The sequence below is a fragment of the Triturus cristatus genome, chromosome 7, assembly GCF_964204655.1.
Source record: "Triturus cristatus chromosome 7, aTriCri1.1, whole genome shotgun sequence".
NCBI classification, from domain to species: Eukaryota; Metazoa; Chordata; class Amphibia; order Caudata; family Salamandridae; genus Triturus; species Triturus cristatus.
Genome location: NC_140590.1, coordinates 1,312,608,443 through 1,312,680,531, shown reverse-complemented (window position 1 = coordinate 1,312,680,531; position 72,089 = coordinate 1,312,608,443).

Sequence of the window (72,089 nt, the reverse complement as noted above, 5' to 3'; positions counted from 1 at the left end):
CATAAAAGAAGGACTCTCGGACAGAATCTATTCTATACTGACTGTGCGTGCGTGTACAAGCGTCTAAGTGTCTACACTAAATGCGAGGGGGTAGGAATATTCCATGGTAACAGGACTATGAATTACTTGCATAAAGACAGAGAAGCCGGGCCTTTTGCTCGGTAGCTGGAAGAATGTTTACTTAAACTACTAGACAGGAATGCATCGGCTGAGGGGGAAGCAGATAACTCGAAGGTGAAATACAGTTCTTGGCAGAGAATAGGCTGATGTCAGGCTTTGTGAGCCGCGCAGAGAAAGAGACAAAGTTCATGGTCACAGATGCAGGCTCAGACTGGAGTTTTCAGAGGCAGAAGGCAAGAAGAGTTTGATGACAGAATCAGGGCCTACTTGCCTGGACTGTAAAATGGCATAGGTGAACCATATAAAGCCGGTGGCCTTTCGTACTTAGGAATGGAATATCCGGCCTATTCATGGCGGATCTGACAGAGGACATGTTAACGGTGGACGCACATGTGTTTGCGTCTTCATAACTGGAACTGGAGGGAACATACATGTACTTGTAACCTGCACATAGAACCGTTGGGGTCCAAGATAGGGGACATAACTGACCAGAAAAATCCATATTTCCACACTTACACTGGCCTAATGGTTAAGGTCTTAACTCTTACTCTGGCCTAATGGTAAGGTCTAGACTCTTACTCCGGCCTAATGTTTAAGGTCCTAACTCTTACTCTGGCCTAATGCTTAAGGTCTTAGACTCTTACTCTGGCCTAATGGTTAAGGTCTTAACTCTGGGTCTTAACTCTTACTCTGACCTAATGGTTAAGGTCTTAGACTCTTACTCTGGCCTAATGGTTAAGGTCTTAGACTCTTACTCTCACCTAATGGTTAAGGTTTTGACTCTTACTCTGGCCTAATGGTTAAGGTCTTAGACTCTTACTCTGGCCTAATCTGTTAAGGTCTTAACTCTTACCCTTGCCTAATGGTTAATGTCTTAACTCTTACTCTGATCTAATGGTTAAGGTCTTAACTCTTACTCTGACCTAATGGTTAAGGTCTTAGACTCTGACTCTGGCCTAATGGGTAAGGTCTTAGACTCTTACTCTGGCCTAATGGTTAAGGTCTTAGACTCTTACTCTGGCCTAATGCTTAAGGTCTTAGACTCTTACTCTGGCCTAATGGTTAAGGTCTTAACTCTGGGTCTTAACTCTTACTCTGACCTAATGGTTAAGGTCTTAGACTCTTACTCTGGCCTAATGGTTAAGGTCTTAGACTCTTACTCTCACCTAATGGTTAAGGTTTTGACTCTTACTCTGGCCTAATGGTTAAGGTCTTAGACTCCTACTCTGGCCTAATCTGTTAAGGTCTTAACTCTTACCCTTGCCTAATGGTTAATGTCTTAACTCTTACTCTGATCTAATGGTTAAGGTCTTAACTCTTACTCTGACCTAATGGTTAAGGTCTTAGACTCTGACTCTGGCCTAATGGGTAAGGTCTTAGACTCTTACTCTGGCCTAATGGTTAAGGTCTTAGACTCTTACTCTGGTCTAATGGTTAAGGTCTTAGACTCTTACTCTGGCCTACTGTTTAAGGTATTAACTCTTACTCTTGCCTAATGGTTAAGGTCTTAGACTCTTACTCTGGCTTAATGGTTAAGGTCTTTACTCTTACTATCGCCTACTGATTAAGGTCTTTACTCTTACACTGGCCTAATGGTTAAGGTTTTAACTCTTACTCTGGCCTAATGCTTAAGGTCTTAGACTCTTTCTCTGGCCTAATGGTTAAGGTCTTAGCTCTTACTCTGGCCTACTGGTTAAGGTCTTAGACTCTTACTCTGGCCTAATGGTTAAGGTATTAGACTCTTACTCTGGGCTACTGGTTAAGGTCTTAACTCTTACTCTGGCCTACTGGTTAAGGTCTTAAACCTTACTTTGGCCTAATGGTTAAGGTCTTTGCTCTTACTCTGGCCAATTGGTTAAGGTCTTAGACTCTAACTCTGGCCTAATGGTTAAGGTCTTAAACTCTTACTCTGGCCTAATGGTAAGGTCTTAACTCTTACTTTGGCCTAATGGTTAAGGTCTTAGACTGTTACTCTGGCCTACTGGTTAAGGTCTTAGATCTTACTCTGGCCTAATGGTTAAGGTCTTGACTCTTACTCTGGCCTAATGGTTAAGGTCTTAGACTCTTACTCTGGCCTAATGGTTAAGGTCTTTACTCTTACTCTGGCCTAATGGTTAAGGTCTTAACTCTTACTCTGGCCTAATGGTTAAGGTCTTAGACTCTTACACTGGCCTAATGGTGAAGGGCTTAACTCTTATTCTGGCCTAATGGTTAAGGTCATAGACTCTTACTTTTGCCTAATCGTTAAAATCTTAGATTCTTACTCTGGCCTAATGGTTAAGGTCTTGACTTTTACTCTGGCCTAATGGTTAAGGTCTTAGACTCTTACTCTGGCCTAATGGTTAAGGTCTAGACTCTTACTCTAGCCTAATGGTTAAGGTCTTAGACTCTTACTCTAGCCTAATGGTTAAGGTCTTAGACTCTAACTCTGGCCTAATGGCTCAGGTCTTAGACTCTAACTCTGGCCTAATGGTTAAGGTCTAGACTCTTACACTGGCCTAATGGTTAAGGTCTTAACTCTTACTCTGGCCTAATGCTTAAGGTCTTAGACTCTAACTCTGGCCTAATGGTTAAGGTCTAGACTCTTACTCTGGCCTACTGGTTAAGGTCTTAGACTCTTACTCTAGCCTAATGCTTAAGATCTTGGACTCTTACTCTGGCCTAATGGTTAAGGTCTTAACTCTTACTCTTGCCTAATGGTTAAGGTCTTAGACTCTTACTCTAGCCTAATGGTTAAGGTCTTAGACTCTAACTCTGGCCTAATGGCTAAGGTCTTAGACTCTAACTCTGGCCTAATGGTTAAGGTCTAGACTCTTACTCTGGCCTAATGGTTAAGGTATTGACTCTTACTCTGGCCTAATGGTTAATGTCTTAGACTCTTACTCTGGCCTAATGGTTAAGGTCTAGACTCTTACTCTGGCCTAATGGTTAAGGTATTGACTCTTACTCTGGCCTAATGGTTAATGTCTTAGACTCTTACTCTGGCCTAATGGTTAAGGTCTTAGACTCTTACTCTGGCCTAATGGTTAAGGTATTGACTCTTACTCTGGCCTAATGGTTAAGGTCTTAAACTCTTACTCTGGCCTAATGGTTAAGGTCTTAACTCTTACTCTGGCCTAATGGTAAGATCTAGACCCTTACTCCGGCCTAATGGTTAAGGTCTTAACTCTTACTCTGGCCTAATGGTTAAGGTCTTGACTCTTACTCTGGCCTAATGGTTAAGGTCTTAGACTCTTACTCTCGCCTAATGGTTAAGGTCTTGACTCTTACTCTGGCCTAATGGTTAAGGTCTTAGACTCTTACTCTGGCCTAATCTGTTAAGGTCTTAACTCTTACTCTTGCCTAATGGTTAATGTCTTAACTCTTACTCTGACCTAATGGTTAAGGTCTTAACTCTTACTCTGACCTAATGGTTAAGGTCTTAGACTCTGACTCTGGCCTAATGGGTAAGGTCTTAGACTCTTACTCTGGCCTAATGGTTAAGGTCTTAGACTCTTACTCTGGTCTAATGGTTAAGGTCTTAGACTCTTACTCTGGCCTACTGTTAAAGGTATTAACTCTTACTCTTGCCTAATGGTTAAGGTCTTAACTCTTACTCTGGCCTAATGGTTAAGGTCTTAACTCTTAATCTGACCTAATGGTTAAGGTCTTCGACTCTTACTCTGGCCTAATGGTTAAGGTCTTAACTCTTACTATGGCCTACTGATTAAGGTCTTTACTCTTACACTGGCCTAATGGTTAAGGTTTTAACTCTTACTCTGGCCTAATGCTTAAGGTCTTAGACTCTTTCTCTGGCCTAATGGTTAAGGTCTTAACTCTTACTCTGGCCTAATAGATAAGGTCTTAGACTCTTACTCTGGCCTAATGGTTAAGGTCTTAGACTCTTACTCTAGCCTAATGGTTAAGGTCTTAGACTCTAACTCTGACCTAATGGCTAAGGTCTTAGACTCTAACTCTGGCCTAATGGTTAAGGTCTAGACTCTTACTCTGGCCTAATGGTTAAGGTTTTGACTCTTACTCTGGCCTAATGGTTAATGTCTGAGACTCTTACTCTGGCCTAATGGATAAGGTCTTAGACTCTTACTCTGGCCTAATGGTTAAGGTATTGACTCTTACTCTGGCCTAATGATTAATGTCTTAGACTCTTACTCTGGCCTAATGGTTAAGATCCTAACTCTTACTCTTGCCTAATGGTTAAGGTCTTAGACTCTTACTCTAGCCTAATGGTTAAGGTCTTAGATTCTTACTCTGGCCTAATGGTTAAGGTCTAGACTCTTACTCTGGCCTAATGGTTAAGGTACTGACTCTTACTCTGGCCTAATGGTTAATGTCTTAGACTCTTACTCTGGTCTCATGGTTAAGGTCTTAACTCTTACTCTGACCTAATGGTTAAGGTCTTATACTCTTACTCTGGCCTAATGGTTAAGGTCTTAACTCTTACTCTGGCCTAATGGTAAGATCTAGACCCTTACTCCGGCCTAATGGTTAAGGTCTTAACTCTCACTCTGGCCTAATGGTTAAGGTCTTGACTCTTACTCTGGCCTAATGGTTAAGGTCTTAGACTCTTACTCTCGCCTAATGGTTAAGGTCTTTACTCTTACTCTGGCCTAATGGTTAAGGTCTTAGACTCTTACTCTGGCCTAATCTGTTAAGGTCTTAACTCTTACTCTTGCCTAATGGTTAAGGTCTTAACTCTTACTCTGACCTAATGGTTAAGGTCTTAGACTCTGACTCTGGCCTAATGGGTAAGGTCTTAGACTCTTACTCTGGCCTAATGGTTAAGGTCTTAGACTCTTACTCTGGTCTAACGGTTAAGGTCTTAGACTCTTACTCTGGCCTACTGTTTAAGGTCTTAGATCTTACTCTGGCCTAATGGTTAAGGTCTTGACTCTTACTCTGGCCTAGTGGTTAAGGTCTTAGACTCTTACTCTGGCCTAATGGTTAAGGTCTTTACTCTTACTCTGGCCTAATGGTTAAGGTCTTAACTCTTACTCTGGCCTAATGGGTAAGGTCTTAGACTCTTACTCTGGCCTAATGGTTAAGGTCTTAGACTCTTACTCTGGTCTAACGGTTAAGGTCTTAGACTCTTACTCTGGCCTACTGTTTAAGGTCTTAGATCTTACTCTGGCCTAATGGTTAAGGTCTTGACTCTTACTCTGGCCTAGTGGTTAAGGTCTTAGACTCTTACTCTGGCCTAATGGTTAAGGTCTTTACTCTTACTCTGGCCTAATGGTTAAGGTCTTAACTCTTACTCTGGCCTAATGGTTAAGGTCTTAGACTCTAAGTCTGGCCTAATGGTAAGGTCTTGACTCTTACTCTGGCCTAATGGTTAAGGTCTTAGACTCTTACTCTCGCCTAATGGTTAAGGTCTTTACTCTTACTCTGGCCTAATGGTTAAGGTCTTAGACTCTTACTCTGGCCTAATCTGTTAAGGTCTTAACTCTTACTCTTGCCTAATGGTTAAGGTCTTAACTCTTACTCTGACCTAATGGTTAAGGTCTTAGACTCTGACTCTGGCCTAATGGGTAAGGTCTTAGACTCTTACTCTGGCCTAATGGTTAAGGTCTTAGACTCTTACTCTGGTCTAACGGTTAAGGTCTTAGACTCTTACTCTGGCCTACTGTTTAAGGTCTTAGATCTTACTCTGGCCTAATGGTTAAGGTCTTGACTCTTACTCTGGCCTAGTGGTTAAGGTCTTAGACTCTTACTCTGGCCTAATGGTTAAGGTCTTTACTCTTACTCTGGCCTAATGGTTAAGGTCTTAACTCTTACTCTGGCCTAATGGTTAAGGTCTTAGACTCTAAGTCTGGCCTAATGGTAAGGTCTAGACTCTTACTCATTAGGCCAGAGTCAGAGTCTAAGACCTTACTCTGGCCTTAGGTCTTAGACTCTTACTCTAGCCTAATGGTTAAGGTCTTAGACTCTAACTCTGACCTAATGGCTAAGGTCTTAGACTCTAACTCTGGCCTAATGGTTAAGGTCTAGACTCTTACTCTGGCCTAATGGTTAAGGTTTTGACTCTTACTCTGGCCTAATGGTTAATGTCTGAGACTCTTACTCTGGCCTAATGGATAAGGTCTTAGACTCTTACTCTGGCCTAATGGTTAAGGTATTGACTCTTACTCTGGCCTAATGGTTAATGTCTTAGACTCTTACTCTGGCCTAATGGTTAAGATCCTAACTCTTACTCTTGCCTAATGGTTAAGGTCTTAGACTCTTACTCTAGCCTAATGGTTAAGGTCTTAGATTCTTACTCTGGCCTAATGGTTAAGGTCTAGACTCTTACTCTGGCCTAATGGTTAAGGTACTGACTCTTACTCTGGCCTAATGGTTAATGTCTTAGACTCTTACTCTGGTCTCATGGTTAAGGTCTTAACTCTTACTCTGACCTAATGGTTAAGGTCTTATACTCTTACTCTGGCCTAATGGTTAAGGTCTTAACTCTTACTCTGGCCTAATGGTAAGATCTAGACCCTTACTCCGGCCTAATGGTTAAGGTCTTAACTCTCACTCTGGCCTAATGGTTAAGGTCTTGACTCTTACTCTGGCCTAATGGTTAAGGTCTTAGACTCTTACTCTCGCCTAATGGTTAAGGTCTTTACTCTTACTCTGGCCTAATGGTTAAGGTCTTAGACTCTTACTCTGGCCTAATCTGTTAAGGTCTTAACTCTTACTCTTGCCTAATGGTTAAGGTCTTAACTCTTACTCTGACCTAATGGTTAAGGTCTTACTCTGACCTAATGGTTAAGGTCTTAGACTCTGACTCTGGCCTAATGAGTAAGAGTCTAGACCTTACCATTAGGCCAGACTTAGAGTCTAAGACCTTAACCATTAGGCCAGAGTAAGAGTAAGAGTTAAGACCTTAATGGTTAAGGTTTTAACTCTTACTCTGGCCTAATGCTTAAGGTCTTAGACTCTTTCTCTGGCCTAATGGTTAAGGTCTTAACTCTTACTCTGGCCTAATAGATAAGGTCTTAGACTCTTACTCTGGCCTAATGGTTAAGGTCTTAGACTCTTACTCTAGCCTAATGGTTAAGGTCTTAGACTCTAACTCTGACCTAATGGCTAAGGTCTTAGACTCTAACTCTGGCCTAATGGTTAAGGTCTAGACTCTTACTCTGGCCTAATGGTTAAGGTTTTGACTCTTACTCTGGCCTAATGGTTAATGTCTGAGACTCTTACTCTGGCCTAATGGATAAGGTCTTAGACTCTTACTCTGGCCTAATGGTTAAGGTATTGACTCTTACTCTGGCCTAATGGTTAATGTCTTAGACTCTTACTCTGGCCTAATGGTTAAGATCCTAACTCTTACTCTTGCCTAATGGTTAAGGTCTTAGACTCTTACTCTAGCCTAATGGTTAAGGTCTTAGATTCTTACTCTGGCCTAATGGTTAAGGTCTAGACTCTTACTCTGGCCTAATGGTTAAGGTACTGACTCTTACTCTGGCCTAATGGTTAATGTCTTAGACTCTTACTCTGGTCTCATGGTTAAGGTCTTAACTCTTACTCTGACCTAATGGTTAAGGTCTTATACTCTTACTCTGGCCTAATGGTTAAGGTCTTAACTCTTACTCTGGCCTAATGGTAAGATCTAGACCCTTACTCCGGCCTAATGGTTAAGGTCTTAACTCTCACTCTGGCCTAATGGTTAAGGTCTTGACTCTTACTCTGGCCTAATGGTTAAGGTCTTAGACTCTTACTCTCGCCTAATGGTTAAGGTCTTTACTCTTACTCTGGCCTAATGGTTAAGGTCTTAGACTCTTACTCTGGCCTAATCTGTTAAGGTCTTAACTCTTACTCTTGCCTAATGGTTAAGGTCTTAACTCTTACTCTGACCTAATGGTTAAGGTCTTAGACTCTTACTCTTGCCTAATGATTACGGTCTTAACTCTTACTCTGGCCTAATGGTGAAGGGCTTAACTCTTATTCTGGCCTAATGGTTAAGGTCATAGACTCTTACTTTTGACTAATCGTTAAAATCTTAGATTCTTACTCTGGCCTAATATTTAAGGTCTTGACTTTTACTCTGGCCTAATGGTTAAGGTCTTAGACTCTTACTCTGGCCTAATGGTTAAGGTCTAGACTCTTACTCTAGCCTAATGGTTAAGGTCTTAGACTCTTACTCTAGCCTAATGGTTAAGGTCTTAAACTCTAACTCTGGCCTAATGGCTAAGGTCTTAGACTCTAACTCTGGCCTAATGGTTAAGGTCTAGACTCTTACACTGGCCTAATGGTTAAGGTCTTAACTCTTACTCTGGCCTAATGCTTAAGGTCTTCGACTCTAACTCTGGCCTAATGGTTAAGGTCTAGACTCTTACTCTGGCCTACTGGTTAAGTTCTTAGACTCTTACTCTAGCCTAATGCTTAAGATCTTGGACTCTTACTCTGGCCTAATGGCTAAGGTCTTAACTTTTACTCTTGCCTAATGGTTAAGGTCTTAGACTCTTACTCTGGCCTAATGGTTAAGGTCTTAGACTCTAACTCTGGCCTAATGGCTAAGGTCTTAGACTCTAACTCTGGCCTAATGGTTAAGGTCTAGACTCTTACTCTGGCCTAATGGTTAAGGTATTGACTCTTACTCTGGCCTAATGGTTAATGTCTTAGACTCTTACTCTGGCCTAATGGTTAAGGTCTAGACTCTTACTCTGACCTAATGGTTAAGGTATTGACTCTTACTCTGGCCTAATGGTTAATGTCTTAGACTCTTACTCTGGCCTAATGGTTAAGGTCTTAGACTCTTACTCTGGCCTAATGGTTAAGGTATTGACTCTTACTCTGGCCTAATGGTTAAGGTCTTAAACTCTTACTCTGGCCTAATGGTTAAGGTCTTAACTCTTACTCTGGCCTAATGGTAAGATCTAGACCCTTACTCCGGCCTAATGGTTAAGGTCTTAACTCTTACTCTGGCCTAATGGTTAAGGTCTTGACTCTTACTCTGGCCTAATGGTTAAGGTCTTAGACTCTTACTCTCGCCTAATGGTTAAGGTCTTGACTCTTACTCTGGCCTAATGGTTAAGGTCTTAGACTCTTACTCTGGCCTAATCTGTTAAGGTCTTAACTCTTACTCTTGCCTGATGGTTAATGTCTTAACTCTTACTCTGACCTAATGGTTAAGGTCTTAACTCTTACTCTGACCTAATGGTTACGGTCTTAGACTCTGACTCTGGCCTAATGGGTAAGGTCTTAGACTCTTATTTTGGCCTAATGGTTAAGGTCTTAGACTCTTACTCTGGTCTAATGGTTAAGGTCTTAGACTCTTACTCTGGCCTACTGTTTAAGGTATTAACTCTTACTCTTGCCTAATGGTTAAGGTCTTAGACTCTTACTCTGCCTAATGGTTAAGGTCTTAACTCTTACTCTGGCCTAATGGTTAAGGTCTTAACTCTTAATCTGACCTAATGGTTAAGGTCTTCGACTCTTACTCTGGCCTAATGGTTAAGGTCTTAACTCTTACTATGGCCTACTGATTAATGTCTTTACTCTTACACTGGCCTAATGGTTAAGGTTTTAACTCTTACACTGGCCTAATGCTAAAGGTCTTAGACTCTTTCTCTGGCCTAATGGTTAAGGTCTTAACTCTTACTCTGGCCTAATAGTTAAGGTCTTAGACTCTTACTCTGGCCTAATGGTTAAGATCTTAACTCTTACTCTTGCCTAATGGTTAAGGTCTTAGACTCTTACTCTAGCCTAATGGTTAAGGTCTTAGATTCTTACTCTGGCCTAATGGTTAAGGTCTAGACTCTTACTCTGGCCTAATGGTTAAGGTATTGACTCTTACTCTGGCCTAATGGTTAATGTCTTAGACTCTTACTCTGGTCTAATGGTTAAGGTCTTAGACTCTTACTCTGGCCTAATGGTTAAGTTTTTAACTCTTACTCTGACCTAATGGTTAAGGTCTTAGACTCTTACTCTGGCCTAATGGTTAAGGTCTTAACTCTTACTCTGGCCTAATGGTAAGATCTAGACCCTTACTCCGGCCTAATGGTTAAGGTCTTAACTCTTACTCTCGCCTAATGGTTAAGGTCTTGACTCTTACTCTGGCCTAATGGTTAAGGTCTTAGACTCTTACTCTCGCCTAATGGTTAAGGTCTTAGACTCTTACTCTCGCCTAATGGTTAAGGTCTTGACTCTTACTCTGGCCTAATGGTTAAGGTCTTAGACTCTTACTCTGGCCTAATCTGTTAAGGTCTTAACTCTTACTCTTGCCTAATGGTTAAGGTCTTAACTCTTCCTCTGACCTAATGGTTAAGGTCTTAGACTCTGACTCTGGCCTAATGGGTAAGGTCTTAGACTCTTACTCTGGCCTAATGGTTAAGGTCTTAGACTCTTACTCTGGTCTAATGGTTAAGGTCTTAGACTCTTACTCTGGCCTACTGTTTAAGGTATTAACTCTTACTCTTGCCTAATGGTTAAGGTCTTAGACTCTTATTCTGGCCGATTGGTTAAGGTCTTAACTCTTACTCTGACCTAATGGTTAAGGTCTTAGACTCTTACTCTGGCCTAATGGTTAAGGTCTTAACTCTTACTATCGCCTACTGATTAAGGTCTTTACTCTTACACTGGCCCCAATGGTTAAGGTTTTAACTCTTACTCTGGCCTAATGCTTAAGGTCTTAGACTCTTTCTCTGGCCTAATGGTTAAGGTCTTAACTCTTACTCTGGCCTAATGGTTAAGGTCTTAGACTCTTACTCTGGCCTAATGGTTAAGGTCTTAGCTCTTACTCTGGCCTACTGGTTAAGGTCTTAGACTCTTACTCTGGCCTAATGGTTAAGGTCCTAACTCGTACTCTGGCCAAATGGTTAAGGTCTTAACTCTTACTCTGGCCTAATGGTTAAGGTCTTGACTTTTACTTTGGCCTAATGGTTAAGGTCTTAGACTCTTACTCTGGCCTAATGGTTAAGGTCTTAGACTCTTACTCTAGCCTAATGGTTAAGGTCTTAGACTCTTACTCTTGCTTAATGGTTAAGGTCTTGACTCTTACTCTGGCCTAATGGTTAAGGTCTTAACTCTTACTCTGGCCTAACGGCTAAGGTCTTAGACTCGTACTCTGGCCTAATCTGTTAAGGTCTTAACTCTTACTCTTGCCTAATGGTTAAGGTATTGACTCTTACTCTGGCCCAATGGTTAAGGTCTTAGACTCTTACTCTGGCCTAATGGTTAAGGTGAATGGTTAAGGTCTTAGACTCTTACTCTAGCCTAATGGTTAAGGTCTTAGACTCTAACTCTGGCCTAATGGCTAAGGTCTAAGACTCTAACTCTGGCCTAATGGTTAAGGTCTAGACTCTTACACTGGCCTAATGGTTAAGGTATTGACTCTTACTCTGGCCTAATGGTTAAGGTGTTAGACTCTTACTCTGGCCTAATGGTTAAGGTGAATGGTTAAGGTCTTAGACTCTTACTCTAGCCTAATGGTTAAGGTCTTAGACTCTAACTCTGGCCTAATGGCTAAGGTCTTAGACTCTAACTCTGGCCTAATGGCTAAGGTCTTAGACTCTAACTCTGGCCTAATGGTTAAGGTCTAGACTCTTACACTGGCCTAGTGGTTAAGGTATTGACTCTTACTCTGGCCTAATGGTTAATGTCTTAGACTCTTACTCTGGCCTAATGGTTAAGGTCTTAACTCTTACTCTTGCCTAATGGTTAAGGTCTTAGACTCTTACTCTAGCCTAATAGTTAAGGTCTTAACTCTTACTCTGGCCTAATGGATACGGTCTTAACTCTTACTCTGGCCTAATGGTTAATGTCTTAACTCTTACTCTGGCCTAATAGTTAAGGTCTTAGACACTTACTCTGGTCTACTGGTTAAGGTCTTAGCTCTTACACTGGCCTACTGGTTAAGGTCTTAGAGTCTTACTCTGGCCTAATGGTTAAGGTCTTAACTCGTACTCTGGCCTAATGGTTAAGATCTTAGACTCTTACTCTGTCCTAATGGTTAAGGTCTTAACTCTTACTCTGGCCTAATGGTTAATGTCTTAACTCTTACTCTGGCCTAATAGTTAAGGTCTTAGACACTTACTCTGGTCTACTGGTTAAGGTCTTAGCTCTTACTCTGGCCTACTGGTTAAGGTCTTAGAGTCTTACTCTGGCCTAATGGTTAAGGTCTTAACTCGTACTCTGGCCTAATGGTTAAGATCTTAGACTCTTACACTGGCCTAATGGTTAAGGTCTTAACTCTTACTCTGGCCTAATGGTAAGGTCTAGACTCTTACTCCGGCCTAATGTTTAAGGTCCTCACTCTTACTCTGGCCTAATGCTTAAGGTCTTAGACTCTTACTCTGGCCTAATGGTTAAGGTCTTAACTCTGGGTCTTAACTCTTACTCTGACCTAATGGTTAAGGTCTTAGACTCTTACTCTGGCCTAATGGTTAAGGTCTTAGACTCTTACTCTCGCCTAATGGTTAAGGTTTTGACTCTTACTCTGGCCTAATGGTTAAGGTCTTAGACTCTTACTCTGGCCTAATCTGTTAAGGTCTTAACTCTTACCCTTGCCTAATGGTTAATGTCTTAACTCTTACTCTGACCTAATGGTTAAGGTCTTAACTCTTACTCTGACCTAATGGTTAAGGTCTTAGACTCTGACTCTGGCCTAATGGGTAAGGTCTTAGACTCTTACTCTGGCCTAATGGTTAAGGTCTTAGACTCTTACTCTGGTCTAATGGTTAAGGTCTTAGACTCTTACTCTGGCCTAGTGTTTAAGGTATTAACTCTTACTCTTGCCTAATGGTTAAGGTCTTAGACTCTTACTCTGGCTTAATGGTTAAGGTCTTTACTCTTACTATCGCCTACTGATTAAGGTCTTTACTCTTACACTGGCCTAATGGTTAAGGTTTTAACTATTACTCTGGCCTAATGCTTAAGGTCTTAGACTCTTTCTCTGGCCTAATGGTTAAGGTCTTAACTCTTACTCTGGCCTAATGGTTAAGGTCTTAGCTCTTACTCTGGCCTACTGGTTAAGGTCTTAGACTCTTACTCTGGCCTAATGGTTAAGGTATTAGACTCTTACTCTGGGCTACTGGTTAAGGTCTTAACTTTTACTCTGGCCTACTGGTTAAGGTCTTAAATCTTACTTTGTCCTAATGGTTAAGGTCTTTGCTCTTACTCTGGCCAATTGGTTAAGGTCTTAGACTCTAACTCTGGCCTAATGGTTAAGGTCTTAAACTCTTACTCTGGCCTAATGGTAAGGTCTTAACTCTTACTTTGGCCTAATGGTTAAGGTCTTAGACTGTTACTCTGGCCTACTGGTTAAGGTCTTAGATCTTACTCTGGCCTAATGGTTAAGGTCTTGACTCTTACTCTGGCCTAATGGTTAAGGTCTTAGACTCTTACTCTGGCCTAATGGTTAAGGTCTTTACTCTTACTCTGGCCTAATGGTTAAGGTCTTAACTCTTACTCTGGCCTAATGGTTAAGGTCTTAGACTCTAAGTCTGGCCTAATGGTAAGGTCTAGACTCTTACTCTGGCCTAATGGTTAAGGTCTTAACTCTTACTCTAGCCGAATGGTTAAGGTCTTAGACACTTACTCTGGCCTACTGGTTAAGGTCTTTGCTCTTACTCTGGCCTATTGGTTAAGGTCTTAGACTCTTACTCTTGCCTAATGATTACGGTCTTAACTCTTACTCTGGCCTAATGGTGAAGGGCTTAACTCTTATTCTGGCCTAATGGTTAAGGTCATAGACTCTTACTTTTGCCTAATCGTTAAAATCTTAGATTCTTACTCTGGCCTAATGGTTAAGGTCTTGACTTTTACTCTGGCCTAATGGTTAAGGTCTTAGACTCTTACTCTGGCCTAATGGTTAAGGTCTAGACTCTTACTCTAGCCTAATGGTTAAGGTCTTAGACTCTTACTCTAGCCTAATGGTTAAGGTCTTAGACTCTAACTCTGGCCTAATGGCTCAGGTCTTAGACTCTAACTCTGGCCTAATGGTTAAGGTCTAGACTCTTACACTGGCCTAATGGTTAAGGTCCTAACTCTTACTCTGGCCTAATGCTTAAGGTCTTAGACTCTAACTCTGGCCTAATGGTTAAGGTCTAGACTCTTACTCTGGCCTACTGGTTAAGGTCTTAGACTCTTACTCTAGCCTAATGCTTAAGATCTTGGACTCTTACTCTGGCCTAATGGTTAAGGTCTTAACTCTTACTCTTGCCTAATGGTTAAGGTCTTAGACTCTTACTCTAGCCTAATGGTTAAGGTCTTAGACTCTAACTCTGGCCTAATGGCTAAGGTCTTAGACTCTAACTCTGGCCTAATGGTTAAGGTCTAGACTCTTACTCTGGCCTAATGGTTAAGGTATTGACTCTTACTCTGGCCTAATGGTTAATGTCTTAGACTCTTACTCTGGCCTAATGGTTAAGGTCTAGACTCTTACTCTGGCCTAATGGTTAAGGTATTGACTCTTACTCTGGCCTAATGGTTAATGTCTTAGACTCTTACTCTGGCCTAATGGTTAAGGTCTTAGACTCTTACTCTGGCCTAATGGTTAAGGTATTGACTCTTACTCTGGCCTAATGGTTAAGGTCTTAAACTCTTACTCTGGCCTAATGGTTAAGGTCTTAACTCTTACTCTGGCCTAATGGTAAGATCTAGACCCTTACTCCGGCCTAATGGTTAAGGTCTTAACTCTTACTCTGGCCTAATGGTTAAGGTCTTAGACTCTTACTCTGGCCTAATGGTTAAGGTCTTAGACTCTAACTCTGGCCTAATGGCTAAGGTCTTAGACTCTAACTCTGGCCTAATGGTTAAGGTCTAGACTCTTACTCTGGCCTAATGGTTAAGGTATTGACTCTTGCTCTGGCCTAATGGTTAATGTCTTAGACTCTTACTCTGGCCTAATGGTTAAGGTCTAGACTCTTACTCTGACCTAATGGTTAAGGTATTGACTCTTACTCTGGCCTAATGGTTAATGTCTTAGACTCTTACTCTGGCCTAATGGTTAAGGTCTTAGACTCTTACTCTGGCCTAATGGTTAAGGTATTGACTCTTACTCTGGCCTAATGGTTAAGGTCTTAAACTCTTACTGTGGTCTAATGGTTAAGGTCTTAACTCTTACTCTGGCCTAATGGTAAGATCTAGACCCTTACTCCGGCCTAATGGTTAAGGTCTTAACTCTTACTCTGGCCTAATGGTTAAGGTCTTGACTCTTACTCTGGCCTAATGGTTAAGGTCTTAGACTCTTACTCTCGCCTAATGGTTAAGGTCTTGACTCTTACTCTGGCCTAATGGTTAAGGTCTTAGACTCTTACTCTGGCCTAATCTGTTAAGGTCTTAACTCTTACTCTTGCCTAATGGTTAATGTCTTAACTCTTACTCTGACCTAATGGTTAAGGTCTTAACTCTTACTCTGACCTAATGGTTAAGGTCTTAGACTCTGACTCTGGCCTAATGGGTAAGGTCTTAGACTCTTATTTTGGCCTAATGGTTAAGGTCTTAGACTCTTACTCTGGTCTAATGGTTAAGGTCTTAGACTCTTACTCTGGCCTACTGTTTAAGGTATTAACTCTTACTCTTGCCTAATGGTTAAGGTCTTAGACTCTTACTCTGACTAATGGTTAAGGTCTTAACTCTTACTCTGGCCTAATGGTTAAGGTCTTAACTCTTAATCTGACCTAATGGTTAAGGTCTTCGACTCTTACTCTGGCCTAATGGTTAAGGTCTTAACTCTTACTATGGCCTACTGATTAATGTCTTTACTCTTACACTGGCCTAATGGTTAAGGTTTTAACTCTTACTCTGGCCTAATGCTTAAGGTCTTAGACTCTTTCTCTGGCCTAATGGTTAAGGTCTTAACTCTTACTCTGGCCTAATAGTTAAGGTCTTAGACTCTTACTCTGGCCTAATGGTTAAGGTCTTAACTCTTACTCTTGCCTAATGGTTAAGGTCTTAGACTCTAACTCTGGCCTAATGGCTAAGGTCTTAGACTCTAACTCTGGCCTAATGGTTAAGGTCTAGACTCTTACTCTGGCCTAATGGTTAAGGTTTTGACTCTTACTCTGGCCTAATGGTTAATGTCTTAGACTCTTACTCTGGCCTAATGGTTAAGGTCTTAGACTCTTACTCTGGCCTAATAGTTAAGGTATTGACTTTTACTCTGGCCTAATGGTTAATGTCTTAGACTCTTACTCTGGCCTAATGGTTAAGATCTTAACTCTTACTCTTGCCTAATGGTTAAGGTCTTAGACTCTTACTCTAGCCTAATGGTTAAGGTCTTAGATTCTTACTCTGGCCTAATGGTTAAGGTCTAGACTCTTACTCTGGCCTAATGGTTAAGGTATTGACTCTTACTCTGGCCTAATGGTTAATGTCTTAGACTCTTACTCTGGTCTAATGGTTAAGGTCTTAGACTCTTACTCTGGCCTAATGGTTAAGGTCTTAACTCTTACTCTCACCTAATGGTTAAGGTCTTAGACTCTTACTCTGGCCTAATGGTTAAGGTCTTAACTCTTACTCTGGCCTAATGGTAAGATCTAGACCCTTACTCCGGCCTAATGGTTAAGGTCTTAACTCTTACTCTGGCCTAATGGTTAAGGTCTTGACTCTTACTCTGGCCTAATGGTTAAGGTCTTAGACTCTTACTCTCGCCTAATGGTTAAGGTCTTGACTCTTACTCTGGCCTAATGGTTAAGGTCTTAGACTCTTACTCTGGCCTAATCTGTTAAGGTCTTGTGAGAAGTTGGCCTGGCATATGCTGTTCCTAGTTATAGGGACACCTTGCACCAGTCCAATTCGACTCCTATTGATGGTAGGTTTAAGACAACCTTTAAAGAAAGCTATCCTAGTGGTAGCTGTGGAGAGCAGCCTTCAGGCTAAGTCTTGAAGGAGTGTTAAGCTTATTGTTTTACCATAATAACCTCTTGAATAACCAAATGAAAGAGTAGCCCACACAGGTATATATATAAAATATATGTATTTATTCTAGACAGAATCCCACAGTCACTTTCTGTGGCTAGTGGCAAAGTTACAATTCAAACAAGCATTTCTAAACACAATAAATAGCACAGAAATCAATGGGCCCCAGGGGGGGACCAAACCATATACTAAAATAGTGGTATAAGAACCACGACAATTCTACAGGCAATGCCTAGGGCATTCAGGATCGCTGGCCCCTTAAGAATCCACCCACAGTTAAGAGGAAGGGGACCCACGGGAGGCGTGTGCAGTGCAAGAAGTTGCTGTCGGGATCGCAATGTTAGCCTATGGAGAATGTCGCGGTTGAATAATTAAGGTTTAAGGACACTTCTAACAACAGTACAAAGTTAAGGCTTGAGACTTAAGGCTTTGGAGAGCCCACCACCACGGAAGTACCGAAGTACCACTGTTACCTGCCCCAGGGAAGCCGGGTGCATAGGTCGATTCTGGTGTCGGGTCGCGGGCTGATTTTCTATGGAAAAGGAGTCCAAACTGCTGCTAGCTGGAAGTGTCGCTGAAGTCGTGAAGATTGAAGTTGAAGAAAAGACAAAGATGAACCTGAAAGCAGAGGGGACAGAGTCTGGGTCACAGCACAGTGACCAGGGAGCTCACAGGAAGGAGCTCGTGGATGTCGGGTGCTTCAGGTGTGGAAGGTACAGCTGGGCTCTGCAGTCACGGGCTCCGGGAGGCTTCAAGGAAGGCCAGCTTCTGGAGGGCGACTGTCCCACGTCGGCTGAGGGTCACTGCGTTGTTAGTGTCCCGATTGGATCCACTAAGCATTGGCAACCGCAACCCACGCAAGATGAACAAAGCAGCTGCTGGTGCAGACCCACGTGGTCTGAGGGTGCTCTCCTTTGCAGGGAGCGTAGAGCAGGCCTGGAGCAACTAGGGGAACTCTTAGAAAAGAAGATTGTCCTCCGTCAGGGCCCACAAGTCGAGAGACAAGGGACCGTGGAAGGCAGCAAAATGGAGTGCGTAAAAGGGCTCCCACGGGCCACCGGAGCGGGCCAGGGAGCTGAGGGTCGGCACAAATGCTGCTTGAAGGTTGGCTCAAGAATGGGCCAAAGCACAACTTCCCCACTGGTCGGGGTCGTGTGCTGGACAAGAGGTGGCCGGTGTCTCGGGGTATGCGGGGATCTCGACACCCACGTGGTCCAGGGTGCTCAGACTTGCTGGGCACGCTCACAGGACGCTGGGATGCACTGGAGACCCACCTCGAGGTTGCTGGAAGGCGTCGAAGGTCGTGAGAGCAACGAAGTTCCAACCGGGTATCTTGTAGTCTTTTAGGTGCCTGCCAAGCAGGGGGATAACTCCTTTATCCCAAGGGAGATTTCTTCAGTCAGCTGGGCAGCAGCTCGTCGAAGGTCAGTTCTGTGAAGTCCTGTACGAATCTAAGGCTCTAGGGCAAAGTTATTCCCATATATCCCCAAGATTAGGGGATGGTCCAAAATAGAGCCTACCAATCAGAGTAGAGGCGGGAAAGGGTGGCTACACCCACTCCCCTTTGTGTGTTTCCCGCCTGGGCGAGGGGCAGGATGCCCCTGAACCGGTTCCAGGCGGTGTATGCAGAATTGGGGCTCTGCAGCTGCCTACGTGCAACTCTGAATGGACTTTTGGTGCACCCACCCTGTTCCAATCCACATATCCTGTCTGGGGAGGTGCTGGCACCTCCCTGCCACAGGAGCCCTATTGTCCAGATGGCGAGGCTGGGGTTTTCCCCAGCAACAGCCAGCCAGAGTCGTGTAGGTGGCGAACAGTAGCCATTTTGTGGTACATGTGCACTTTTAAATTGGTTTCCAAATTCTACCGCTTTTCCCATATCACCCTCCTAGCAAGGGGGAATCGTACCCCCATGCCCATGGCTGGACTGGGGGTATGATTCCTTCATGTTTGACACCAAACTCGATATGGTTCTGTGTAGCCACTCCTAAGTTACAGCGATGACGCAATAACTTATAATGCGGTTAAGAGTATATGGTATGGCTACACTACAAACAACCCAGTAACGTTTTTACGAAGGTTGCAGAGAGGTCCTACTCACGTAGGGGTCCCCCCTCACACATACCTCAGCACCCAGCCCTGTAGGATTACCAGGGCCTGCCATAGGGGTGACCTATGAGAGTATATGTGTTGTATGGTATGGGACATAGGGTACCTATGTCCCTGTAAGGGGTGCTAGCACCACCTTACCCAAGGCTACAGTAGTGGCCTGGTGGTGTCAGTTTGGGTGGCTGTCCCAGGGTGGCACAATAAGTGCTGCAGTCCTGGTAGACCTACTGGGGGACCCATGCCCTGGGTACCTAGGGTACCATCTACAAGGGACTGGTAGGGCATGCCCAGCATCCAATTGGTTGGTACCTAGGGTACTCACATAGTTTACCAGAGGAAGCAGATAGGCTGGGGTCCTGGATAGCAGGATCCCAGCCAGACTAGTCAAAAACCACTTAAATACCAGGCAAAAAGTTGGGGGCAACCATTAGTCAGATTCCACTCTCCTACATAACCCCCCCCCAAACGAAAGGAGATAAGGCAAACCTTGTCCAGATAAGCCTTTATTTCCTGAGTGGCCATATAAGGAAGAACCTGTGCTAACATGGTTGCTCCCTGTGTCATGGTCCACTTGGGAAATCTTACCCCAAGGGGTTCTAGAGTTTCTCCAAAGTCTAGGGAAATTACCTGTATTGGTTTTTGGGTCAGAGGTGGGCTGGTGGGGTGTCTGAGTCTGGAAGTGAGACCCTACTTGGGTTGGTCTCAACCTCCTCAGATCACTGGCCACTATGGAAGCCTTTCTGCCCATGACTGTGTCATATCTGGCCCTAAGGGTCAACCTCTGGCTGCCTACAGCTGGGGGTTGGATCCCTTTGGCTGGAATAGTGGAGGGCACTGGAAGTTTTGGGGCAGCTAGGCCCCAGGTTTCCCTGTGCTCAACAACATCCATTTGAGGGGTGCCTATACCTAGGGGTAAGGGGGATCCCTCAGTTTGTAGAGGAATATTCACCTGGCTGAAACTACTCTGCTGGGTGTCCCTAATCTGTTGATGAGGGGGTTCCTCTGGGCAGGGGCCCAATAAGGGTCCACTGACCTCCCTGACCTCTGCAGCCCTGGGCTGACTGAGGCAGGGTAGAGAGGGGCAGGATACCTGCTCCAGACTGGGTACCACCTTGGAAGGATCCCCTGCCATCAGAGAGGTGGGCAGGTCAGGCCTGTCCACTTCTGGGGCAGTTACTTCACAAGGGGCAGGATCAGTTCCCTGAGAAACTGGACCTTTACCTGTAGTCTGGTGGGGGGAGGACTGTTCCTCTTCCCCTATGCTCTCTGTTTGGGTAGAGTGATCCATAGTTTCAGGCTTCACTCTTTCTATTTTCTCCTGGGGTGGAGGTGAGGCCCTCAGGGTCTCATCCACTTTCTCAGGGATTCCTACCATTTTCAAATGGGCCTTGTGGTCAACCTCAGCCCAGGCTGAGATTTCTAGATCATTCCCCAGTAGACAATCTACAGGCAAGTTTGGGGACACTGCCACTCTCTTGGGGCCAGTGACCCCTCCCCAGCTGAGATTTATCACTGCCATGGGATGATCTGTCCTGATTCCATCTATATTGGTCACCTGGTAGCTAAACCCAGGTAAAAGCTGATCTAGGGGCACTAGTCTCTTGGTCACCATGGTGACACTGGCCCCTGTGTCCTTATAGGCCACAGCCTTCTGACCATTGATTATTGGTTCTTGTCTGTACCTGCCCAGAATACTGGGGCTCATGGTAAAGTTGGCAAACCCCATGCCACCATCACAGACCATAGTTGCTTGAGTAGGGGACCTGGATAGGCCAGAGTCCCCCTGAGTTCCCCAAGAAATCCCAACTAAGTTTTTGGGTGCACTCCCACCACCTGGGGGATTACTACTAGTAGTAACAGGAGGTGTTGGAGCTGGTTTTGGAGGAACATTCTCTTTATTGCCATTCTTTGGACAGCTGGAGTCAGTTTTCCAGTGGCCAGGTTTCTTACACACATGGCAATATGGTTTCTTGTTATTAGAGGAAGTATTTTGGGACCCACCCCCAGCACTGGGTTGTTGGGGCCCTTCAGAGGACTTTTCTTGTTTATCATCCCCACCTTTCTCTTTGGGCTTAGTGGAATCCTTCTTCTGGTCACCAACTTGGTTCTTAGGCCTAATCCTGGTTCTGACCCATTTGTCTGCCTTCTTTCCCAATTCTTGGGGAGAGGTCAGATCAGAGTCCACCAAGTGCTGGTGTAAAAGTTGGTTCTGACAATTATTAAGAATCTGCTCCCTCATAATGAGATTATACAATCCTTGATAATCATTAACTTTACTGCCATTTAACCAACCTTCCAGTGCCTTGGTTGCACAATCCACAAAGTCTACCCAATCCTGATTCTGTGCTTTCTGGGTGTCTCTGAACTTAAGTCTGTATTGATCAGTGGTTAAGCCAAACCCATCTATTAAAGCAGCTTTCAGGATATAATAATCATCAGCATCCTCTTCTCTTACAGAGAGGAGCTTGTCTCTCCCTTTATCTGAAAAGGAGAGCCACAGGATTGCTGCCCACTGCTCTACAGGGACCCTCTGTACTCTACAGGCCCTTTCAAGAGCAGATATCCATTTGTGGATATCATCCCCATTCTGATAGGGGGGCACAATCTTGTGGAGGTTCCTATTGTCAGGGACTCTCTCTCTAACTCTAGGGGTTTCATTACTGCCACCAGGGATCTCTAGACCCCACTTTCTTGAAGCTTTCTGAAGCTCCAGGGTTTCCCTGTCTAATGCTAACTGTTCTCTTTTAAGCTCAAGCTTAGCCTGCTCAAATTTGATCAGTCTGCATTTCCTCTCATGAGAGGTTTCTATTCTCTGAGAAGAGGCAGAGGACCCTTTGGATCCCTTAGAATGGTTGGATCCCACTGAGGGGGATCTGTTCCTTCTTGGACCCACCACTCCCCTTTTAAGGGTGGAGGGAGTGCCTCTTGGGCCATCACCTCCATGCTGTGAGTGGTCTGTTTCTTCCAGGTCAGGATTTTCATCCTCTTCCTGTTCCTCTTCAGATTCCACTCTGGGAGTGTCCTCTTCTGAGGGGTGCCCACCCACTCTGTCCGTCCCTCTGGATCCTATGGACTCCATAAAGTCTGCTATGAGCAGGATCTCCTTGAGACGTTTTGTGTTGGCACCTCTTTCTGTCTTCAGTCCCCTAAGGGTGCACATTTCCCTGAGCTCAGCAAAGGTGAAATTATCATACTTATCTACTGGGACCCTCTGGGGTCCTTCCATAGCCTTAGTGCCACTTGAAGACATGTTTAGTGTAGTGATGTATCTACCTACACTAAGTGTGGCCTACTGAGCCCTCTCTTGAGTTGTAGTCAAGGTGTGCTAGACCCTCTACACACAACTCCAAGTTCAGTAGAACTTATTGTATTCTAGCTTGAATTTATATGTACCTTTGGTACCTTGTGGCTTTCACTTTAGAAATTCAATGTGTTATCTGGTAAAACAATGGCAAGCTTGAATCCAACCGCTGCACACCAATGTGAGAAGTTGGCCTGGCATATGCTGTTCCTAGTTATAGGGACACCTTGCACCAGTCCAATTCGACTCCTATTGATGGTAGGTTTAAGACAACCTTTAAAGAAAGCTATCCTAGTGGTAGCTGTGGAGAGCAGCCTTCAGGCTAAGTCTTGAAGGAGTGTTAAGCTTATTGTTTTACCATAATAACCTCTTGAATAACCAAATGAAAGAGTAGCCCACACAGGTATATATATAAAATATATGTATTTATTCTAGACAGAATCCCACAGTCACTTTCTGTGGCTAGTGGCAAAGTTACAATTCAAACAAGCATTTCTAAACACAATAAATAGCACAGAAATCAATGGGCCCCAGGGGGGGACCAAACCATATACTAAAATAGTGGTATAAGAACCACGACAATTCTACAGGCAATGCCTAGGGCATTCAGTATCGCTGGCCCCTTAAGAATCCACCCACAGTTAAGAGGAAGGGGACCCACGGGAGGCGTGTGCAGTGCGAGAAGTTGCTGTCGGGATCGCAATGTTAGCCTATGGAGAATGTCGCGGTTGAATAATTAAGGTTTAAGGACACTTCTAACAACAGTACAAAGTTAAGGCTTGAGACTTAAGGCTTTGGAGAGCCCACCACCACGGAAGTACCGAAGTACCACTGTTACCTGCCCCAGGGAAGCCGGGTGCATAGGTCGATTCTGGTGTCGGGTCGCGGGCTGATTTTCTATGGAAAAGGAGTCCAAACTGCTGCTAGCTGGAAGTGTCGCTGAAGTCGTGAAGATTGAAGTTGAAGAAAAGACAAAGATGAACCTGAAAGCAGAGGGGACAGAGTCTGGGTCACAGCACAGTGACCAGGGAGCTCACAGGAAGGAGCTCGTGGATGTCGGGTGCTTCAGGTGTGGAAGGTACAGCTGGGCTCTGCAGTCACGGGCTCCGGGAGGCTTCAAGGAAGGCCAGCTTCTGGAGGGCGACTGTCCCACGTCGGCTGAGGGTCGCTGCGGTGTTAGTGTCCCGATTGGATCCACTAAGCATTGGCAACCGCAAGCCATGCAAGATGAACAAAGCAGCTGCTGGTGCAGACCCACGTGGTCTGAGGGTGCTCTCCTTTGCAGGGAGTGTAGAGCAGGCCTGGAGCAACCAGGGGAACTCTTAGAAAAGAAGATTGTCCTCCGTCAGGGCCCACAAGTCGAGAGACAAGGGACCGCGGAAGGCAGCAAAATGGAGTGCGTAAAAGGGCTCCCACGGGCCACCGGAGCGGGCCAGGGAGCTGAGGGTCTGCACAAATGCTGCTTGAAGGTTGGCTCAAGAATGGGCCAAAGCACAACTTCCCCACTGGTCGGGGTCGTGTGCTGGATAAGAGGTGGCTGGTGTCTCGGGGTATGCGGGGATCTCGACACCCACGTGGTCCAGGGTGCTCAGACTTGCTGGGCACGCTCACAGGACGCTGGGATGCACTGGAGACCCACCTCGAGGTTGCTGGAAGGCGTCGAAGGTCGTGAGAGCAACGAAGTTCCAACCGGGTATCTTGTAGTCTTTTAGGTGCCTGCCAAGCAGGGGGATAACTCCTTTATCCCAAGGGAGATTTCTTCAGTCAGCTGGGCAGCAGCTCGTCGAAGGTCAGTTCTGTGAAGTCCTGTACGAATCTAAGGCTCTAGGGCAAAGTTATTCCCATATATCCCCAAGATTAGGGGATGGTCCAAAATAGAGCCTACCAATCAGAGTAGAGGCGGGAAAGGGTGGCTACACCCACTCCCCTTTGTGTGTTTCCCGCCTGGGCGAGGGGCAGGATGCCCCTGAACCGGTTCCAGGCGGTGTATGCAGAATTGGGGCTCTGCAGCTGCCTACGTGCAACTCTGAATGGACTTTTGGTGCACCCACCCTGTTCCAATCCACATATCCTGTCTGGGGAGGTGCTGGCACCTCCCTGCCACAGGAGCCCTATTGTCCAGATGGCGAGGCTGGGGTTTTCCCCAGCAACAGCCAGCCAGAGTCGTGTAGGTGGCGAACAGTAGCCATTTTGTGGTACATGTGCACTTTTAAATTGGTTTCCAAATTCTACCGCTTTTCCCATATCACCCTCCTAGCAAGGGGGAATCGTACCCCCATGCCCATGGCTGGACTGGGGGTATGATTCCTTCATGTTTGACACCAAACACGATATGGTTCTGTGTAGCCACTCCTAAGTTACAGCGATGACGCAATAACTTATAATGCGGTTAAGAGTATATGGTATGGCTACACTACAAACAACCCAGTAACGTTTTTACGAAGGTTGCAGAGAGGTCCTACTCACGTAGGGGTCCCCCCTCACACATACCTCAGCACCCAGCCCTGTAGGATTACCAGGGCCTGCCATAGGGGTGACCTATGAGAGTATATGTGTTGTATGGTATGGGACATCGGGTACCTATGTCCCTGTAAGGGGTGCTAGCACCACCTTACCCAGGCTACAGTAGTGGCCTGGTGGTGTCAGTTTGGGTGGCTGTCCCAGGGTGGCACAATAAGTGCTGCAGTCCTGGTAGGCCTACTGGGGGACCCATGCCCTGGGTACCTAGGGTACCATCTACAAGGGACTGGTAGGGCATGCCCAGCATCCAATTGGTTGGTACCTAGGGTACTCACATAGTTTACCAGAGGAAGCAGATAGGCTGGGGTCCTGGATAGCAGGATCCCAGCCAGACTAGTCAAAAACCACTTAAATACCAGGCAAAAAGTTGGGGGCAACCATTAGTCAGATTCCACTCTCCTACAGGTCTTAACTCTTACTCTTGCCTAATGGTTAAGGTCTTAACTCTTCCTCTGACCTAATGGTTAAGGTCTTAGACTCTGACTCTGGCCTAATGGGTAAGGTCTTAGACTCTTACTCTGGCCTAATGGTTAAGGTCTTAGACTCTTACTCTGGTCTAATGGTTAAGGTCTTAGACTCTTACTCTGGCCTACTGTTTAAGGTATTAACTCTTACTCTTGCCTAATGGTTAAGGTCTTAGACTCTTTTTCTGGCCGATTGGTTAAGGTCTTAACTCTTACTCTGACCTAATGGTTAAGGTTTAAGACTCTTACTCTGGCCTAATGGTTAAGGTCTTAACTCTTACTATCACCTACTGATTAAGGTCTTTACTCTTACACTGGCCCCAATGGTTAAGGTTTTAACTCTTACTCTGGCCTAATGCTTAAGGTCTTAGACTCTTTCTCTGGCCTAATGGTTAAGGTCTTAACTCTTACTCTGGCCTAATGGTTAAGGTCTTAGACTCTTACTCTGGCCTAATGGTTAAGGTCTTAGCTCTTACTCTGGCCTACTGGTTAAGGTCTTAGACTCTTACTCTGGCCTAATGGTTAAGGTCCTAACTCGTACTCTGGCCAAATGGTTAAGGTCTTAACTCTTACTCTGGCCTAATGGTTAAGGTCTTGACTTTTACTTTGGCCTAATGGTTAAGGTCTTAGACTCTTACTCTGGCCTAATGGTTAAGGTCTTAGACTCTTACTCTAGCCTAATGGTTAAGGTCTTAGACTCTTACTCTTGCTTAATGGTTAAGGTCTTGACTCTTACTCTGGCCTAATGGTTAAGGTCTTAACTCTTACTCTGGCCTAACGGCTAAGGTCTTAGACTCGTACTCTGGCCTAATCTGTTAAGGTCTTAACTCTTACTCTTGCCTAATGGTTAAGGTATTGACTCTTACTCTGGCCCAATGGTTAAGGTCTTAGACTCTTACTCTGGCCTAATGGTTAAGGTGAATGGTTAAGGTCTTAGACTCTTACTCTAGCCTAATGGTTAAGGTCTTAGACTCTAACTCTGGCCTAATGGCTAAGGTCTTAGACTCTAACTCAACTCTGGCCTAATGGTTAAGGTCTAGACTCTTACACTGGCCTAATGGTTAAGGTATTGACTCTTACTCTGGCCTAATGGTTAAGGTGTTAGACTCTTACTCTGGCCTAATGGTTAAGGTGAATGGTTAAGGTCTTAGACTCTTACTCTAGCCTAATGGTTAAGGTCTTAGACTCTAACTCTGGCCTAATGGCTAAGGTCTTAGACTCTAACTCTGGCCTAATGGTTAAGGTCTAGACTCTTACACTGGCCTAGTGGTTAAGGTATTGACTCTTACTCTGGCCTAATGGTTAAGGTCTTAACTCTTACTCTTGCCTAATGGTTAAGGTCTTAGACTCTTACTCTAGCCTAATAGTTAAGGTCTTAACTCTTACTCTGGCCTAATGGATACGGTCTTAACTCTTACTCTGGCCTAATGGTTAATGTCTTAACTCTTACTCTGGCCTAATAGTTAAGGTCTTAGACACTTACTCTTGTCTACTGGTTAAGGTCTTAGCTCTTACTCTGGCCTACTGGTTAAGGTCTTAGAGTCTTACTCTGGCCTAATGGTTAAGGTCTTAACTCGTACTCTGGCCTAATGGTTAAGATCTTAGACTCTTACTCTGTCCTAATGGTTAAGGTCTTAACTCTTACTCTGGCCTACTAATTAAGGTTTTTACTCTTACACTGGCCTAATGGTTAAGGTCTTAACTCTTACTCTGGCCTAATGGTAAGGTCTAGACTCTTACTCCGGCCTAATGTTTAAGGTCCTAACTCTTACTCTGGCCTAATGCTTAAGGTCTTAGACTCTTACTCTGGCCTAATGGTTAAGGTCTTAACTCTGGGTCTTAACTCTTACTCTGACCTAATGGTTAAGGTCTTAGACTCCTACTCTGGCCTAATGGTTAAGGTCTTAGACTCTTACTCTCGCCTAATGGTTAAGGTTTTGACTCTTACTCTGGCCTAATGGTTAAGGTCTTAGACTCTTACTCTGGCCTAATCTGTTAAGGTCTTAACTCTTACCCTTGCCTAATGGTTAATGTCTTAACTCTTACTCTGACCTAATGGTTAAGGTCTTAACTCTTACTCTGACCTAATGGTTAAGGTCTTAGACTCTGACTCCGGCCTAATGGGTAAGGTCTTAGACTCTTACTCTGGCCTAATGGTAAGGTCTTAACTCTTACTTTGGCCTAATGGTTAAGGTCTTAGACTGTTACTCTGGCCTACTGGTTAAGGTCTTAGATCTTACTCTGGCCTAATGGTTAAGGTCTTGACTCTTACTCTGGCCTAATGGTTAAGGTCTTAGACTCTTACTCTGGCCTAATGGTTAAGGTCTTTACTCTTACTCTGGCCTAATGGTTAAGGTCTTAACTCTTACTCTGGCCTAATGGTTAAGGTCTTAGACTCTAAGTCTGGCCTAATGGTAAGGTCTAGACTCTTACTCTGGCCTAATGGTTAAGGTCTTAACTCTTACTCTAGCCGAATGGTTAAGGTCTTAGACACTTACTCTGGCCTACTGGTTAAGGTCTTTGCTCTTACTCTGGCCTATTGGTTAAGGTCTTAGACTCTTACTCTTGCCTAATGATTACGGTCTTAACTCTTACTCTGGCCTAATGGTGAAGGGCTTAACTCTTATTCTGGCCTAATGGTTAAGGTCATAGACTCTTACTTTTGCCTAATCGTTAAAATCTTAGATTCTTACTCTGGCCTAATGGTTAAGGTCTTGACTTTTACTCTGGCCTAATGGTTAAGGTATTAGACTCTTACTCTGGCCTAATGGTTAAGGTCTAGACTCTTACTCTAGCCTAATGGTTAAGGTCTTAGACTCTTACTCTAGCCTAATGGTTAAGGTCTTAGACTCTAACTCTGGCCTAATGGCTCAGGTCTTAGACTCTAACTCTGGCCTAATGGTTAAGGTCTAGACTCTTACACTGGCCTAATGGTTAAGGTCTTAACTCTTACTCTGGCCTAATGCTTAAGGTCTTAGACTCTAACTCTGGCCTAATGGTTAAGGTCTAGACTCTTACTCTGGCCTACTGGTTAAGGTCTTAGACTCTTGCTCTAGCCTAATGCTTAAGATCTTGGACTCTTACTCTGGCCTAATGGTTAAGGTCTTAACTCTTACTCTTGCCTAATGGTTAAGGTCTTAGACTCTTACTCTAGCCTAATGGTTAAGGTCTTAGACTCTAACTCTGGCCTAATGGCTAAGGTCTTAGACTCTAACTCTGGCCTAATGGTTAAGGTCTAGACTCTTACTCTGGCCTAATGGTTAAGGTATTGACTCTTACTCTGGCCTAATGGTTAATGTCTTAGACTCTTACTCTGGCCTAATGGTTAAGGTCTAGACTCTTACTCTGGCCTAATGGTTAAGGTATTGACTCTTACTCTGGCCTAATGGTTAATGTCTTAGACTCTTACTCTGGCCTAATGGTTAAGGTCTTAGACTCTTACTCTGGCCTAATGGTTAAGGTATTGACTCTTACTCTGGCCTAATGGTTAAGGTCTTAAACTCTTACTCTGGCCTAATGGTTAAGGTCTTAACTCTTATTCTGGCCTAATGGTAAGATCTAGACCCTTACTCCGGCCTAATGGTTAAGGTCTTAACTCTTACTCTGGCCTAATGGTTAAGGTCTTGACTCTTACTCTGGCCTAATGGTTAAGGTCTTAGACTCTTACTCTCGCCTAATGGTTAAGGTCTTGACTCTTACTCTGGCCTAATGGTTAAGGTCTTAGACTCTTACTCTGGCCTAATCTGTTAAGGTCTTAACTCTTACTCTTGCCTAATGGTTAATGTCTTAACTCTTACTCTGACCTAATGGTTAAGGTCTTAACTCTTACTCTGACCTAATGGTTAAGGTCTTAGACTCTGACTCTGGCCTAATGGGTAAGGTCTTAGACTCTTACTCTGGCCTAATGGTTAAGGTCTTAGACTCTTACTCTGGTCTAATGGTTAAGGTCTTAGACTCTTACTCTGGCCTACTGTTAAAGGTATTAACTCTTACTCTTGCCTAATGGTTAAGGTCTTAGACTCTTACTCTGCCTAATGGTTAAGGTCTTAACTCTTACTCTGGCCTAATGGTTAAGGTCTTAACTCTTAATCTGACCTAATGGTTAAGGTCTTCGACTCTTACTCTGGCCTAATGGTTAAGGTCTTAACTCTTACTATGGCCTACTGATTAAGGTCTTTACTCTTACACTGGCCTAATGGTTAAGGTTTTAACTCTTACTCTGGCCTAATGCCTAAGGTCTTAGACTCTTTCTCTGGCCTAATGGTTAAGGTCTTAACTCTTACTCTGGCCTAATAGTTAAGGTCTTAGACTCTTACTCTGGCCTAATGGTTAAGGTCTTAGACTCTTAATCTAGCCTAATGGTTAAGGTCTTAGACTCTAACTCTGGCCTAATGGCTAAGGTCTTAGACTCTAACTCTGGCCTAATGGTTAAGGTCTAGACTCTTACTCTGGCCTAATGGTTAAGGTTTTGACTCTTACTCTGGCCTAATGGTTAATGTCTTAGACTCTTACTCTGGCCTAATGGTTAAGGTCTTAGACTCCTACTCTGGCCTAATGGTTAAGGTATTGACTCTTACTCTGGCCTAATGGTTAATGTCTTAGACTCTTACTCTGGCCTAATGGTTAAGATCCTAACTCTTACTCTTGCCTAATGGTTAAGGTCTTAGACTCTTACTCTAGCCTAATGGTTAAGGTCTTAGATTCTTACTCTGGCCTAATGGTTAAGGTCTTAGACTCTAACTCAACTCTGGCCTAATGGTTAAGGTCTAGACTCTTACACTGGCCTAATGGTTAAGGTATTGACTCTTACTCTGGCCTAATGGTTAAGGTGTTAGACCCTTACTCTGGCCTAATGGTTAAGGTGAATGGTTAAGGTCTTAGACTCTTACTCTAGCCTAATGGTTAAGGTCTTAGACTCTAACTCTGGCCTAATGGCTAAGGTCTTAGACTCTAACTCTGGCCTAATGGCTAAGGTCTTAGACTCTAACTCTGGCCTAATGGTTAAGGTCTAGACTCTTACACTGGCCTAGTGGTTAAGGTATTGACTCTTACTCTGGCCTAATGGTTAAGGTCTTAACTCTTACTCTTGCCTAATGGTTAAGGTCTTAGACTCTTACTCTAGCCTAATAGTTAAGGTCTTAACTCTTACTCTGGCCTAATGGATACGGTCTTAACTCTTACTCTGGCCTAATGGTTAATGTCTTAACTCTTACTCTGGCCTAATAGTTAAGGTCTTAGACACTTACTCTTGTCTACTGGTTAAGGTCTTAGCTCTTACTCTGGCCTACTGGTTAAGGTCTTAGAGTCTTACTCTGGCCTAATGGTTAAGGTCTTAACTCGTACTCTGGCCTAATGGTTAAGATCTTAGACTCTTACTCTGTCCTAATGGTTAAGGTCTTAACTCTTACTCTGGCCTACTAATTAAGGTTTTTACTCTTACACTGGCCTAATGGTTAAGGTCTTAACTCTTACTCTGGCCTAATGGTAAGGTCTAGACTCTTACTCCGGCCTAATGTTTAAGGTCCTAACTCTTACTCTGGCCTAATGCTTAAGGTCTTAGACTCTTACTCTGGCCTAATGGTTAAGGTCTTAACTCTGGGTCTTAACTCTTACTCTGACCTAATGGTTAAGGTCTTAGACTCCTACTCTGGCCTAATGGTTAAGGTCTTAGACTCTTACTCTCGCCTAATGGTTAAGGTTTTGACTCTTACTCTGGCCTAATGGTTAAGGTCTTAGACTCTTACTCTGGCCTAATCTGTTAAGGTCTTAATTCTTACCCTTGCCTAATGGTTAATGTCTTAACTCTTACTCTGACCTAATGGTTAAGGTCTTAACTCTTACTCTGACCTAATGGTTAAGGTCTTAGACTCTGACTCCGGCCTAATGGGTAAGGTCTTAGACTCTTACTCTGGCCTAATGGTAAGGTCTTAACTCTTACTTTGGCCTAATGGTTAAGGTCTTAGACTGTTACTCTGGCCTACTGGTTAAGGTCTTAGATCTTACTCTGGCCTAATGGTTAAGGTCTTGACTCTTACTCTGGCCTAATGGTTAAGGTCTTAGACTCTTACTCTGGCCTAATGGTTAAGGTCTTTACTCTTACTCTGGCCTAATGGTTAAGGTCTTAACTCTTACTCTGGCCTAATGGTTAAGGTCTTAGACTCTAAGTCTGGCCTAATGGTAAGGTCTAGACTCTTACTCTGGCCTAATGGTTAAGGTCTTAACTCTTACTCTAGCCGAATGGTTAAGGTCTTAGACACTTACTCTGGCCTACTGGTTAAGGTCTTTGCTCTTACTCTGGCCTATTGGTTAAGGTCTTAGACTCTTACTCTTGCCTAATGATTACGGTCTTAACTCTTACTCTGGCCTAATGGTGAAGGGCTTAACTCTTATTCTGGCCTAATGGTTAAGGTCATAGACTCTTACTTTTGCCTAATCGTTAAAATCTTAGATTCTTACTCTGTCCTAATGGTTAAGGTCTTGACTTTTACTCTGGCCTAATGGTTAAGGTATTAGACTCTTACTCTGGCCTAATGGTTAAGGTCTAGACTCTTACTCTAGCCTAATGGTTAAGGTCTTAGACTCTTACTCTAGCCTAATGGTTAAGGTCTTAGACTCTAACTCTGGCCTAATGGCTCAGGTCTTAGACTCTAACTCTGGCCTAATGGTTAAGGTCTAGACTCTTACACTGGCCTAATGGTTAAGGTCTTAACTCTTACTCTGGCCTAATGCTTAAGGTCTTAGACTCTAACTCTGGCCTAATGGTTAAGGTCTAGACTCTTACTCTGGCCTACTGGTTAAGGTCTTAGACTCTTGCTCTAGCCTAATGCTTAAGATCTTGGACTCTTACTCTGGCCTAATGGTTAAGGTCTTAACTCTTACTCTTGCCTAATGGTTAAGGTCTTAGACTCTTACTCTAGCCTAATGGTTAAGGTCTTAGACTCTAACTCTGGCCTAATGGCTAAGGTCTTAGACTCTAACTCTGGCCTAATGGTTAAGGTCTAGACTCTTACTCTGGCCTAATGGTTAAGGTATTGACTCTTACTCTGGCCTAATGGTTAATGTCTTAGACTCTTACTCTGGCCTAATGGTTAAGGTCTAGACTCTTACTCTGGCCTAATGGTTAAGGTATTGACTCTTACTCTGGCCTAATGGTTAATGTCTTAGACTCTTACTCTGGCCTAATGGTTAAGGTCTTAGACTCTTACTCTGGCCTAATGGTTAAGGTATTGACTCTTACTCTGGCCTAATGGTTAAGGTCTTAAACTCTTACTCTGGCCTAATGGTTAAGGTCTTAACTCTTATTCTGGCCTAATGGTAAGATCTAGACCCTTACTCCGGCCTAATGGTTAAGGTCTTAACTCTTACTCTGGCCTAATGGTTAAGGTCTTGACTCTTACTCTGGCCTAATGGTTAAGGTCTTAGACTCTTACTCTCGCCTAATGGTTAAGGTCTTGACTCTTACTCTGGCCTAATGGTTAAGGTCTTAGACTCTTACTCTGGCCTAATCTGTTAAGGTCTTAACTCTTACTCTTGCCTAATGGTTAATGTCTTAACTCTTACTCTGACCTAATGGTTAAGGTCTTAACTCTTACTCTGACCTAATGGTTAAGGTCTTAGACTCTGACTCTGGCCTAATGGGTAAGGTCTTAGACTCTTACTCTGGCCTAATGGTTAAGGTCTTAGACTCTTACTCTGGTCTAATGGTTAAGGTCTTAGACTCTTACTCTGGCCTACTGTTAAAGGTATTAACTCTTACTCTTGCCTAATGGTTAAGGTCTTAGACTCTTACTCTGCCTAATGGTTAAGGTCTTAACTCTTACTCTGGCCTAATGGTTAAGGTCTTAACTCTTAATCTGACCTAATGGTTAAGGTCTTCGACTCTTACTCTGGCCTAATGGTTAAGGTCTTAACTCTTACTATGGCCTACTGATTAAGGTCTTTACTCTTACACTGGCCTAATGGTTAAGGTTTTAACTCTTACTCTGGCCTAATGCCTAAGGTCTTAGACTCTTTCTCTGGCCTAATGGTTAAGGTCTTAACTCTTACTCTGGCCTAATAGTTAAGGTCTTAGACTCTTACTCTGGCCTAATGGTTAAGGTCTTAGACTCTTAATCTAGCCTAATGGTTAAGGTCTTAGACTCTAACTCTGGCCTAATGGCTAAGGTCTTAGACTCTAACTCTGGCCTAATGGTTAAGGTCTAGACTCTTACTCTGGCCTAATGGTTAAGGTTTTGACTCTTACTCTGGCCTAATGGTTAATGTCTTAGACTCTTACTCTGGCCTAATGGTTAAGGTCTTAGACTCTTACTCTGGCCTAATGGTTAAGGTATTGACTCTTACTCTGGCCTAATGGTTAATGTCTTAGACTCTTACTCTGGCCTAATGGTTAAGATCCTAACTCTTACTCTTGCCTAATGGTTAAGGTCTTAGACTCTTACTCTAGCCTAATGGTTAAGGTCTTAGATTCTTACTCTGGCCTAATGGTTAAGGTCTAGACTCTTACTCTGGCCTAATGGTTAAGGTACTGACTCTTACTCTGGCCTAATGGTTAATGTCTTAGACTCTTACTCTGGTCTCATGGTTAAGGTCTTAACTCTTACTCTGACCTAATGGTTAAGGTCTTAGACTCTTACTCTGGCCTAATGGTTAAGGTCTTAACTCTTACTCTGGCCTAATGGTAAGATCTAGACCCTTACTCCGGCCTAATGGTTAAGGTCTTAACTCTTACTCTGGCCTAATGGTTAAGGTCTTTGCTCTTACTCTGGCCTATTGGTTAAGGTCTTAGACTCTTACTCTTGCCTAATGATTACGGTCTTAACTCTTACTCTGGCCTAATGGTGAAGGGCTTAACTCTTATTCTGGCCTAATGGTTAAGGTCATAGACTCTTACTTTTGCCTAATCGTTAAAATCTTAGATTCTTACTCTGGCCTAATGGTTAAGGTCTTGACTTTTACTCTAGCCTAATGGTTAAGGTATTAGACTCTTACTCTGGCCTAATGGTTAAGGTCTAGACTCTTACTCTAGCCTAATGGTTAAGGTCTTAGACTCTTACTCTGGCCTACTGGTTAAGGTCTTAGATCTTACTCTGGCCTAATGGTTAAGGTCTTGACTCTTACTCTGGCCTAATGGTTAAGGTCTTAGACTCTTACTCTGGCCTAATGGTTAAGGTCTTTACTCTTACTCTGGCCTAATGGTTAAGGTCTTAACTCTTACTCTGGCCTAATGGTTAAGGTCTTAGACTCTAAGTCTGGCCTAATGGTAAGGTCTAGACTCTTACTCTGGCCTAATGGTTAAGGTCTTAACTCTTACTCTAGCCGAATGGTTAAGGTCTTAGACACTTACTCTGGCCTACTGGTTAAGGTCTTTGCTCTTACTCTGGCCTATTGGTTAAGGTCTTAGACTCTTACTCTTGCCTAATGATTACGGTCTTAACTCTTACTCTGGCCTAATGGTGAAGGGCTTAACTCTTATTCTGGCCTAATGGTTAAGGTCATAGACTCTTACTTTTGCCTAATCGTTAAAATCTTAGATTCTTACTCTGGCCTAATGGTTAAGGTCTTGACTTTTACTCTGGCCTAATGGTTAAGGTATTAGACTCTTACTCTGGCCTAATGGTTAAGGTCTAGACTCTTACTCTAGCCTAATGGTTAAGGTCTTAGACTCTTACTCTAGCCTAATGGTTAAGGTCTTAGACTCTAACTCTGGCCTAATGGCTCAGGTCTTAGACTCTAACTCTGGCCTAATGGTTAAGGTCTAGACTCTTACACTGGCCTAATGGTTAAGGTCTTAACTCTTACTCTGGCCTAATGCTTAAGGTCTTAGACTCTAACTCTGGCCTAATGGTTAAGGTCTAGACTCTTACTCTGGCCTACTGGTTAAGGTCTTAGACTCTTGCTCTAGCCTAATGCTTAAGATCTTGGACTCTTACTCTGGCCTAATGGTTAAGGTCTTAACTCTTACTCTTGCCTAATGGTTAAGGTCTTAGACTCTTACTCTAGCCTAATGGTTAAGGTCTTAGACTCTAACTCTGGCCTAATGGCTAAGGTCTTAGACTCTAACTCTGGCCTAATGGTTAAGGTCTAGACTCTTACTCTGGCCTAATGGTTAAGGTATTGACTCTTACTCTGGCCTAATGGTTAATGTCTTAGACTCTTACTCTGGCCTAATGGTTAAGGTCTAGACTCTTACTCTGGCCTAATGGTTAAGGTATTGACTCTTACTCTGGCCTAATGGTTAATGTCTTAGACTCTTACTCTGGCCTAATGGTTAAGGTCTTAGACTCTTACTCTGGCCTAATGGTTAAGGTATTGACTCTTACTCTGGCCTAATGGTTAAGGTCTTAAACTCTTACTCTGGCCTAATGGTAAAGGTCCTAACTCTTATTCTGGCCTAATGGTAAGATCTAGACCCTTACTCCGGCCTAATGGTTAAGGTCTTAACTCTTACTCTGGCCTAATGGTTAAGGTCTTGACTCTTACTCTGGCCTAATGGTTAAGGTCTTAGACTCTTACTCTCGCCTAATGGTTAAGGTCTTGACTCTTACTCTGGCCTAATGGTTAAGGTCTTAGACTCTTACTCTGGCCTAATCTGTTAAGGTCTTAACTCTTACTCTTGCCTAATGGTTAATGTCTTAACTCTTACTCTGACCTAATGGTTAAGGTCTTAACTCTTACTCTGACCTAATGGTTAAGGTCTTAGACTCTGACTCTGGCCTAATGGGTAAGGTCTTAGACTCTTACTCTGGCCTAATGGTTAAGGTCTTAGACTCTTACTCTGGTCTAATGGTTAAGGTCTTAGACTCTTACTCTGGCCTACTGTTAAAGGTATTAACTCTTACTCTTGCCTAATGGTTAAGGTCTTAGACTCTTACTCTGCCTAATGGTTAAGGTCTTAACTCTTACTCTGGCCTAATGGTTAAGGTCTTAACTCTTAATCTGACCTAATGGTTAAGGTCTTCGACTCTTACTCTGGCCTAATGGTTAAGGTCTTAACTCTTACTATGGCCTACTGATTAAGGTCTTTACTCTTACACTGGCCTAATGGTTAAGGTTTTAACTCTTACTCTGGCCTAATGCCTAAGGTCTTAGACTCTTTCTCTGGCCTAATGGTTAAGGTCTTAACTCTTACTCTGGCCTAATAGTTAAGGTCTTAGACTCTTACTCTGGCCTAATGGTTAAGGTCTTAGACTCTTAATCTAGCCTAATGGTTAAGGTCTTAGACTCTAACTCTGGCCTAATGGCTAAGGTCTTAGACTCTAACTCTGGCCTAATGGTTAAGGTCTAGACTCTTACTCTGGCCTAATGGTTAAGGTTTTGACTCTTACTCTGGCCTAATGGTTAATGTCTTAGACTCTTACTCTGGCCTAATGGTTAAGGTCTTAGACTCTTACTCTGGCCTAATGGTTAAGGTATTGACTCTTACTCTGGCCTAATGGTTAATGTCTTAGACTCTTACTCTGGCCTAATGGTTAAGATCCTAACTCTTACTCTTGCCTAATGGTTAAGGTCTTAGACTCTTACTCTAGCCTAATGGTTAAGGTCTTAGATTCTTACTCTGGCCTAATGGTTAAGGTCTAGACTCTTACTCTGGCCTAATGGTTAAGGTACTGACTCTTACTCTGGCCTAATGGTTAATGTCTTAGACTCTTACTCTGGTCTCATGGTTAAGGTCTTAACTCTTACTCTGACCTAATGGTTAAGGTCTTAGACTCTTACTCTGGCCTAATGGTTAAGGTCTTAACTCTTACTCTGGCCTAATGGTAAGATCTAGACCCTTACTCCGGCCTAATGGTTAAGGTCTTAACTCTTACTCTGGCCTAATGGTTAAGGTCTTGACTCTTACTCTGGCCTAATGGTTAAGGTCTTAGACTCTTACTCTCGCCTAATGGTTAAGGTCTTGACTCTTACTCTGGCCTAATGGTTAAGGTCTTAGACTCTTACTCTGGCCTAATCTGTTAAGGTCTTAACTCTTACTCTTGCCTAATGGTTAAGGTCTTAACTCTTACTCTGACCTAATGGTTAAGGTCTTAGACTCTGACTCTGGCCTAATGGGTAAGGTCTTAGACTCTTACTCTGGCCTAATGGTTAAGGTCTTAGACTCTTACTCTGGTCTAATGGTTAAGGTCTTAGACTCTTACTCTGGCCTACTGTTTAAGGTCTTAGATCTTACTCTGGCCTAATGGTTAAGGTCTTGACTCTTACTCTGGCCTAGTGGTTAAGGTCTTAGACTCTTACTCTGGCCTAATGGTTAAGGTCTTTACTCTTACTCTGGCCTAATGGTTAAGGTCTTAACTCTTACTCTGGCCTAATGGTTAAGGTCTTAGACTCAAAGTCTGGCCTAATGGTAAGGTCTTAGACTCTTACTCTGGCCTAATGGTTAAGGTCTTAACTCTTACTTTTGCCTAATCGTTAAAATCTTAGATTCTTACTCTGGCCTAATGGTTAAGGTCTTGACTTTTACTCTGGCCTAATGGTTAAGGTCTTAGACTGTTACTCTGGCCTAATGGTTAAGGTCTAGACTCTTACTCTAGCCTAATGGTTAAGGTCTTAGACTCTTACTCTAGCCTAATGGTTAAGGTCTTAAACTCTAACTCTGGCCTAATGGCTAAGGTCTTAGACTCTAACTCTGGCCTAATTGTTAAGGTCTAGACTCTTACACTGGCCTAATGGTTAAGGTCTTAACTCTTACTCTGGCCTAATGCTTAAGGTCTTAGACTCTAACTCTGGCCTAATGGTTAAGGTCTAGACTCTTACTCTGGCCTAATGGTTAAGTTCTTAGACTCTTACTCTAGCCTAATGCTTAAGATCTTGGACTCTTACTCTGGCCTAATGGTTAAGGTCTTAACTCTTACTCTTGCCTAATGGTTAAGGTCTTAGACTCTTACTCTAGCCTAATGGTTAAGGTCTTAGACTCTAACTCTGGCCTAATGGTTAAGGTCTAGACTCTTACTCTGGCCTAATGGTTAAGGTATTGACTCTTACTCTGGCCTAATGGTTAATGTCTTAGACTCTTACTCTGGCCTAATGGTTAAGGTCTAGACTCTTACTCTGGCCTAATGGTTAAGGTATTGACTCTTACTCTGGCCTAATGGTTAATGTCTTAGACTCTTACTCTGGCCTAATGGTTAAGGTCTTAGACTCTTACTCTGGCCTAATGGTTAAGGTATTGACTCTTACTCTGGCCTAATGGTTAAGGTCTTAAACTCTTACTCTGGCCTAATGGTTAAGGTCTTAACTCTTACTCTGGCCTAATGGTAAGATCTAGACCCTTACTCCGGACTAATGGTTAAGGTCTTAAACTCTTACTCTGGCCTAATGGTTAAGGTCTTAACTCTTACTCTGGCCTAATGGTAAGATCTAGACCCTTACTCCGGCCTAATGGTTAAGGTCTTAACTCTTACTCTGGCCTAATGGTTAAGGTCTTGACTCTTACTCTGGCCTAATGGTTAAGGTCTTAGACTCTTACTCTGGCCTAATGGTTAAGGTGAATGGTTAAGGTCTTAGACTCTTACTCTAGCCTAATGGTTAAGGTCTTAGACTCTAACTCTGGCCTAATGGCTAAGGTCTTAGACTCTAACTCTGGCCTAATGGTTAAGGTCTTAGACTCTTACTCTGGCCTAATGGTTAAGGTCTTAACTCTTACTCTTGCCTAATGGATACGGTCTTAACTCTTACTCTGGCCTAATGGTTAATGTCTTAACTCTTACTCTGGCCTAATAGTTAAGGTCTTAGACACTTACTCTGGTCTACTGGTTAAGGTCTTAGCTCTTACTCTGGCCTACTGGTTAAGGTCTTAGAGTCTTACTCTGGCCTAATGGTTAAGGTCTTAACTCGTACTCTGGCCTAATGGTTAAGATCTTAGACTCTTACTCTGTCCTAATGGTTAAGGTCTTAACTCTTACTCTGGCCTACTAATTAAGGTCTTTACTCTTACACTGGCCTAATGGTTAAGGTCTTAACTCTTACTCTGGCCTAATGGTAAGGTCTAGACTCTTACTCCGCCCTAATGTTTAAGGTCCTAACTCTTACTCTGGCCTAATGCTTAAGGTCTTAGACTCTTACTCTGGCATAATGGTTAAGGTCTTAACTCTGGGTCTTAACTCTTACTCTGACCTAATGGTTAAGGTCTTAGACTCTTACTCTGGCCTACTGGTTAAGGTATTGACTCTTACTCTGGCCTAATGGTTAAGGTCTTAGGCTTTTACTCTGGCATAATGGTTAAGGTCTTAGACACTTACTCTGGCCTACTGGTTAAGGTCTTTGATCTTACTCTGGCCTATTGGTTAAGGTGTTTGACTCTTACTGTGGCCTAATGGTTAAGTTTTTAGACTCTTGCTCTGGCCCAATGGTTGAGGTCTTAACTCCTATTTTGGCCTAATGGTTAAGGTCTTAAACTCTTACTCTTGCCTAAAGGTTAAGGTCTTAACTCTTACTCTGGCCTAATGGTTAAGGTTTTAGACTCTTACTCTAGCCTAATGGCTAAGGTCTTAACTCTTACTCTGGCCTAATGGTTAAGGTCTTAGACTCTTACTCTGGCCTACTGGTTAAGGTCTTAGACTCTTACTCTAGCCTAATGGTTAAGGTCTTAGACTCTTACTCTGGCCTAATGGTCAAGGTCTAGACTCTTACTCTGGCCTAATGGTTAAGGTCTTTACTCTTACTCTGGCCTAATGGTTAAGGTCTTAACTCTTACTCTGGCCTAATGGTTAAGGTCTTAGACTCTAAGTCTGGCCTAATGGTAAGGTCTAGACTCTTACTCTGGCCTAATGGTTAAGGTCTTAACTCTTACTCTAGCCGAATGGTTAAGGTCTTAGACACTTACTCTGGCCTACTAGTTAAGGTCTTTGCTCTGACTCTGGCCTATTGGTTAAGGTCTTAGACTCTTACTCTGGCCTAATGATTAAGGTCTTAACTCTTACTCTGGCCTAATGGTGAAGGGCTTAACTCTTATTCTGGCCGAATGGTTAAGGTCATAGACTCTTACTTTTGCCTAATCGTTAAAATCTTAGATTCTTACTCTGGCCTAATGGTTAAGGTCTTGACTTTTACTCTGGCCTAATGGTTAAGGTCTTAGACTCTTACTCTGGCCTAATGGTTAAGGTCTAGACTCTTACACTGGCTAATGGTTAAGGTCTTAACTCTTACTCTGGCCTAATGCTTAAGGTCTTAGACTCTAACTCTGGCCTAATGGTTAAGGTCTAGACTCTTACTCTGGCCTACTGGTTAAGGTCTTAGACTCTTACTCTAGCCTAATGCTTAAGATCTTGGACTCTTACTCTGGCCTAATGGTTAAGGTCTTAACTCTTACTCTTGCCTAATGGTTAAGGTCTTAGACTCTTACTCTAGCCTAATGGTTAAGGTCTTAGACTCTAACTCTGGCCTAATGGCTAAGGTCTTAGACTCTAACTCTGGCCTAATGGTTAAGGTCTAGACTCTTACTCTGGCCTAATGGTTAAGGTATAGACTCTTACTCTGGCCTAATGGTTAATGGCTTAGACTCTTACTCTGGTCTAATGGTTAAGGTCTAGACTCTTACTCTGGCCTAATGGTTAAGGTATTGACTCTTACTCTGGCCTAATGGTTAAGGTCTTAAACTCTTACTCTGGCCTAATGGTTAAGGTCTTAACTCTTACTCTGGCCTAATGGTAAGATCTAGACCCTTACTCCGGCCTAATGGTTAAGGTCTTAACTCTTACTCTGGCCTAATGGTTAAGGTCTTGACTCTTACTCTGGCCTAATGGTTAAGGTCTTAGACTCTTACTCTCGCCTAATGGTTAAGGTCTTGACTCTTACTCTGGCCTAATGGTTAAGGTCTTAGACTCTTACTCTGGCCTAATCTGTTAAGGTCTTAACTCTTACACTTGCCTAATGGTTAAGGTCTTAACTCTTACTCTGACCTAATGGTTAAGGTCTTAACTCTTACTCTGACCTAATGGTTAAGGTCTTAGACTCTGACTCTGGCCTAATGGGTAAGGTCTTAGACTCTTACTCTGGCATAATGGTTAAGGTCTTAGACTCTTACTCTGGTCTAATGGTTAAGGTCTTAGACTCTTACTCTGGCCTACTGTTTAAGGTATTAACTCTTACTCTTGCCTAATGGTTAAGGTCTTAGACTCTTACTCTGGCTTAATGGTTAAGGTCTTAACTCTTACTATCGCCTACTGATTAAGGTCTTTACTCTTACACTGGCCTAATGGTTAAGGTTTTAACTCTTACTCTGGCCTAATGCTTAAGGTCTTAGACTCTTTCTCTGGCCTAATGGTTAAGGTCTTAACACTTACTCTGGCCTAATGGTTAAGGTCTTAGACTCTTACTCTGGCCTAATGGTTAAGGTCTTAGCTCTTACTCTGGCCTACTGGTTAAGGTCTTAGACTCTTACTCTGGCCTAATGGTTAAGGTATTAGACTCTTACTCTGGGCTACTGGTTAAGGTCTTAACTCTTACTCTGGCCTACTGGTTAAGGTCTTAAATCTTACTTTGGCCTAATGGTTAAGGTCTTTGCTCTTACTCTGGCCAATTGGTTAAGGTCTTAGACTCTAACTCTGGCCTAATGGTTAAGGTCTTAAACTCTTACTCTGGCCTAATGGTAAGGTCTTAACTCTTACTTTGGCCTAATGGTTAAGGTCTTAGACTGTTACTCTGGCCTACTGGTTAAGGTCTTAGATCTTACTCTGGCCTAATGGTTAAGGTCTTAGACTCTTACTCTGGCCTAATGGTTAAGGTCTTTACTCTTACTCTGGCCTAATGGTTAAGGTATTAACACTTACTCTGGCCTAATGGTTAAGGTCTTAGACTCTAAGTCTGGCCTAATGGTAAGGTCTAGACTCTTACTCTGGCCTAATGGTTAAGGTCTTAACTCTTACTCTAGCCGAATGGTTAAGGTCTTAGACACTTACTCTGGCCTACTGGTTAAGGTCTTTGCTCTTACTCTGGCCTATTGGTTAAGGTCTTAGACTCTTACTATGGCCTAATGATTAAGGTCTTAACTCTTACTCTGGCCTAATGGTGAAGGGCTTAACTCTTATTCTGGCCTAATGGTTAAGGTCATAGACTCTTACTTTTGCCTAATCGTTAAAATCTTAGATTCTTACTCTGGCCTAATGGTTAAGGTCTTGACTTTTACTCTGGCCTAATGGTTAAGGTCTTAGACTCTTACTCTAGCCTAATGGTTAAGGTCTTAGACTCTAACTCTGGCCTAATGGCTAAGGTCTTAGACTCTAACTCTGGCCTAATGGTTAAGGTCTAGACTCTTACACTGGCCTAATGGTTAAGGTCTTAACTCTTACTCTGGCCTAATGCTTAAGGTCTTAGACTCTAACTCTGGCCTAATGGTTAAGGTCTAGACTCTTACTCTGGCCTACTGGTTAAGGTCTTAGACTCTTACTCTAGCCTAATGCTTAAGATCTTGGACTCTTACTCTGGCCTAATGGTTAAGGTCTTAACTCTTACTCTTGCCTAATGGTTAAGGTCTTAGACTCTTACTCTAGCCTAATGGTTAAGGTCTTAGACTCTAACTCTGGCCTAATGGCTAAGGTCTTAGACTCTAACTCTGGCCTAATGGTTAAGGTCTAGACTCTTACTCTGGCCTAATGGTTAAGGTATTGACTCTTACTCTGGCCTAATGGTTAATGTCTTAGACTCTTACTCTGGCCTAATGGTTAAGGTCTAGACTCTTACTCTGGCCTAATGGTTAAGGTATTGACTCTTACTCTGGCCTAATGGTTAATGTCTTAGACTCTTACTCTGGCCTAATGGTTAAGGTCTTAGACTCTTACTCTGGCCTAATGGTTAAGGTATTGACTCTTACTCTGGCCTAATGGTTAAGGTCTTAGACTCTAAGTCTGGCCTAATGGTAAGGTCTAGACTCTTACTCTGGCCTAATGGTTAAGGTCTTAACTCTTACTCTAGCCGAATGGTTAAGGTCTTAGACACTTACTCTGGCCTACTGGTTAAGGTCTTTGCTCTTACTCTGGCCTATTGGTTAAGGTCTTAGACTCTTACTCTTGCCTAATGATTACGGTCTTAACTCTTACTCTGGCCTAATGGTGAAGGGCTTAACTCTTATTCTGGCCTAATGGATAAGGTCTTAGACTCTTACTCTGGCCTAATGGTTAAGGTATTGACTCTTACTCTGGCCTAATTGTTAAGGTCTTGACTTTTACTCTGGCCTAATGGTTAAGGTCTAGACTCTTACTCTAGCCTAATGGTTAAGGTCTTAGACTCTTACTCTAGCCTAATGGTTAATGTCTTAAACTCTAACACTGGCCTAATGGCTAAGGTCTTAGACTCTAACTCTGGCCTAATGGTTAAGGTCTAGACTCTTACACTGGCCTAATGGTTAAGGTCTTAACTCTTACTCTGGCCTAATGCTTAAGGTCTTAGACTCTAACTCTGGCCTAATGGTTAAGGTCTAGACTCTTACTCTGGCCTACTGGTTAAGTTCTTAGACTCTTACTCTAGCCTAATGCTTAAGATCTTGGACTCTTACTCTGGCCTAATGGTTAAGGTCTTAACTCTTACTCTTGCCTAATGGTTAAGGTCTTAGACTCTTACTCTAGCCTAATGGTTAAGGTCTTAGACTCTAACTCTGGCCTAATGGCTAAGGTCTTAGACTCTAACTCTGGCCTAATGGTTAAGGTCTAGACTCTTACACTGGCCTAATGGTTAAGGTCTTAACTCTTACTCTGGCCTAATGCTTAAGGTCTTAGACTCTAACTCTGGCCTAATGGTTAAGGTCTAGACTCTTACTCTGGCCTACTGGTTAAGGTCTTAGACTCTTACTCTAGCCTAATGCTTAAGATCTTGGACTCTTACTCTGGCCTAATGGTTAAGGTCTTAACTCTTACTCTTGCCTAATGGTTAAGGTCTTAGACTCTTACTCTAGCCTAATGGTTAAGGTCTTAGACTCTAACTCTGGCCTAATGGCTAAGGTCTTAGACTCTAACTCTGGCCTAATGGTTAAGGTCTAGACTCTTACTCTGGCCTAATGGTTAAGGTATTGACTCTTACTCTGGCCTAATGGTTAATGTCTTAGACTCTTACTCTGGCCTAATGGTTAAGGTCTAGACTCTTACTCTGGCCTAATGGTTAAGGTATTGACTCTTACTCTGGCCTAATGGTTAATGTCTTAGACTCTTACTCTGGCCTAATGGTTAAGGTCTTAGACTCTTACTCTGGCCTAATGGTTAAGGTATTGACTCTTACTCTGGCCTAATGGTTTAGGTCTTAAACTGTGGTAAATTTTAATTACCTAGACTTAATTTATGCGGTAAAATTCAATAAGAATAACTCAGTAAAAATAAGAGGCAGAATCCGTGGTATTTGAGGTTTTAAAATGGGATTTATTCCTTACAAAGGAATAGGTTCAAACCAGGCAATCGGATTCCGTCACCATGAAGGTTCGGGAAGGGATAGAGCGATACTTTATTGACAGGTTGCCATATATATAGTCAATGCATTACAGTAAAGACATATGCAGGAGGCGTAACAGTTGAGAAGAGAGATAAGAATACACATACGTTATGAAAAAAGGCGTTATAATAGGCGTGTACAAGAAACGTCATTATGATGATGACACAGGTGGGTGGATCCATAAGAGAATCCTACAAAGTCAGCAGAAATGCATGGCAGAGGTGCGCGCACGGCAGCATGACGTGTGATTGACGTGTAACTGGAGGGTGAAAGGGACTTGACATTTAGCCCTACATGAGGAGACAGAAGTCTGGGATGTCAGAACAACCTAATCCCAAATCGTATCTAATATCTTGTGTTTAAGGATCTGTATTATCTGGAAGGGAAGGTCTCTCAGGCAGAGGCTATCCTATACTAACTACTAGTGCGTGTATAAGCGTCTATGTGTCTACATGAGATGCGAGAGGGCATGGGCCTACCATGGCAACAGGAGCCATGAATTACTTGCACAGAGACAGTAAGGCCGGACCCTTTGCTCTGTAGCTGGAAGGATGTTTACCTAAACTACTAGACAGGAATGTATTTCTCGAGGAGCGGAGCAGATAACTTGAAGGCTGAATACAGTCTTGGCAGGCAACAGGCCGGGCCAGGCACCGTTAGCCGCGCAGGAAGTAAGACAAAGGTCATGGATACAGATGCAGGTCCAGGCTGGAGCATTCAGAGGCAGAAGGCAGGAAAAGCTCGATGGCAGAATTCAGGGCCTAACTTGCCAGAGCTGAAGAACGTGAAAAGTACACCATATAAAGACGGTGGCAAGGCATACTTAGGAACGGAATATCCGACCCATTCATGGTGGATCTGAAAGAGGACATGTTAACGTTGGACGCATATGTATTTGCGTCTTCATAGCTTGAAGTGGAGGGAACATACATGTACTTGTAGCATGTACATGGAGCCGTTGGGGTCTAAGATAGGGGACACAATTGATCATAAAAATTCATATTTCCTCATTCCCTCCTTGTCCCCTACGGACCCTTCATGAGATATCGATCCTCAGGAATCCATCAATCTGTTCATGTAACATCATTTGCTCTTCTTTCTTCTTCCGGGATTTTGAATGAGAACTTGAGTGTGGAATACATGATGTGGCACACAGGCCGCAAATCGCTGGTCCACATTGTAGACACAGGCAGCAACTGAATACTATGAGAAGGCCAATACCTAGGAAGGATAGGACTTTCCATCCCCAGGCTGACAACACGCTCCAGAACCAACCGGACCACGTCCAGGTGCCTGGATTCTGGTGTATCTGACTTGCAATCTTATGAAGACGAGTTATGGCTTTATATACGGATGGCGCGTTTTCTGGAATGAAAACACAGCAACTTGATCCGATGACTCTACAGGCTCCGCCCCCATCGGCCAGGATGACGTCAAGGACAAGACGATTCTGGAGAACAACAATCCGCATCGCAGACTGCTCCTCTGTTAAGTTGCCTAGGGCAGAGGTAGTTTCATTCACTACTGCTTCAAGGGTTCTGGTTAATCTGCGTATCAGTTTACTATTAGAGACAACACCTATGTAGGGAAAGAGACCTTTATTGAAGTCTGTGTATTGTTCCCATGCTGTTTCAGTGTAGTCGACAATCGGGAGATCTCTCTGGGGCCTATTGTGTACTAGATGGGTATTTCTATGATAATCAGGAGGGGCTAGGAAAACAGGTGGCAGAAGGAATGCAATGTAACAGGTACCATCCCAACCTAGAGGTAAACGTATATATGCGGTATGACCACAAATGAAGTAGGAATGACGGGAAGCTCTAAATGTAGACTTGCCTTTATCACTGAATTCGATCACAGTAGTACATTTACTATGACCCAGGTGTACTGAACCATTCTTTCTTACACATAATTCACCTTTGACTGGTAATACGGACATAGCAGGCAAGACTGATGCAGCTTCGGATTCAACATTCAGAATCATGAGGTTAAGTGTAAAGTTACCTAATCCATATACTTCATTTTCTAGATCAGTTCCTGTCCTTTTGGGAAGTCCCTCCTTGTTAGGGTAGCAGGCTTTAAGCAAAACTAAGTTCAGGTTTCCCCATACCCAGTTGCTCTGGTAAACTACGGTATTTGAATCTAAAGAATTAATCAAACTAAACCATGCGCCACAGGAACCATTGTGCGTGAATGGATACGGAAAGAGGGGCAGAACTCCCTTGTATTTCTGATAGGGAGGGAGTCGGCCACATATCCAACAATTTGTAGCGTTGTTGGCCTGATGGAAGTGATGTAACATACTAATGAATGTGTTGTTGCGCAGCGCAAGTCTGTAGGGCAACTCATGTGGAGGTAATTCGCTAAAAGAATGTTCGGCAGTAATATTGTAAGCAGAGTGTGCACGCTTGAAAATAGGATAGTATATGTGCAACAGTATACTTGCAGCAATAATCAAAAGATTTAGAAAAAACATAATCAATAATGTCACTATACAGTGACTACGAAGTGATTTACAATATGCACGTTTCTTGAGCTGTTTCTGTCTATTTCTCTCTCGATTTCGGTCTAGAGGATACATGTCAGAGACTAATTTAACCGATTCACCTAGGAGAGGACTTAAACAATCAAATTGTCTGACTTGCTAGACCTTAGTTTCAGTTTGTATTCTTGGGCAGCAGTTTTCTCGACCAGGGGGAGTTTTGAGTCAGTCTGTGGAGGGGGGCAGGGCTGAGAGTTCAAATCAGAAGGCAGTCCATGAAATTTCTTGATATGGCTCGAGTGTAGCCAACCCTTGCGACCCTCAATCTTCACTGCTGTCCTCGTGGTCAGAAGTACTAATTTCGGCGTTTGCCAGCGGGGCTCCAGCGGGCTCCTCCTGTCGAAATTTCTTATAAAAACAAAATCTCCGGGAACCACTTCATGGGGCTTCACCTCGGTGTTGTCAGGAAAGGCTGCAGCTACCTGTGAACGGCAAGATTGTAGTGCAGACATCAAGGAAGCAAGGTAATCTGTCAGCATATTACAATCAACATCAGTGATTTTACGAGGTATAGGCGTCCCCCACATATTTGGTGGCCTACCGAAGACCACCTCGTACGGGGATAGCCCTGTTCGAGAATGTGCTATCATTCTCATGTAAAAGAGTGCAACTGGTAAGGCTACTATCCAGTCGACGCCTTTCTCTCTACAGATTTTAGAAAGTCGAGTTTTCAGAGTCTGATTATGACGCTCCACGAGACCTGCTGCCTCGGGATGCCGGACACAGTGGAATTTCCATTGATAGCCTAACAGGAGTGAAATGTGCTTCATTAGCTCGGATGAGAACGGTTGGCCATTATCTGAATACACGATACGGGGCAAACCATACCGTGGGAAGAATTCACGAACCAGCTGCTTGGCAGTGGTCGGGGCAGTGTAATCTGAGACTGGATATGCTTCTGTCCAACGAGAAAGTGCGCATACAACTACGAGAACATATTTGAATCCTCGACAACGTTCCATCTGGATATAATCCATCTGGAGGACTTCAAAAGGGTGATCAGGAGGTTGAAATCCACCTTGTTCTACAGGAACGCCTTTACCTGGGTTGAACTGACAACAAATCATGCAAGTACGCACTTTCTGTTTGGCTGCAGCTCGTAAGTGTTTATTAAACCAAATGTTTTGAATACTGTCTAACATAGCTTTCTCTCCTAGATGCGCTGGACTATGTATTGTGTTAATGATAACTTGAACCATGGAGTCGGGGAGAAACCATGTAGATTTTCCCTTCGTCATCCATCCCTGATCTGTTTGGATCCCTCCTAGTTCAGTCCATTTCTTGATTTCCTCTGGTGTAGCATGTGTCTGTATGTCAATTACATCAAGGGCGGGATCCCTAACTGTCATGCAGTGTGTCGATGTCGGAACTATTGTCTTTGTCAAGTCAGTTGCATGAGTCCGATTCTGTGCTGTTTGCTTAGCTGTTCGGTCTGCTAGGTCGTTACCCTGGGAAATGATATCGGTAATTTTTGTATGGGCCTTGCACTTCATGATAGATATCGAAGTAGGCAGATGTATTGCATCTAACAGAGCTTGAATGAGGGGACCGTGTTGAATGTTGGCACCGTGAGAAGTCAAATAACCTCTCTCTCGCCAAAGGACTCCGAAGTCGTGTACAACTCCGAATGCATAACGTGAATCTGTGTATATGTTGACTCTTTTATTTTTGGCTTGAATACAGGCTTGTGTCAGAGCGATGAGCTCTGCTGCTTGAGCTGACAATGTGTCAATACAATTCGTTTCAATAATTTCGGTGTCTGTCGTGACTGCGTAAGCGGCCACTAATTCTCCTGTACTTGTTCTCATGCATGAACCATCCACATAAAGTGTCAGGTCTGGATCTGGTAATGGAATGTCTGTCAAGTCTTGTCTGGGTTTCGTCGTAATAGTAATGACTTCAATACAATCATGTGCCAATGGGTCTGTTCCACTTAATGGCAAAAGTGTGGCAGGATTTAATGTACTACAGCGTCTGATTTCTATGTGTGGCTGAAACAATGTTAATTCGTAACCTGTCAGTCGTGCTATGGTCAAGTGCTGAGTCTGAGTTCGGTTTAAAAGAATTTCCACGGAATGTGGAACTTGCACTGTCAATTGATGTCCTAATACTATGGAATCGCTTTGTCTGATCGCTAAAGCTGTTGCTGCGACTGATTTCAGGCACGTAGGCAGAGCCTGGGCTACTGGATCTAATGTGCTAGAAAAGTAAGCACACGGTTTGTGTGAACCTGCTTGTTCCTGAGTGAGTACTGACAAGGCAGTACCTTCGCGTTCTGTAACGAAAAGTGTAAAAGGCTTACTGTAACATGGTGTCGCTAAAACAGGTGCTTGACATAAGGCTTTCTTTAAGTTTTCAAAAGCTTGTGTATGTGCCTGAGTCCAAGGGAGGACAGTCGAAGTCGCTGCCTCCTGGGTTGTCAACTGAATGAGTGGCTTTACTAGAAATGCATATTGGGGAATCCATTGTCTACAGTACGAAGTGAGACCTATGAAGGCCCGTACCTCCTTTTGTGTTTTGGGTGGTGGCATGTTTACAATTAACTGGATGCAGTCAGGTGTGAGCTGTCTCCCCCCCTTGGACAGCAAGTGCCCAAGGTACACAACTTGCTGAACACAGAATTGCAGCTTCGAAGGGTGCCCCTTGTCGGCCAGAAAATGTAAAACCGTCAGTGATGCTTTTTCACATTCGGGTTCGCTTCGGGCGGTGATCAGCAGATCATCGACATACTGAAGCAGGGTAGTGTTAACAGGCATGTGGATACTGTCAAGTTGTCTTTTCAGTGCTTGGCTATAGATGCTGGGGCTTTCTGTGAATCCTTGAGGTGCGCGTGCAAATTTGAAGCTTCGTCCATTTAAACAGAAACCGAACAAATATTGGCTTTCCGGATCGATTGGGACGCTAAAGAAGGCGTTCTTGAGGTCAATCACAGTAAAGAACGTTGCTTCTGAATCAATAGCTGTCAATAATGAAGAGATATCTGGAACCACGGGATACTGTGGTACAATGCATTTACTCAATTCGCGCAGATCAATAATTAATCGATAAACTGGGGGTGCATTTGGATCAGTTCGTTTTAAGAATTGGAATAATAGGAGAATTACATACATTGGAGTCGGTTTCCACAACCACTCCTTGTGCAATGAGCTCGTCAATGATTTGCAGCAAAGCCACTACAGCATCTGGAGGTAACTTGTATTGTCGAATTCGTGGTAATACCACTCCTGCTTTGAGTGTAACTCGATATGGTGTAATGTGTATACAACCTACATCAGTGGGGCTTTGTGCCCATAAATGTGCAGGGACATTCTGTAACCTGTGATCCATGTCTCTAAATACATAGTGACCTTTAAAGTCACGCAGAAATAGTCGTACCCCCTCCGGGGAACAACATATTACAGCTCCTAGAGCTTTCAGTGTCTTTATACCTAACAAGTTTTCTGGGCATGATTTTGTAAGCAATAAATCTGTAGTCCGTGTCAATGGACCAACTGCAAGAGGAAGAGGTTGCGATACTTCATTAACAATAGGCTTTCCTGAAAATCCAAGGGAAACATTTTGTGAGCCTGAGAGGGGTGCCCCTGGAACCTCGTCGTGACTTATAGTTGTTCTGCTTGCCCCTGTATCAATTAAAAACTTTCTGTCTTTCCCTAATACTTGACTATGTACATAAGGACCCTCTTGATCTACAGGAACCTCAATAAGGGGTAAGCCAACTTCCCTCTCTAGGCTATTTCATGTGTATCGCTGATAATCGGGATAATCACTTTGTGCATACTGGTACATCTGTTGTGTCGTGTTTTGTGTTGCGGCAATAGGCTGTGGCTGTGGGGCCGCTACGGTCAGTTGTGCAGCTTGCATAGGCTGTACGTTCTGAGGTACTTGTTGTTGGATCTGATCCTGTCTAGGTGGACGCGGTCTCTCCTTGGTTTTACCCGTAGAGATATTATGTTTCAGAACTGCACAATCGTTTATATAATGACCTGGCTGTTTACAATAGTTACATGTCCCTTTAACAGGAACCGCTGAATGGTTGGACTGTGTCGCACCCTTTTTATGACTGTCAGCTGGAACTGACTGGGCGACGAGCATTTTCATTTTCGTGTCTTTCATACGTCTTTGTTCGTGTTCTTGTTCTTCTCTAATTCTATTCTGGTGGTACTGTAACATTTGTAACATTTGTGACGGGGTATTGGCTTGCCAAGAGCTCTCTACTTTCAATACTCTGTTCTTAACCTGAGGCAAGGAATTCTCGACTAATTTTGTTACAAAAAGATGTGGATATGAATCGCTACTTGCTTTCAGACCACTATTAATACCAAAACATTTTTCAAATCGGGAATAAAAATCACTAGTGTCTTCATCGGGTTTCTGTTTGCAAGCTGATATTGCTCCCCAGTCTTCCTTTTTCGTAGTTAATAAACGTGGTAATACTTGTACTAATAATCCTGGTAATGCTTTAGTTTTGTCTCCAAGCCCTAGGCCTGCAGTTCGGGTATTTTCTTCGTTTTCTAATGCTGTCCAATCAATCTTTTGTTCTCCCACCTCCCACTCTTTTTCTTTGAGTTTCTCGTAAATACCGGCAGGCAATAATACTTTTAATATTTTCATAATGTCAGGATAGGTATAATCACCCATGAGTAACATGTCTTTTATTTCACGGTGGAAACCTGCTGGATCTCTGTCATGGCTGGGCACTAATTTTTTCATTTCCAATAGTTCTATTTTAGTTATAGGCGTGTACACAAACACGCGTCTAAAAGTATTATCATCGTTTCTAACTGGGTGCACTTCGCGTAAGGGATTCTGTCTGTCTATGTAATACGTCTTTCTTTCCATGGAGGGAGCTGGATCGTGCTCTGGACACAGAAAGGCACTATATCTGTGTCGATGTTCTAGAATTACTTTAATTAGATCGGTACCTAGACCTCTCCATTTATTCATGAGTAGTTCTATCAGTATATCAGGTAGGGGACCAGGATCGGAGTGTTGGCCTTTATACAATATAAGGAGGTGTTGTATCATGTATATACCAGCTAAACGCTGTTCGTCTGGTAAAAGATTCAAAAACGTATGTACTAGCGCATCATCACTATATTTATCAGAACTGTCAGCCCATTGTACTGCTGACCTGGCTAATTCTTGTTCATCCATAGAATCGAGTACATGGTACCCCATTCGTTCTTGAAGTATTCTATCAGTAGCCTGAAATAAGTGTTCAGGGGTCTTTGGATTTGACATGGCTGCTTGAAAAATTCTCTTACTTTCTGGATGTATCGGACGTATTGATTTATTAAAGGATCTTCCTTTACCTACATAAGCTATCATTTCTCTAGCTGGTAATTGTAATTGTCCTGTTGTCATTTCTAGTTGTTCCTCCTCCCCCGAGGACTCGGTCTTATCTGCATCTGTTTCTCTTTCAGGTTGTTCTCTTTCACATATTTGTTCTACTGTTTTTCGGATCCTTCGGTACATACTTTCTATACTATTCTGTTTATCATGTTTTCCGTCTGCTATATTCTGACCCCATTTGTTAAGTGCTTTCATTTCTTCCGGGTCTACACATGGCCTATCTCTGTGTCTTATCAGGCAGTTTATAAAGAAGCGTAACAACAGTTTCTGCGTGTCCACTTTCTGGTATGCCATGGCCTCGCCAATACTTTCAGGACCCTGCCCTGTTTGGACGAAGTGATATATTTTGTCTAGATGATCAATCATTCCTGGTAATATCATTAAATAGTTCGCAACTCGTCGTAGACGTACTGATGATAGCATCATTCTGTCGTCTTTACCTGGTACTGGATCATATCTACAATCTGTAAGAGGCTCTTTATATATGTCATAATTCGCTGTTTGAGGGGTACGTTGGTGTGCTAGATCCCTATAAGTCAATCGACGCGCTGATGGCGGCGTATGAAAACTTCCTGTCGCACCTCCTGAGGTGCTAGGTCCAAAAGGATTAGTTGGGTGTAAGGTAGGAAGAATAGATGCAGGAAGAAGTGAAGGAACGGGCGGAAGGTTTTGAACGGACGGAGGAGTATGTTGCTGCAGAAGTGGGGGCAGATTATCTCGGGGTCGAGCGTCATTAGCAGGTGGTGTGCGTGGCGGCGGAGTATTAACATATTCGGGGGCTACATCGTCTAAATAGGAAGAAAGGAAAATGTCCTTTGCGGTCTTGGGGTGCAATTTAGTCGGAAGCAATGGAGGTGGCAGATCTTTCGGTACTTCCAGGGTGGCCTTAGGTAAACCCTCGGCCAGAAGAGGATACATACCATTCATAAGAGTGTTTCGTTGCCTGTCTACTTGTTCTGCTTTTACTCGGATACCTTCCTCAACCAATACGTTTTCTCGGGCTTTGTCTGAATCCTCCCTACTTTTCTCTTCTTTTCTGAGCGCTTTCTCTGTGCGTCTATGCGATTCTTTATGCCATAATTCAATGGCATCTTTCTGTGACTGTCTGGCTTTCTTTTTCCATAATGCTTCTTCTACTCTCATGATGCAATCTGCATCCCATGTCCCAGTAGTGGGCCATCTCTGATTCTCTGCTAAATCCTTGGTATAGTCCACCCACAAATCGAGATATAATACGGCATCTAGGCCATGTTTATGGTACATAAAGTACCCTGGAGTGTCCCTAGGTGGAACGGGAACGGCTTCCTCGAGTATCCCTTTTCTAGTTCTTATCTGTCTTAATTTTGAGAATAACGGCATCTTAACCTTGCTACCTGATTCTTACTCGGACTTGAACACAATTAATACAATAAACACAGTAATGAAGATCGAACAATCACTCATACCACGACATTTAAAACATATTAAAACATTTTAAAACGAACAATGATAATTAGAATAAAACTAGCTAACTGCATAATACTAGAAGTACTGCTAAACAGCACAGATACACTGCTGAAACAGTGCAGACCAGGTCTGTGTACCCAAACCCGTCTTGACCGGCACAAACCAATGCGCACGTCTAGATGCGTCCCCAGCAACGGTACTCACCGGGAAGCACGGAACGGAACAGAAGGCCTCGGAAAGTCTGGACTGGACTAGACCAAACTGGACTGGACTCGACTCGTGACTTAGTTACTTCGGAACTTCGGAATCTGGTGGGCCTCTGTATACCTCGGATCTTGCTCTCTCAGCTAGGCTCTGGTCGGGATCCTCCGCACTCCTCACCGCCTCGTCTGGGTGTTGATCGCAGCCTCAGTCACCCCCGTTGGCCTGAGGGAGATACAGGAAATCCTGCGGGTACGCGTAGTTGTCCGTCCGGCTGTGGCAGGAGACCGGGTCTGCAACGCACCTCCGGCGCGTGAGGTGAGGGAGGTGTCCCTGTTCGGGCGCCAATTATGTGGTAAATTTTAATTACCTAGACTTAATTTATGCGGTAAAATTCAATAAGAATAACTCAGTAAAAATAAGAGGCAGAATCCGTGGTATTTGAGGTTTTAAAATGGGATTTATTCCTTACAAAGGAATTGGTTCGAACCAGGCAATCGGATTCCGTCACCACGAAGGTTCGGGAAGGGATAGAGCGATACTTTATTGGCAGAGAATAGGCTGATGTCAGGCTTCGTGAGCTGCGCAGAGAATGAGACAAAGTTCATGGTCACAGATGCAGGCTCAGACTGGAGCTTTCAGAAGCAGAAGGCAAGAGGAGTTTGATGACAGAATCAGGGCCTACTTGCCTGGACTGAAAAATGGCATAAGTGAACCATATAAAACCGGTGGCCTTTTATACTTAGGAATGGAATATCCGGCCTATGCATGGCGGATCTGCCAGAGGACATGTTAACGTTGGACGCATATGTATTTGCGTCTTCATAGCTTGAAGTGGAGGGAACATACATGTACTTGTAGCATGTACATGGAGCCGTTGGGGTCTAAGATAGGGGACACAATTGATCATAAAAATTCATAATTCCTCAAAACTCTTACTCTGGCCTAATGGTTAAGGTCTTAACTCTTACTCTGGCCTAATGGTAAGATCTAGACCCTTACTCCGGCCTAATGGTTAAGGTCTTAACTCTTACTCTGGCCTAATGGTTAAGGTCTTGACTCTTACTCTGGCCTGATGGTTAAGGTCTTAGACTCTTACTCTCGCCTAATGGTTAAGGTCTTGACTCTTACTCAAGCCTAATGGTTAAGGTCTTAGACTCTTACTCTGGCCTAATCTGTTAAGGTCTTAACTCTTACTCTTGCCTAATGGTTAATGTCTTAACTCTTACTCTGACCTAATGGTTAAGGTCTTAACTCTTACTCTGACCTAATGGTTAAGGTCTTAGACTCTGACTCTGGCCTAATGGGTAAGGTCTTAGACTCTTACTCTGGCCTAATGGTTAAGGTCTTAGACTCTTACTCTGGTCTAATGGTTAAGGTCTTAGACTCTTACTCTGGCCTACTGTTTAAGGTATTAACTCTTGCCTAATGGTTAAGGTCTTAGACTCTTACTCTGCCTAATGGTTAAGGTCTTAACTCTTACTCTGGCCTAATGGTTAAGGTCTTAACTCTTAATCTGACCTAATGGTTAAGGTCTTCGACTCTTACTCTGGCCTAATGGTTAAGGTCTTAACTCTTACTATGGCCTACTGATTAAGGTCTTTACTCTTACACTGGCCTAATGGTTAAGGTTTTAACTCTTACTCTGGCCTAATGCTTAAGGTCTTAGACTCTTTCTCTGGCCTAATGGTTAAGGTCTTAACTCTTACTCTGGCCTAATAGTTAAGGTCTTAGACTCTTACTCTGGCCTAATGGTTAAGGTCTTAACTCTTACTCTTGCCTAATGGTTAAGGTCTTAGACTCTTACTCTAGCCTAATGGTTAAGGTCTTAGACTCTAACTCTGGCCTAATGGCTAAGGTCTTAGACTCTAACTCTGGCCTAATGGTTAAGGTCTAGACTCTTACTCTGGCCTAATGGTTAAGGTTTTGACTCTTACTCTGGCCTAATGGTTAATGTCTTAGACGCTTACTCTGGCCTAATGGTTAAGGTCTTAGACTCTTACTCTGGCCTAATGGTTAAGGTATTGACTCTTACTCTGGCCTAATGGTTAATGTCTTAGACTCTTACTCTGGCCTAATGGTTAAGATCTTAACTCTTACTCTTGCCTAATGGTTAAGGTCTTAGACTCTTACTCTAGCCTAATGGTTAAGGTCTTAGATTCTTACTCTGGCCTAATGGTTAAGGTCTAGACTCTTACTCTGGCCTAATGGTTAAGGTATTGACTCTTACTCTGGCCTAATGGTTAATGTCTTAGACTCTTACTCTGGTCTAATGGTTAAGGTCTTAGACTCTTACTCTGGCCTAATGGTTAAGGTCTTAACTCTCACTCTGACCTAATGGTTAAGGTCTTAGACTCTTACTCTGGCCTAATGGTTAAGGTCTTAACTCTTACTCTGGCCTAATGGTAAGATCTAGACCCTTACTCCGGCCTAATGGTTAAGGTCTTAACTCTTACTCTGGCCTAATGGTTAAGGTCTTGACTCTTACTCTGGCCTAATGGTTAAGGTCTTAGACTCTTACTCTCGCCTAATGGTTAAGGTCTTGACTCTTACTCTGGCCTAATGGTTAAGGTCTTAGACTCTTACTCTGGCCTAATCTGTTAAGGTCTTAACTCTTACTCTTGCCTAATGGTTAAGGTCTTAACTCTTTCTCTGACCTAATGGTTAAGGTCTAAGACTCTGACTCTGGCCTAATGGGTAAGGTCTTAGACTCTTACTCTGGCCTAATGGTTAAGGTCTTAGACTCTTACTCTGGTCTAATGGTTAAGGTCTTAGACTCTTACTCTGGCCTACTGTTTAAGGTATTAACTCTTACTCTTGCCTAATGGTTAAGGTCTTAGACTCTTATTCTGGCCGATTGGTTAAGGTCTTAACTCTTACTCTGACCTAATGGTTAAGGTCTTAGACTCTCACTCTGGCCTAATGGTTAAGGTCTTAACTCTTACTATCGCCTACTGATTAAGGTCTTTACTCTTACACTGGCCCCAATGGTTAAGGTTTTAACTCTTACTCTGGCCTAATGCTTAAGGTCTTAGACTCTTTCTCTGGCCTAATGGTTAAGGTCTTAACTCTTACTCTGGCCTAATGGTTAAGGTCTTAGACTCTTACTCTGGCCTAATGGTTAAGGTCTTAGCTCTTACTCTGGCCTAATGGTTAAGGTCTTAGACTCTTACTCTGGCCTAATGGTTAAGGTCCTAACTCGTACTCTGGCCAAATGGTTAAGGTCTTAACTCTTACTCTGGCCTAATGGTTAAGGTCTTGACTTTTACTTTGGCCTAATGGTTAAGGTCTTAGACTCTTACTCTGGCCTAATGGTTAAGGTCTAGACTCTTACTCTAGCCTAATGGTTAAGGTCTTAGACTCTTACTCTAGCCTAATGGTTAAGGTCTTAGACTTTTACTCTTGCTTAATGGTTAAGGTCTTGACTCTTACTCTGGCCTAATGGTTAAGGTCTTAACTCTTACTCTGGCCTAACGGCTAAGGTCTTAGGCTCTTACTCTGGCCTAATCTGTTAAGGTCTTAACTCTTACTCTTGCCTAATGGTTAAGGTATTGACTCTTACTCTGGCCTAATGGTTAAGGTCTTAGACTCTTACTCTGGCCTAATGGTTAAGGTGAATGGTTAAGGTCTTAGACTCTTACTCTAGCCTAATGGTTAAGGTCTTAGACTCTAACTCTGGCCTAATGGCTAAGGTCTTAGACTCTAACTCTGGCCTAATGGTTAAGGTCTAGACTCTTACACTGGCCTAGTGGTTAAGGTATTGACTCTTACTCTGGCCTAATGGTTAAGGTCTTTGACTCTTACTCTGGCCTAATGGTTAAGGTCTTAACTCTTACTCTTGCCTAATGGTTAAGGTCTTAGACTCTTACTCTAGCCTAATAGTTAAGGTCTTAACTCTTACTCTGGCCTAATGGATACGGTCTTAACTCTTACTCTGGCCTAATGGTTAATGTCTTAGACACTTACTCTGGTCTACTGGTTAAGGTCTGTGGAAATATGGATTTTTCTGGTCAGTTATGTCCCCTATCTTGGACCCCAACGGTTCTATGTGCATGTTACAAGTACATGTATGTTCCCTCCAGTTCCAGTTATGAAGACGCAAACACATGTGCGTCCACCGTCAACATGTCCTCTGGCAGATCCGCCATGCATAGGCCGGATATTCCATTCCTAAGTATAAAAGGCCACCGGTTTTATATGGTTCACTTATGCCATTTTTCAGTCCAGGCAAGTAGGCCCTGATTCTGTCATCAAACTCCTCTTGCCTTCTGCTTCTGAAAGCTCCAGTCTGAGCCTGCATCTGTGACCATGAACTTTGTCTCATTCTCTGCGCAGCTCACGAAGCCTGACATCAGCCTATTCTCTGCCAAGAACTGTATTTCACCTTCGAGTTATCTGCTTCCCCCTCAGCCAATGCATTCCTGCCTAGTAGTTTAAGTAAACATTCTTCCAGTTACCGAGCAAAAGGCCCGGCTTCTCTGTCCTTATGCAAGTAATTCATAGTCCTGTTACCATGGAATATTCCTACCCCCTCGCATTTAGTGTAGACACTTAGACGCTTGTACACGCACGCACAGTCAGTATAGAATAGATTCTGTCCGAGAGTCCTTCTTTTGTGGATAACATAGTTCTTTAAACATAGGATGTTAGATATGATTTGGGATTAGGTTGACTTGACCCCCCAGACTTTTCGTCTCCACATGTAGAGCTAAATGTCAAGTCCCCTTCACCCCCTAGTTGCACGTCAATCACACGTCATGCTGCTGCGCGCGCATCTATGCCAAGTATTATCTTATAGATCCACCTATATATGACATCATAACCAATTATGTTCCTTTTTACTCCTTATTACACCCATTTTCGGTTACGCATATGAATCGTCATTTTCCTTATCAATTGTTACGCCTACTGCATTCGCTTCATTGTAATGTATGTACTATAAAAGTCATTTCTTGTCAATAAAGTATGTACTTCACTTCCTGAACCTCCGTGGTGATGGAACTTGGAGCAACCGATTATAATCGATCATTGGAATAAAGCCCATTCCGAACCTCTAATACCACGGATTCTGCCTCTCATTTTTCTGAGCTATTTTATTATGTTTCTGTATCAAATTAAGTCCAGGTAAAGGAAATTATTTACCACATGAATGGCGCCCGAATAGGGACACTTTCTCATCTCACGCGCCGGTGGTGCGTTGCAGGCCCGGTCTCCTGCCACAGCTGGACGGACCATAACGCGTACCAGCAGGATTTCCTGTAGCTCCCTCCGGTCAAGCGGGGGCGACTGAGGCTGCGATCAACACCCAGACGAGGCGGTGAGAAGTGCGAAGTATCCCGACCAGAGCCTAGCTGAGAGAGCAAGATCCGAGGTATACAGAGGCCCACCAGTTCGAAGTCGAGTCCAGTTTCCGACGAGTCGAGTCCAGTCCAGTCCGGTCCAAGTTCAGTTTCCGAGGCCTTCCGTTTCCGAAGCTACCCGGTGAGTACCATTACTGGGGAGGCATTTCTGACGTGCACATAGGTTGTGCCGGTCAAGACGGATTTGGGTACACAAATCCGGTCTGCACTGTTTTAGCAGTGTATCTGTACTGTTTAGCAGTATATCAAGTATTCCGAAGTATCTAGTTATTGTCAAGAATTATGCTTGGTGATTAGTTATGCAGACGATCATCATTGTTGGTTATTTTAAAGGTTAAAAAAAAAAAAAAAAATGTTTAATGTTTAATGTTTGATGTGTTAAAACGTCCTGCATATCGTGGTATGAATGGTTGTTCATTATTGTGCTTTTGTACTAAGTGTGTTCAAGATTAAGTATCAGATCAGTTCTCAACATGCCGCTCTTTTCAAAACTAAGACAGATCACTACAAGAAAAGGGGTACTCGAAGAAGCCGTTCCTATTCCTCCTAGGGACACTCCAGGGTACTTCATGTATCATAAACATGGCTTAGACGCTATATTATTTCTTGATTTATGGGTAGACTACACCAAGGAATTACCAGAAAGTCAGAGGTGGCCCACAGCGGGAACATGGGATGCAGAGTGCATCATGAAAGTAGAGGAAGAGTTATGGAAAAGGAAAGTCAGACAGTCACAGAAAGACGCCGTTGAGTTATGGCGTAAAGAATCTCATAGACGTACAGAAAAAGCACTCCGACAGGAAGAAAAGAATAAAGAGAGTTCAAATAAAGTTCGAGAAAATCTATTAATTGAGTTAGGTATCCGAGTGAAAACAGAACAAGTAGACAGACAAAGAAATGCCCTTATGAATGGTATGTATCCCCTTCTGGCCGAAGGATTACCTAAGGCTACTCCAGAAATACCGAAAGACTTGCCACCCCCATTATTCCCAATAAAGGTACATCCTAAGGGGCATCCTAGAACCGCAGAAGATGTCTTTCTTTCCTCATATTTAGATGACGCAGCTCCCGAATATGCTAATTCCGCCCCACATAGACCGCATACCAGGGAGTTTCAACGTCAAGATCCAGTACCCGTATCCCTACAGCAACAGACCGTGTCACAAGTTCCGGCAAGCACATCTGTTTCTACATCTGTTCCCACAGCTGCTTCTATAGCTGTGTCCACACCTATAGTTGCTGTGTCACGTTCAACAAATCCTTTCACACCCGACACCCCAGATGGGGCTGTGGGAGGTACTAGCAATATTTTTTCTACGCCACCCAGAATAAATAAACTTACTTTTCAGGAGTCAGCACATTCACGTACCCCCAAACTCGTAAATGCCCGTACGCTTAAGGAACTTCTTATAGATTGTAGATATGACCCTGTGCCCGGCAAAGAGGACGAAATGACCCTGGCATCATTGCGTATCAGACGAGCCGCAGTGTATTTAGGGAAGTTACCAGGAATGACTGCGCATCTAGATAAAATATATCATTTTGTCCAAACAGGGCGAGATTCAGAATGTATTAACAGAGCTATGGAATACCAGAAAGTGGAGATACAGGGGGAACTGTTACGTTTCCTCATAAATTGTGTGATCAGAAATGAAGACCGACCGGGGGTAGACCCGGAAGCAATGCAAATTCTTACCAGATGGAGCCAGAATATATCAGAAGGTAGACATGATAAGCAAAATTGTATAATAGCCATGTGCCGAAAGATCCGTAAAGAAATAGAACGCCTACACGAAGAAAGATTAGCGGTAGACGAGTTCGAACAAAACGAGGAGGAAGGGTCTGGACTGCCCGCAGGACAGTCAGACACCATAGCCTATGTAGGTAGAGGAAGATCTTGTAATAGTAATAGATGTCCTATTGACCCGATACATCCGATATGTCCAGATAATAACAGGAATTTCCAAATACCTATAATTAACATCAGGTCTAACGAGCATTCGTTCCAAGCCGCCGACAAACTACTCCGAGAACGAAGGGGTTATCATTTCCTCGATTCTATGGATGAACAAGATTTAGCTAGGGTAGCTGTCCATTGGGTAGACAGTCCCGGAAAATATAGTGATGATACAGTAGCACGTACATTTTTGAATCTCACCCCAGATGAACAGCGGTTAGCTGGGATTTATATGATTCAACAACTCATTATACTATATCAGAGTCAGCATTCGGACCCTGGTCCCTTACCTGACATATTGACTGAATTGCTTATGAATAGATGGAGAGGTTCAGGTGCTAAATTAATTAAAGAAATTCTAGAATCAAGAAAGCAGTATATTCTTTTTGTATGTTCAGACCGTGTCTCATTGCCCATCAAGGAAAGAACCACGTATTACATGGATAGACAGAATCCTTTACGAGAAGTGCACCCAATAAAGGGCGAGGACAACGAGTTTAAGCGAGTATTTGTATATACGCCCATATCGAAAATAGAATTGTTAGAGATGAAGAAAGTGGTACCCAGTCATGACAAAGACCCAGCGGGTTTTCACCGAGAAATTAAAGACATGTTACTCATGGGAGAATATACCTATCCCGACATTATGACAATATTAAAGGTATTGATGCCTGCTGGCATTTATGAGAAACTCAGGGAAAAAGAGTGGGAGGTAGGAGACCAAAAGATAGAATGGTCAGTATTAGAAGCGGAAGAAAAGGCCCGAACTGCAGGAGCAGGACTTGGGGATAAAACTAAAGCACTACCAGGTTTACTAGTACAGGTACTGCCACGCTTATTAACTACGAAAAAGGAAGATTGGGGTACAATTTCAGCCTGTAAGCAGAAGCAAGATGAAGACACTAGTGATTATTATGCCCGATTTGAAAAATGTTTCGGTATAAATAGTGGTATAAAAGCAAGTGTCGTACTTTGATATTCGGAACCGCGTAGGGGACAGGGCCCTACCTCTGTCTATCTTGGTATTAGCGAACCGCAAATGGTAAATGCGGCACGTACGAGTGCTTTATGTGCCGTTCTAGCTATGAATGCACTGTGTACACGTTATTCAGCTTCACTACGCGGGTTCCATTTTGGAAGCAGTGGCCATCTTGTCATTGCCCTCACATAGGCTATGATGGAGTTAATACGGGCCTCACAGTACATGGGCTTTCCCTCTGACTTCTCTGTGACCTGGGCAGCTGGCTCTGCTGCCCCGGGTCAAACCGGTCTCACGAGCTCCCCTTCCTCCGTCCACCTGTGATTCGTATCAGGGCTTGACCCGTCATAAAACCCTTTCATTCTACACAATCCCCCGGCTAATCTCTTCCACACCTGCTTGTTCTTGCTTTATGACTTGTTTCCCAAAACAGGAGATGCTCATGTTTATTGGGGGGTCTATTTACTTCAAACATGGGATCTGAACCTTCCTGTGTAAATCATTGTGGGCTGGCCGAACTGGAATGTGGGATGGTCATCATGACTCTGCTTTTTCGTTTGTAATGTATGCCTTTATATGACCATATCGTAAACCAAGGAATGTGTGCCTGGAGCATGATATTTTGTACTTAAGGAGAAGTCCGTTCCTATGATTTTCAGCAGTCTCCTGAGAACATACACGCTGTTGTACTTCTAGGATACCTGTCATTGGTCTGCAGCCAATAAACGATTCTTTGACTTCACCCAGAAGACTCTGTGTTTCTGTAGGTCCGGAACAGGGTGAAACCCCGAAGTCATAGGGTGTGTGCCCCTGCACCGCTGGGACTAAAATACCCAGTACTTCAGTTTGGCGCCCAACTCGGGCCGATTTCAGCGGTACCAGTCCAAGCCAGAGGTTCGTGAGGAGCTTCGTGTGGAAATTCCGGAGGAAGGCCGCCACTTCATCGACCCCTGCATGTCGACGTGGTCCGAAAGTCTTTTCTGCGAGGTTCTCCGCGTCCCGACGGCTACGAAGGACTGCTGCCCTGATTAATCGACCTGTTTTGGACCCTTGACGAGTTTGAGAGAGCGAAACAATCGAGAGAGTCTTCTGGTGACGTCATCGATCAGCAATATTCAGTTAAGTATAAGTGGAGCGTCTCCCATTTGTTTTGGTATCCCTCGGGATCGTTTGATTTGATTTGGTAATTGGTGATTTGGTGTTTGCAAACCCCAAAGCCAGAGGACTCGTGTATTCACGAGAATATCGTAATCGATAATCCTCTGACGTTTGGATCTAGACTAGTGAGCGAAGATGCCTGGTTCTGGACTATTTGGTAGATTATTCTGTTTGGGTTGTGGAAAAGATTTCCAGCTAGAGGAATCATGTCCGGTTCCTCCGGTTGGAACTCCAACTTATGAGCTCTATGTGAAACATGGCGTAGGCCCCATTGCATATAACGAAGTGTGGATCCACTACACCAGGAAAGACGGTGTTTTAAAATGGCCCCAAAATGGTAGTTTTGATACCGATATTTTAGATAATCTGGAAATTAAATTGTTTAAGAAGAAAGCCCGGCCGGCGATGTTTGACTCTTTCCGCTTATGGCGAAAGGAAGCCAAACAGAAGGAAATTAAGCTAGCGAAAAAGAATAAGAGAGAGAGAGGTATGTCAGTAATGCAAGCAGCTGTACAATTTAAAGACAATGAAGAGGAGCAAATGAATGAGCAATTGCACAGGCAGCGTAAGTTAGGGATTGACAAATGTTACCCAGCTTTGCCACATTCTAAGCAGGATGAGTCAGAAGAAAAGGAGAAAGATCCCTTGATGTCGCATTTGTTGAGTTCGCCACCCCCGTATGCTCAAACTGCCACGGCGCCTCCCCAGCTTGTAAATATGCCACCTCCAGTGCATATACTGCAAGCCTTGCCGCAACCGCCAGTTGCTTTGCAACCAGTTCCTATTCCTGTAGCGCAGTCTTCTCAAGCGCCTCCAGTAGTGCTTCCAACTACCCCCGCACTTCCTGCGACTTTGCTTAATCCAGTAACTGCCTCCCCTAACACTCTTCCTTCCACCACTCCAGTACCTGTCTCTACATCCTCTTTTCTTCCCTCTGTTTTTCCCCCTGTTCTCGCCTCAGCTTCTCCTTCAGCGCGACAGCGTTTAGCTAATGTGGTTACTACATTAATGTCGCCTCTCTTTGGGTCATCTGGTGCAACTCCTGGTGTACAGCGTAAGCAGTTGCGCAGCCAATTGCCTAACCCCAATGAGAAAAAGGTAATAGATCACATGGCGCGTAGATGGATCGTTTTTCCTTCACTGTATGATGTGGAATCGGTTGTTAACACTTTCCATCAATGGGATGCCCCGAAACAGAGATATGTATTTGAGAAAATGTGCGAAATTCTCTGTGAAGAATTGGAGGATAGTGGTAGAAATCCGAACCCGCAGGAATTGTGTAGAGTGAGGTTCGATTTTGGAACTGGTATAATTGTGGACCGCGAAGTAGATAAAGCAGTTGCGGTTGTATTGTCCTTCAGGAATGACGATTGCCAACAGTCATTGTTTGAACAAGAGGTCCTTGTGGGGAAAAAGGCAAAAGCGCGACAATACCCTATGAGAGAAGTTCCCCCGGTATGGAAGGAAGCAGTTGCAGCTGTCGGCAATAACCCCGCTGTGCCAGCGCATTTCCAACGTGTTTGGGTGCATGTTCCATGGAAGCGCTCTGAGGTGTTAGCACTTAAGCAGACATTGCCTGATCCCCGTAAAAACCCAGCAGGTTATTATAAAGAGTTGTCACAGACGGCAGGGTCATGCATTATGAATCTGGCGGACATAGACATGTTGTTTGGTAATGTTGTTCCACAGCCTCTATGGGGATCAATTCGTAATGTAGATCACAATGCAGAACTAGGGGATACCTGGGCTAACATTGTTGCTGCTGATGCTAGACAAACGGGTGGTGCGAAACCAGAACCTTTAGTAGCTGAATTGCCTGGTAGAATCATCACGTATATGAAGACAATAATGCCTGCGATGCGCGTAAATTGGGACAAGTTATCTGCATGTAAGCAAAAGAAAGATGAGACAGTGTCAGACTTCTTTACTAGGTTTGAGGAAACGTTTATTGACCACAGTGGACAAGATATGAGTACTGAGGGTGGCCAACGGTTGTTTGTGGATAAGTTTGTGCAGAATTTACTTCCTGACCTGTGTAAAAAGTTGAAAGATTCAGAGAGTTCTTGGGCCGTTTCCTCTTCAGCGCAAATACTGGCTACTGCACAGTATTATGAAAACAGAGATAAAGACGAGAAAGATAGAACGGAGAAGAAAACGAAGGAACTAAAGACAAAGGTCCTTTTACAGCAGGCCTATCCACCACGTGGAGGTGGTAATAATTATAGACAACCCCAAGGTGTCTATCACCAACCCCAACAATTTCAGACTAATCAGCAAATGAATGGGTATTATCAACCACGTGTCCCTGTAGGTCCCAACCAATGTTCATACTGCAAAGAGGAAGGTCATTTTAAATATAGTTGCCCTAAATTAATGCAACGGAACGGTAATACGTATGGCGCCAGAGGTAGAGGTGGTCAGCAAGCTCCTAGAGGCAGAGGGCGTGGAAGTGTTCCCCAAAACGCGCGTCCTCTTCCGCCCCAAAGCGCCATTAATAGTTTTGATCAGCAAGCTAACGCGACTGGTAATACGGCACAGTATTACAATAATGATTATTATGTGGAGGATGGCGATGCAGAAAATAATGGTTACTAGGACAGCCATAGACAGAGAGAGGGAGTTGTTTCAGTGCCAGTGGATCAGAGTGGACCGTATGTTGAGGTGACTACAGCAAATGTAACGGAGCCTTTTCTGCTAGACACTGGTGCTGCAAAGAGTTCAATCATGCATTCAAAACTCCCTGGCGCACCTTTGTCTGGCGATATAAATGTTTCAGTAGGTTTTTCTGGCGCCCCAGTTAGGAACCCGATTTCTAGTCCCATGTCACTTTCTGTTGGACCTTGCGAGCTGAAAGCGCCCCTGATCCTGACAACTGGTTGTGGTGAGAATTTGCTGGGATTAGATTTGTTGAAAAGATTGCACGCTACACTGTATTGTTCTCCTTCAGGAGTACAACTTACATTAGGCAAGAAAGTGGTTTCCCCAATGTATTTGTCTAAAAACACAATGCCACCTGAATTGTCATCCCTTCCGGATGCCCTTTGGGCTACTGGTCCCAATGATGTGGGCCTCTTGGAGATACCACCATATGTGGTGACTCTAAAGGCTAATGTCAGACTGCCACGTATTCCCCAGTACAAGATCTCTAATGAAGGGCAGAAAGCATTGTTAGACATTGTCAGCGACTTGATTAATAAGGGTGTGATTGAGGAGACAAGAGGCAACGTTTGCAATAGTCCGATTTTACCTGTCTTGAAACGAACGGACCCTTCACAGCCACCTGTTTACAGATTTGTGATTGATCTTAGAGAGGTTAATAAGATTGTTGTGCCTCAGTTTCCGGTTGTCCCCGATATAACTGCCTTGTTAACGATGATTCCAGCCTCTGCTGCATGGTTTTCAGTGATCGATTTAAAGAATGCTTTCTTTAGTATCCCAATTGCAGAAGAGAGCAGAGACATTTTTGGTTTTAGTCTGGGAGGCCGAAGCTTCCGCTTCAAACGCGCTCCCCAAGGCTACTGCGAGAGTCCATCCATATACAGTCAAGCTTTGAAAGCGCAGCTTGATGCACTTGTTTTACCTAGTGGCGCTATCCTGATCCAGTACGTGGACGATTTACTGATCGCCGCGGATACTGAGAAGATCTGTAAAGAAGCCACATTGTCACTGTTGCGCCATTTATCCGCATTCCATCACAAAGTGTCTCTCTCTAAGCTGCAATATTGTCGACAAGAAGTGACCTACTTAGGTCATCTCTTATCGAAGGAGGGAAGGAGACTGACCCCAGAAAGAATTCAAGCCATTGCACAGTTGAGTGTGCCAAAGACACAGAGAGAAGTGCGTGCTTTCTTGGGCATCACTTCATACTGTAGGCATTGGATCCCTAGTTTTTCTTTATTGGCAAAACCTTTGTTAGCATTAACATGCAAAAACACACCGAATCCTATCCCATGGTCTGAAGAGTGCCAGAAAAGTTTTGTGGAATTGCGTAATGCATTATGTTCAGCTCCTGTGTTGGGCACTCCTGACTATAGCAAGCCTTTTACATTGTATGTTCACGAGAAAGATGGATGTGCGTTGTCAGTGTTAACACAGCCTTTTGGCGACAGACCGCGCCCATGCGCATATTTTTCATCCACCTTGGACCCTGTAGCGAGGGCATTGCCAAGCTGTCTGAGAGCGACAGCTGCTGCAGCGATGTCTATCCGACAATCTGCTGGTCTGGTAATGGACAACACATTGATTGTCATGGTTCCACACGCTGTAGACACATTATTAAATAGAACCAAGACACAACACTTGACTAGTGCGCGATTATCAGGGTATGAACTCACACTGTTAGCGAATCACATACACATAAAAAGATGCAATACGCTGAATCCAGCCACATTATTGCCGATTCCAGCAGACTCAGATGAGATTGAGCAACATGACTGTCTGTTCAGAACAGAAGAAGAGACGAAAGGGAGAGTAGATCTAAAAGACACTCCCCTGACTGAGTGTGATGGCACTTTATGGGTAGATGGGTCATGTTTCAAGCTCCCTAATGGTGACACGACTGCTGCATATGCTATCACGACTTTGCACACGGTCGTGGAAACTGCACGAGTGCCACATAATTCGGCCCAAGCAGCAGAATTAATCGCCCTCACGAGAGCATGTGTGTTGTCTGAAGGAATGAGAGTGAACATATACACAGATAGCCAGTACGCCTTTGGCGTGGCTCATAATTTTGGGCAACTGTGGAAAGAGCGTGGGTTCCTGACGTCGCATGGAGCTAAAATTCAGAATGGCAAGTTGGTGAATGATCTCCTTGAGTCACTGACCCTACCTTTGCAAGTTGCGATCATGAAATGCAGTGCGCACAGGAAAGTCACAGATGATGTTGGACGTGGGAATGCGTTTGCTGATGAGACCGCGAGAGAAACAGCACAGAATGTGAAGACTAGAATGTATGTTGCAGGCCCCGCAAGATGGGTTAATGATGTGGGAATGTGCGAGAACACAATAGAGAGTGTGAAGTCGCTTCAGGCTGAAGCTACGGAAGACGAGTTAAGCGAGTGGAGAGAGAGTATGGGTAAGTTGGATGAGAATGGTTGTTGGATTGACCTGACAGAACAGAGGCGATGGTTGTTGCCTGATGCATATGTGCTTCCAGTGGTTACTATGGCGCATGGAATGGCACATATCAGTACGAAAGGTATCTGTAAGTTGTTGGCTCCAGTATGGCAGAATGTTGGGATTCCCAAGTGTGCAGAGAATGTGGTCAAGAATTGTATAGTATGCTTGAAGTACAACCCTGGTAGGGGAACCCCAACTCCAGCCGGTCACTTTGCACCCCCATCATGTCCATTCGAAGTTTTGCAGCTGGACTTTATTCACATGGAAAGATGCAACAACCTGAAATATGTACTGGTGGTTGTTTGTGCTTTCTCCAAATGGGTAGAGGCTTATCCTCTGAAAGATAACACTGCCCTATCCACAGCCAAAGCCCTTGTGAAGGAATTTTTCCCCAGGTTTGGGATGCCGAGAATGGTATGGTGTGATAATGGAAGTGAGTTCGTGGGTAAAGTGATGAAGAATGTATGTGAAGGTTTAGGCATAAGGCAGAAATTCCACGCTGCAAATCACCCCCAATCAGCTGGACTAGTTGAACGCTACAATGGAGCCTTAAAGCTCAAGTTAGCCAAAATTCAGGCGAGCACCGGTCTTAAATGGCCTGACGCTCTGCCTTTAGCACTCTTGTCCACCAGAATGACGATACACTCACGAGTGGGACTTAGTCCTTATGAAGTAGTCTTTGGCCGCCCGGCCAACGTATGGGGTGTACCAAGGCCTACGAAATTTAGCGAAATAGAGCATCCAGTACTGCTCGATTACCTGTATGATTTGACTGTTAAACTGCGTGTTTTGCACCAACAGGTACATGATACTCTTCCCCAAGCCTCTGAACCTCCTGGACACCCCATCAACCCTGGCTCGTGGGTCCTGGTCCGGAATTTCCAGCGCAAGGGCAACGACGAGCCTCGCTGGATCGGCCCTCATCTTGTTCTTCTTTCGACAAGATCAGCAGTGCGAGTGAAAGGGAAGAAACACTGGATTCATGGTACTCACTGAAAGGTAGTTCCCTTGCCTCTGTCATATGACCAGTGGGTCAAGGAGGGTATCGCCGACTCAGAGACAGACATTGTACCTCGTTTTGTACCATTCAGTGACGCACGCTTAAGAGACACAGCTTCAGTCCAAGAGAGTGACAATATTCTGCAGGAAGCTGTGCCGCCATCAAATCGACTGGACACCACTGAGCCTGAACTTTTGTTTCAAGACCAAACAGCACCTGGCCGTCTCCGCTATAATTTGAGACCTAGGCCCATAGACAAATAAAGATTTCCTCATTATTTCCCTTTTGACATTTTTTGCTCTCCCATCTGAAGGACTTTCTTGATTTTTGTTTTTCGAACCACCATCCGGGTTCTGCCGCAGGGTCGCGGTGCCAAGACTTTGGGGTACAGGCCGAAGACGCTAGGTCAACGGTTCTGGTTGGTCTAGGGCGTTTCCCTGGACTGACAGGCGTACTCCTTAGCAGAAGAAACTCATCCACCGCGAGCGGCCCGAGTAGAGGATGGAGTTTTGTAAGATGGAGAGACCGATTGAGGAAATGAACTTTCAAACAAGGATGTGTAGAATTGTAAAAAGTAAATGTTTTGTCTTTTTGTGCTTTTTTACACTGTGTAGTATCATGATGTTTATTGTAGGATGTGTGCTTTTCTCTGCTCAAAAACCCATTGCACCCACTCAACAGCCTATATCTCTTTCTACTGCCTCCTCTCACTCTTTTCACCCTTTGCCTGAGCACGAACAGACCAGACGATCAGAGTTCGTAAATAACTCGTTTATCCAACTCTTGCACCAGCACCAACTGGTAATGAATACGACCAATTGCTGGGTCTGTGGGTTAATGCCACATACCATTAACAAGGGTATTCCCTACCTGGTGCTACCGTACAGTTACAATGGATCGTCATGGGCATTCCAAACCATGTTTCTCTACGCTCTAGATACATACTCCCCTCGCCCACCGCGTTCTATCAGACCCATCACCAATAATAAGGCTTTGATGAAAGGAGTTGCCGATATGAGTAGAGATATTGATGCATACTCATCCATTCCTAAAGAAGAGCTGAGACCTTATGTAGGATGGAACGCGACGGGGTATAGTATTAGTCTGGGTGAAAGACAGCGAAAAATCCCATCTCCAATCTGGGTCGTACCCCACATGGGTCGGTTCTGCTTACAGGGTAATGGTCAGAATCCTAGGGCTCAACTGGGAAGGAGTGACTGTACTGAAACGTACACTTTCCCGTCACAGTTTTCCCCTGCGTTTTTGGCTGCTAAGGGCACATATTTCATCTGTAATGATCGAGCATATACATGGTTGCCCCCTGATTTCTCGGGCACATGTTATATTGCGAACTTGCTACCGCCGACATTTACTGCCGCCTCTGACTATCACAAGACCAGAGTTGTGAGAGGTGTGATTAGTAAGGAGGACACTGCCGGTCAGGAAGCAGGAGACTTCTTCTTGGGTTTCCTGCCGTTTTGGGGACCTATGGTCAATAGTAGGAACCTGAGACAGCTGACTCGTGTGGTTGAATCCACCGTCAATGTAACGGCTGGTGCCCTTAGTAATTTGACAGCTGAGCTCCAAGCGGATCGCCTTATGACTCTGCAGAACCGCATGGTTCTAGACGTTATTCTTGCAGACCGCGGTGGGGTATGCAGGGTTATCCAATCCAGTTGCTGCATTTTCATACCAGATAATGCTCCAACAGTGTATCAAGCCATCTCCAAACTCCATAAAATATCTGAAGCCATACACGTGGATAAGGGAGATTGGTCACTGATGGGATGGTTCTGGGAATTGATATCTGCCTGGGGTTGGAAAGTTCTGATGGTCATTGGAATGATCTTAGCCATTCTTTTCCTGTTCTGTCTATGCATACAGTGTGCTCCTGCGATATGTGGCCTCTGTGCTACCTTATGTGTAAGGAAACCTGTATCGAGGGACGAGCTAAGTAATAGGATGATGCTACAGCAACATCTCCATGACTTCGTGGACATTGACCTAGACTCGGATTAAGATGAGTATAGTGATTGCCTATGTAAGGGCAAAAGGAGGGTCTGTCGTACTTTGATATTCGGAACCGCGTAGGGGACAGGGCCCTACCTCTGTCTATCTTGGTATTAGCGAACCGCAAATGGTAAATGCGGCACGTACGAGTGCTTTATGTGCCGTTCTAGCTATGAATGCACTGTGTACACGTTATT